Genomic DNA, 72,089 nt, shown 5'->3' on the forward strand with positions numbered 1-72,089 from the left:
AAGCTCTTCTAATTTCCATGGCCAATTGCCAAGCTCTAATAATTTCCATGGCCAATTGCCATGTCCTACTTGTTGTTATCAAATTATTCATAACACGAAAGCATTCAGAATACTATGAATAAACTCATAAAATCATTTCAAGACACATAAATGAATTATTGATTTACCATACACAGACATATGATGCATTGACATAAATGTAACAATCTTATTACAGGGGCGGCATGTTTTATTATAGTGGCGACATTTTAATAGGACAAAAAGGATCATTACATGATCATTCAAGGTGTCCCTTATCAAAAAAATTGGAAATGACAAATTAATTTCACTTATATTAACTCAAAATCAAAACAAAATCAGATTTTTAGAGTTAAAAAGAAAAAAGTTTAGAGTAGAAGAAAAACAAAACCTTTTGTAATATTTGTGAAACCCTAAATTTTGATTCGCTCAACCAAAATGAGTGATTCCAGTGACCCGGTATACTTCTAAATTAGTTCCCTTTAGCTTTTTCTCGCTCAAAATTATCTAAAGTACGTAACAAAATCAAAACTTTTAAATTTTCAGAAGAATTTACGGTTGCAATTTTGCTCGTGACCAACCGTAACTCTTAGTTACGGTTCGTAAGTTATCGAATACCAACCGTAACTGGTTAAATTTGGGGAAGATCCAATTGTAAAACCAGTTACGGTTGGTAATTAAATTTGGACAACAACCGTAACTAAATTACGGTTGGTAACTAATGAATCGAGACCAACCGTAACTACCCTATGGTTGGTGTGTCAACTTAACTTTTGAACCGTAAATCATTATTTGATAAATTCTTAAGACACAGGATTATTTACGGTTGGTATTGTTGTTTGTGTAACAAACCGTAACTCAATTACGGTTGATAAATATGGTGCAAATACAAACCGTAACTGAACATATTTTTCAAAACTAAGAACTTACGGTTGGTATTTGAGTTAAAACCAACTGTAACATCAACCCAATCTACAGTTACGGTTCGTATTTGAGTTATTACCAACCGTAACTCACATGCAACCAGAAATTTCAATTTCAATTTTCATACAAAACCCTAATTTTTGATACAAAATTAACTTAAATCCAACACGATAAACTAAACCCTAACTGGGTTTTTCCAAACATTTTTCGAATCGTCGATTAATCGAAGATGATGAAATTTTCAGTTTTAATGGAGGTTACGGTTGATGGAGGAGAAGAGAAGATGAAGAAGATGATGAAAAAAAAACTGATTTGATTTTTTCTGATTCATTAGGTTTAAAAAAAATTGATTTGATTTTGGTTGATTTAAGGTGAAAATGGTAATCTAGTCAATTTACATCCCTTTTAGGACATCCCCTAACCAACTAAAGGACATTACTATCACATTGCCGCCCCTCTAATAAATCATGCCGCCCCTATAATAAGCTTGAAATGTAAAGCATGGACAGAAATATGCCTAAGAGTTTAAATGATAAGGTTGTCCAGGATATTAATTAGTTACAAAACTAATTAGATGACCGCTGCCACGTTGGGGCGGCCGACTGGAAAAATTAACATAAACTAAATTTTGTTAACACAATAACGAAGGCCTAAAGATCTGTTAACCACAATTTATTATGGAAGTCACATTGACACTTTTTTTTGTTATTTGGTTTCCAAATAAAAGTATATGGAAAATTAACAATACCTGCACCTTCATTCAGCTTGGAATACAAAGATTTCACCGTGAAAACACCGTCAGCTTCATTAAAAGAGTTGAATACCAACCTATTTATTAGAAGTAGGAGAAGTTACTCTCCAATTGGGTGAAGTTTTTTTGAATTTCCAGAATTTGTTGTTATCATCATCCTCTTTTTGGGCCTCATGTCCAATTCGTTGCATAATGCAACATTGCAATCAATGAAAACTATGATTCTCCCAAAATTTGTTCTGGGTGGTAATCCAACGGTTCTCTTGAAACACCTCCATTGTTGATGGTAAAAGCTAAAAATGTGTCCCAACATTTTGTCTTGGTCGGGACAAATCTCGGAGAATATTCCTAATGCAAATGTTCAGACGCGGAGTTGAATTGTACAAAATTTGTTATTCTCATGGTCTTTTGAGCCTCATTCAATCTGTTATAAACTTAGCTTCATTCTGAACAACCAAGGGATTCAAAGAGGTGAAAGCCCATCTGGTTATATTAGGACAAGTTACTTTCCAACTGGGTGAAGTCTTTGAATTTCCCGGATCAAGCTATCCCGACCTCATGTTCAATTTGTCGCATAATGTAAACAATGATTCTACTTTGACACCATTTTCTCCATTGATCCAATGGTTTTCTTGAAACACGCTCCTGATCATTGGGATGGTAAAATCACGGTATGATAATTATTTCCATAATGCAGATGGCCAGACGTGAAGTAGAATATTAAGGAATTTGTTATCCTCATGTTCTTTTTTTTGAACCTCATGTTCAATTTGTTATCTTTATGTTTTCTGGGCCTCGTGTTCCTATACCTGTTGTTGAACTCGGAGTAGTCAAAACTGACGTCCAAAATATGAGATAGTGTGAGAATAAATCTGTAAATAGATCAGTCCTTGAACTTAAAACTCCATATAATAGGATCTATTTTTGTGCCATCTCATCTCAATGATCTCATCTAATTGAAAAATTTCCATCTCAATTGTAACAGATTCGTAATTCAAAGAAAATAGGTTAAACCTCCCTCACTCTCAGATCCTAAATTAGGATTTCTTTTTTTGATTTGCTGTCAACTTCTTCTGTGGTACACTCAATTGCCAGAGTAAAACCAAATGAAGTTGTTGTGGTTTAATGGTAACTACTCCCACCTGTCCGGTTTCAGCCTACGATGAATTTGACACGGACTTGGTCCCAGAATAGACGTCTCATAAACTATTGGTTCCTCCCAACTTCAACGGGAGTCGCTCATTATTCAAGAAATGATATAGGTGAGGGAGAGGAGGGGTCATAGGCAACCTTGTCCACATCCTTTTATTCTGATATTTTCATACTTAAAATAACCTTGATATGTTTTGCTAGTAGTCTTCATTACGTTTCCATTTGGCTTAAGATATTTTATGTAGAGACAGATAATGACATGAAGATAACGCGTATATGCCCAGTGCACCTGAACAAGGTCGACATAACACCATACGTACAGTCTGATTGTTCTTGCTCTCTTTCAGATCATACAAAACACATTTATTTATTTTGTTTCATTTTAAAGAATGATAAATCAAGAGAATTATTAGAGACTTGGATCAAAAATTAAGTTTTTCATATATTTTTTCTGCACTTGCAAGCTAGTTTTTGTGTTTTTGAGAAATTGGAGAAAATGATTCAATTTCAAGGGAAACTTGAGGTTTTATTCAACAACAGATGGTTAGTATTTGTTGCAGCAATGTGGATTCAATCAGTTGCAGGAACTGGTTATTTGTTCGGAAGTATATCTCCTGTAATTAAAAGTTCATTAAATTATAATCAGAAACAGATTGCGAGACTGGGTGTAGCTAAAGATCTTGGTGATAATATAGGATTTTTATCTGGATTTTTTTGTGAAGTTTTGCAATTTGGGGGGCTTTATTTATTGGTGCTCAGAATCTTGTTGGGTATGGATGGGTTTGGCTTATTGTTACACATAGAATTTCCTTTATGATTTTGTTTATGTTCTTGTTACATACTCTCTCAATTTCTGCAAAATTGTTACTATCACTTTTTCATTTTAGGCGCAGAGGTAGTACTTGATTAAGTCTATGACTCCTTATGTCTTTGTTTCCGGTGTAATTCGACCCATGCTGGAGCTGTAAGATTAACATATCTTATGTCAGTCTCATTTTGCTTGCCAAGGTTACAATCTTATCCAATTTCTTTCTTATTCAGATGTGTATTCTTATACTCGTTGGGACAAATGGGGAAACCTACTTCAACACTGCGTCATTAGTTTCGTGCGTGCAGAATTTCCCGAGAAGTCGAGGTCCAGTAGTGGGCATACTTAAGGCGTTTGCAGGTTTGGCTGGTGCTATTATGACAACACAACGGCTGCGGCAGGAGCTGTGAGAATCAAGAGGCGAAAGGGTCCACGTCGAGGCGAGGATTTCACATTGACACAGGCACTGATAAAGGCAGATTTTTGGCTCATCTTCACTTGTTTTCTTTTGGGGTCGGGCTCTGGCTTAACAGTGATTGATAATCTTGGTCAAATGAGCCAATCTTTAGGATATGATAACCCACATATATTTGTATCCATGATCAGCATTTGGAATTTCCTCGGTCGCATTAGTGGAGGCTACTTCTCCGAGATTGTTGTCAAGTATAGCCTATTTCCTTTTAATCACATATGTATGTCCATATCTTAAGTCTGGTTTTGTTTTCTTTCCTCATATTGCTTGATCTATCTGGATATATTTCCAGGGATTATGCTTATCCAAGGCCAGTGAGCATGGCTGTGGCGCAAGTATTGATGGCAATTGGGCACTTCTTCTTTGCAATGGGTTGGCCTGGGGCTATGCACATTGGTACTTTGCTGATTGGACTTGGGTATGGTGCTCATTGGGCAATCGTGCCAGCTGCTGCATCAGAGCTTTTTGGGTTGAAGAAATTTGGGGCATTGTACAATTTTCTCATGCTTGCAAATCCAGCAGGATCGCTAGTTTTTTCTGGTCTTATAGCTAGTTCCATATACGACAGTGAAGCTAAGAAACAAGCGGAATTGAATTGGAAGCTGTCACACATTTCCAGAGGCGTGTTCGGGAGGATAACTGATGTTATTTTGACTGCCAATGAACCACTGAAATGTGAAGGCTCTATCTGCTTCTTCCTTAGTTCCATGATTCTATCTGGACTCTGCATTGTTGCAGCTGTGTTGAGTATGATACTTGTTCACAGGACCAAAGTTGTATACGCCAGTTTATATGGAAAGTTGCAGACATGAGTTGAGACACGATTATGGTTTGTATAAATTTATTATTTGTGTATCATACAGCAGGATAGTACTATACGCTAGATACATGAGTGAAAGTAATTTTTCGATAGATGATGTGCAATATTTTATATTGTAATAAAATAGAACATAAAATTAGTATACGCTATTCTTGAGATTAAGGATCACATTGTCATCATTATATCTCTGTAACTTAGAGTATGTGTAGTAGGATTTGAGCTCCATGTTGAGGTTGAAGAGTCATAAAAGTGTACAGAGCATGAGCACAAGACGGTGAGAGTGTTATGCTCATGCTCTGTACATATCACCAGACGGTGAGAGTCGTCTCAACAACAACAACAAAATAAGAAAATTGACGGCAAAGATCGTCTCAACAAAAAAGATTGACAGCAAAGATCGTCTCAACAATTATGGTAGCTTTGCTTCCTAACCGAACTTTGATGCACCTCTAGCATAACTTCTAGAGATACCAAGGACCAACCCTCCTCGGTGTGTGCAAGAAAATAATAGCCATTGATTATGCTACAAATGGTTGATTGAACAACTTGCAGATACACACAATGATAATCTCATAAGAAGAGGGTGCCAGATACAAAATCTTTAAGTCTTTATGCAATCAACTTCCAGAAACAGTGGCTCATCTATTTCTACATTGTTCATACTCCCGTACTATCTGGAACTACTTCCTTGGAGGATATAATGTCAGATGGGTGCAAGCAGGAACTCTGACAATGCAGTTGCAGGCTTGGAAATTCAGGAGAAGCCGAAATAGAGGGCGCAAAATCTAGCCATTGATTATCTTTGCCATAGTTTGGGTTATATGAGATGAGAGAAACAGACGAGTAATGGCTTACAAAAGGCCCAAATCAGAAAGAGAGACAATGACAGAAGTTAAACATCTGTTGTATGATTGTGGGGAAACAAAAACCATTTTAAGTTCATCTTCTTTCGTTAACTAATCACACACTGGAAAGTCATTATTGACTCTCGTTAGTCTGTAATTTTAAAATGGGGGCTTTTGCCTTACTAAATCTTTTTCAAAGTCAAAGAAAAAAAAAACAGGTTATGGTTCAACCAGCTCACCAATTCTGCTGATTTTGGGCCCTAAGCGGTTTCCTAACGTCCCCAACCCAGTGGTCGAGGAAGGAAAAAAAGATCTCAACGCCTGCAGGAATCGGTAAAACGAAAATGATCTCGATAGATTTTTTAGTTACATATTTCTTCTTTTTTTTTTTCTTACTTTTCCACACCTAGGTCTGTCGTTGGAATACTAAGTCTTGAATGCCAGAAACTTGCGGAGCACTCGTTCAATCATCTTAATCTAGAATTCTAGAAGTTTCAGTTTAAAAAGGGAAAAGACTTGGGAGTTTAAAATAGCAAAGATTATTGATTAGGGTTTGAGTTTTAAAAGTTTTGAAAGTCTAGGGTAAGAGTTTCATTATTGATTAGGGTTTGAGTTTTAAAAGTTTTGGAAGTCCAGGGTCAGAGTTTCATACTTGTTAGTGTTTTGATTGTTAGTATCATCGTCGTCGTTTGTTACCTCGATTAATTGTATTACTAAGAATGGCATCCTTGATACATAATCGTTATGCTTCTACTAAATTCGATTGGATCATCAACGACTTCGCGAAGGTGAACTCTGAAGAAGGACTATGCTCTGATGTTTTCTCTCTTGGTGGTTTCGAATGGTATGTCATGTCTACTCCTAATTGCATTGATTATTATTTATTTATTTTTGGTTGTTTTTTTTCTTTAAAATTTATTCTTGTTTAAAACCCATAACCCTGAATTTTCAATGTTTTATAGGCAAGTACAGATCTATCCAAAGGGGTATGGAGATGTATTTGAGTACTTGTCAATATACTTAACCCCTGTGGACTGGAACAATTATCCGACTGCAGAGTTCAGCGCTTCCGTTCTTAATCTATACGATCCTAATGAAAGCGCGACAGAAGGTATATTTTCTATAAACTAACTTAACACCGTTCTTAATCTAAATTATTTATTTGTACATACGCTGCAACATTACACGTATAATATATATATATATATATATATATATATATTTTTACTACGTAGGATTGAAACACAAATTCGACAAAGTCGGTAATTACGGTTGGGGTTCGTCGACTTTCATGCCTCTAAGTGACCTCCACGACCCTGATGAAGGATACATTGTGCATGGTACATGCATTATTAGAGTTGAGGTTTCATGTAGAATAATAGACGATTTTGTTACCGAATACGACAACGAGAGAAACGCAGAAAAGGTTATGCAATTTGGTGATTATCCAGGCGCCGTACAACCTTTTGGCAAAGGACAAGATAAAAGCAAAGTTACTTTTCGCGATGACAAGCAGGAATTTGAAGATATTGGAGGCTTCCATATTCTGGAAAAGCAAGCGCCGTTATATAAGCAGATATGGATGGAATATGGTCATATTCCTTCGACCAATGTTATGCCGATTACCTCATATCAGGCCCTAGTTTTGGTGGTTAAAGACTTGATGAGTTGCATCACAGATATGAACAAGTGCCATTATGTAGATTTATCAGCTGAAATGATTGAGAGATGGGAGGATATGATAATAATGGCGGAGAAACTTGAATTTAGCATCGGATGGCTGCGGGAAAGATTTGAATATGTGAAAAAAGGAATGTGCGGGATGCAGAATGTTAAAACTGAACTGCTGGAGCACGGTAAGCGTTTACGCGCAATAAAATCAAGGATAAGGGTACTCAAGAATGTGAGGACAAAGGCAGAGGTTGAGCTTATTTCCGAGATGGATGACGTGCGAGAGAAAATATCTGGCTTACTCTCTGAATCAGATACGGAAACCTATCTAAAAATAGGTGACGATACCCTGCTTGATGGATTGCTAGATGATGGAGTATATTAGCTAGACAGTAAGAAGACTTTTAGGAGCAGTTTGGGTTGTTTTTATTTTTCTCCTAGAACAGTAAAACTCTTTTTATTTAGTATTTTCAAAATCGTTTAGTTTAGCTAATGTGACTCACACTAGGGTGACAGGAGTTCATTAGTAATATGCATATTTTAATGTTATCTTTTTTCTGTTTTGTTGCAAGAAGTTAATCCAGATAATATTAATGCCTTTTGTTAGGATTTTTCACTTGCTAAATTGCAAATTCTGGTAATGGTTGTGCTTGGTGTGAGGATCATTTTCAATATTTTATTTTATGTCAATTTTATGTTTTTAGGAAAATAAGATGTCATATCAGGTTCATCCTCACAGCCAAACATGATTTCTGAGGAAACTATACTTGGGTGACATGCATGAACATTTATGCTCATAAACTTGGATTGTTGGTACGTGGGTGTCAAGCCATAAAATCCACAACTTAATAACATAGCGAGCCTTGCTGCTTTGGATTTCTACACGAATTGGAAATCCATTAAGCAGGTACAACTGATGACCTACCCAAAGCGGACAGTCCCTGTTTTTTTTTTAGAATTCAGACTCGTTTTTAGATGAAACCTAAAAGAAAAAGAAAGGCAGCAACTTCTAGAAAGATCTTAATTCAGGAATCTCAAAGAAAATTTTGAATAACTGGATTTTGTAAGTCTATGAGGACTTTTTTGGATGGCAGTCGATCTGAAGATCTAGGGTTAATTTACAAGTTAATTTGCTCTTTCCATCGCGACCTCACCTAGCCTCCTTCAGTTCATCCTGAAGGTTTTGTATTAACGTACAATTTACCTTGTGATCTCCATAGCTTCCAGATAAGTAGTGATTATAGCTAGACAAACCAAGAGGAGACAGCAAAAAAAAAAAAAAAAAACATAAAACCTCGTATAAATACCTCGTGTTACTATTTGTGCACTGGCAACAATCGTGAGCGCCAAAGGTAACCCCAGAATCCCCGTCCAATCTCTGAGATTAAATTTTGGAGGTGTCCAGATGATCACTATAAAAAAGTAAGAAGACAAATAAATGCATGAGTATCATGTCATACAAACACATCGTACAAATCTGTAAAACAAACTCCATCTCCTACGAAATTTGAAAAATCATCGACTAGCTAAGCTACAAAGATATATATATATAATGATACAACAAGAAGTATCTTAAACCCACAGGACCACTTCTTTATGTTCTCTAACTTCTTTGCAAGCCACTTCCTTAAGTTCTCTAACTTCTTTGCAAAGTGCAGTTTCAAGATCTCTAGCAGTAAGGCTCTCCGCTCTTGTGCTTGAGAAGAGATGTTTCTTGACCCAACCTATTTAACACCGCAAAGAAAAACGAAATAAATCAGAAAAAACGATATCACACATACAAACTACACATCTAGAGAGGGGATTACTTTCTAGGTTCAGGAGCAGTTTAATGGATGAAAGGATGAAAGAGGTAAATTGCAGATGCAGGGTCAATTTCAACGTACTAAAACGAAATATTAATAAAATCTAGTTAATAACAAGCTTAGAAAAGAGAAATTCATGTCCAATTTCTTAAATACTTATACCGATGACAGACAAAAAAAATTAAAACATAGTAGCGAATATCTAAATCAAATTAGAGCTTCAGCAGAATCCTATATACGGTTGTATATGTCGAAAAAAAACGAAAGTCACCATCTACAAAACCTTTTAACTTGTGACTGAAATAAGTTAAACTTTAACCTGTGTCCTGTGCAAGATCAAATATAATTCTATTATTAATTTAACGAGTATATTAATTTTCTTAAGAAATCGGTGTAAACATATAAGAGTTTGTACCCCTAATAATCTGCACCAGAAATGGGCTAACCTAGGTCTAATATGTTCCTCATATTAGGCAAATATATACAAATTGGGCCCTAAAAGCACTCTATGTGCAAGCCCATGTACAACGAACTAAGAAAAAAAGAACGATTTTTTGGGGACCACGGTTTTTTTGGTGGGACCATAGTTTTATTTGGGTAAAGACATTAGAAGTAATTCTAGGTCACCCCATATCTAGTTATTTATTTAATACCTAATCTACCCTCTTAATTAATTTAGGTTATGATTAGTGCAATGATTTAGTTAACAACAATTAGTGAGATTAAATTAAAAGATGGGTTTATTATTAGTTAAGTAGAATTATTGTGAGAGTAGAGTTAGAGAAGATGAAGGAGAAAAACATGGAAAATAAAAGTTTTTTTCCAATTTACCCCCTTTGAGTATTCAAGTGATGAAAACTCATCTGATTCTTCATCTCCATCCTCTCCTAGAATATTTGTTAATCCTCAAAATGATCCGGATTTGGCTTATTTCTTAGATGGTGATTGTATTCTTCCCAAAAATGAAACTCAAGATGAAAATGATGGATTTTATCAACCACAACCGGAGGAAGAGTATTTGGGTGAACAGGTATGCTCCAAACTTAGATAATGTATGTTGAATTGGTAAAAACTTCCCCAAAAATGTAAATTTTTGAACTGGATTTTGCACAGTTCGGTTACATTATATGAAGAACATGTAACCGAACTTTTCTGAAGGTGTAGTTCGGTTGCCTTGTGAGATGAATAAGTTACCGAACACATTTGAAGATGTAGTTCGGTTACTTTATCCAAACATGCAGGTTATCGAACCCACATTAATGGAAGTTCTGAGATGCAGTGTTATGTTCGGTTGGTCCGAAACTAACCGAACTTTACGTAAAAATAAAGGTTAACCAAGTGTATACAGTTCGGTTAGTTCGCAAACGGCATGTACCAACTATCTAACCGAACTATGTTTAATAAGTTTGGTTGTTTCGCAAACTTGAACCTAACAGCATAACCAATTGAACTTAACAAACAAAAAAAATCTGAAGTTCTAGTGTCTAGTTCGGTTATCTACATAAAATAAAAAGTAACCGAACTTTGTTACTTTTATTAGTTCGGTTGTTGCGATAAAATTCACATGTTACCGAACTCGGTTCCTTTTATTTGTTCGGTTGCTTTGCAACTTGCTTAACCAACCGAACAATGAGTTCGGTTTCCCCGATAAAATTATTATGTGACCGAACTTATTTGTGATTGCATTGATGTTGTTACATTTCTTGTAGATGGAATCACAACCTATACCAATGCATGATCAACCTTCTCCGATTGGTATGTTGTTCGAAGATACATCTACTCACTATGTGAATGAGTTGGTATTTGACTTACCTATTGATGCGAAGAATTGGGATAGAGAACATGCCAAGAGAGTCAATTGCGTCTTGGTTTTGAATGGAAAAGAAAGCAACACTCGTTTTGAAATGGTTTGTGAGAGAAGTGGAGATCCCGATGTTAGTCACAAGAGGAAGGGTTATTAGTATAAAGGAAAGACGACGAGGAAGAACACAACGTGCTCAAAGAAAATAAAATGTCTGTTCAAGCTAGTATTTAGCAAGAGCAAATTAACGACGAAATGGTTTCTAGCTATGGATAAGGTGGTAGGTCGTCATAACCACCCTCGTCCGGATGATCTTGAAGGGCATGCAATGGCCGCAGGAGCTTGATCTTTTTCGATTTCTTCTTGTACGTGCGGTCTTCCTCAAACTCATTATAGTCATCACCTTCCTTAGGCTCTTTGTTAGCTCTCCTAAACTCACATTGTGCCTTTTTATCGCTCCATCCTAGACACCTTTCGACTAGTTTTTCAAGAACTTCATAACTCATCGAGGGATCGTAGCCATCTCGAACACTTGTTCCTATAATTGGTAGGGCTGTGATTCTAAAAAAATCATCCGGAGTTATTTCCATCTCACCAAAAGGTAGATGAAAGGTATCCGTTTCTGGATAAGCCCTCTCTGCAAATGCAGTAACAGTGACAGCATCAAATTTTTGGTGCGCATGTTGTATCCCGTTCCATAGTACACAATCAAATACCGCCAGGCGAACCTCATCACACTCATTTTCTATATTCCATACCTTGTTCTTTTGACGTTTCAAAACACGAACAGTATTTTTATGATCCTAAAAAAACAACATCATATCTTATATACTAATATATATAGAAAAGAATAATATATGTCAAAATATAATAAAATGACCGAGAAATCTAAATCTTGATGGTTAAGATTGAACCATACCTTTGTTGCAAAGATCTTGGCAGCCCATAAGTTTTTGTATCCCATCAATACCTCTCCGCCATCTCTTGGAGTACCATATGTTGGATTCTTTGGCGGCAAACACAAATCCTTATGAGGAATGTACGAATATCTAGCACAAGGCTTTTTAGGCGTCTTTCTAGGTCTCTTTACCACTATGTCTGCTTTTTCCTCTTCTTCTTCCTCTTCATCCGAGCCCTCCTCTGATTCATCATCACCCTTATCTCCATCCTTGTCTCCGCCTTCCTCATCTTTTTCACCCTCATCATCGCCACCCTCATTTCCTCCTCCTTGAACTAGTTCATCTTCTCCACCTTGATTATGTTCTTGACTGCTCATCTCTTCCACGATCTCTTCATTAACTTGTTGGATTACGTTGTCAACATTATCTCTATTGACACCATCTTGGATGACAACACCCGGTAATGACCCACCTCCATACTTAGCATTTTTGGTTCCACGCTTATCGGCACCTAAGTGTTTTGGGCATCTAGGCGTGGGAGTTCTCAAATCTTCCGGTAATGGTTGGTTAGATTTCTTACCTTTGCCACTAAACAAAAAAACAAAAGAAATAAGGAATAATTCACCAAAAAAAAAACCAACTCAAGAAAAAAAAATCGTGTTCCAGAGTAGAGTTTGGTTACTCAATTATTTTTTCGAGAAAACCGAACTCCACATATATATGTAAATAGCCAAGAGTTCGGTTTGTCAATGTTTTTTGCGAACAAACCGAACATATTGGAACAAGTTCGGTTATATGGGTACTAAACATATAGGGAAAAAAAAAACAGTTCGGTTACACGGCCAATTTATTTTTTTTTGTAATAAGGGTACAGTTCAGTTACATGGCAGTTTTAAACATTTATGTGAAACAACCGAACAAAGGTGCTAGAGTTCGGTAGTGTGGGTACTAGAAATTTTGGGAAAAATCAAACAATTCGGTTACATGGATTTTTTTTCCTATTTTTGGTAATATGGCTATAGTTCGGTTACATGACAGTTCAACAATTTTTAAGCGAAACAACCGAACTCACGAGTTCGGTAACCTAGTTTTCAATCCTATAAAACCGAACTGTTCTTCGTTTCATGGAGTTCGGTTAAGAAACTAGGGAAACAATAAAAGACGCTCTAACCGAACTAAACACTGTAACTTCAATTTGAACCCTATTTTTGATGATTTCTAATCAATTGAATCGATGAAAATCAAATTAAAAGAAATGGGTTTCTCGGGAAATACCTGCGAATCGGTCCCATGGAAGAATCAGGCTTCTTACTGCGTCTATTATACTGGATTATGGATTCACTTGGCTCTTCCACTTCTTTATGAATCTCAAAATCACTTGGCTGATTTGCTAGATTTCCTAATGGGGGACCTGTTCCTAGGAGTCTTTTGGTTTTCTTTCGAAGAACCATTCTTATAGTCGATTGATTAATCGACGATGAAAATTTTATGAATCGACGATTAATCGATAAAGACGATGTTGAAAGGAAGAAGAAGAAGAAGAAGAAAAAAAAAAAGAAGAAGAAGACTTTTTTTTCATTGTGCGGCGGTAGGGTAGTCTGATTTTGGTTTTTGTTAATAGATTAGATTAGGTTTTTTTATATTTTGGTAGTTATTAGTTTAGTTATAATCTCAATCAGGGTTAGGGGAAAAATTAGTAATGTCTACACTTTAGGACATCCCTTATAAGTATAGGGTAGATGGCATTATAAAACAATGGTCCCCCAAAAAAACCATGGTCCCCAAAAAATCGTTCGAAAAAAATAGCTAGGCCTCACAAGCATCATACTTGGAAGCCCATGTGAAAGGGTCCAAGTCAAGTCAAGGAGGTGCCAGCAACTCAGCGTTGCCTCGTCAGCGGCTCCGTCCAACCAGCGTCGACCACGTCATCAGCAAACTGGGCACTGATGTCAACAGATGCTGAAACTGTTGGAATATTCTGTTACCGTTACTAACACCGTTAAAATATGCCAGGAATATTCCGTTTACAGTTAACGACGTTAGAATATGCCAAGAATATTTCGTTACCGTTAACACACGTCGTCAGCATTTTCCGTCATTACGTTAGCATGACGTCATCATCGTCATCGGCAGCTGGTGACCGGCGACTGCATCTTCTCCGGTAACGGTAATAGCAACAAATTGCCGGAGACGGCGTCTTCCTCGGCGATGGTGGCAGCAGCAGTTCACCAGCGGCGTTTTTCCGGCTACCCATCTCGGCGGCTCCATCCGGCCGGCCAGTTGGTAATGTTTCAGTGTATTGCGACGCCACCTAATTTCATAGTCCTGATTTAGTGGATTGCGGCGTAACTTAATTCCAGAGTCCTGATTCAGCGCATTGCGGAATAACTTAGCTACGTGGTCTCTGGATTTTTGCACCCCGAACTTGTATACTGCCGGATGTTTACGCCCACCGAGTTTGACTGAGTCGGCTCGCTGGGTCTAGACGAGTCGAGCCGTTGGATTTATACACCCACTGTGGGCTTGAGCATACTTCTCCTCTTGGGCTTGACATTTGAACACCTAATTGTTTGGGCCAATCCTTTGCACCTTTTGGTTTAGTTGATTTCCGCTACTCCGTTAGGCGTAGGGAACCTTAGCCTTTGATGGTAGGTCGAGGCCACTCCTTTGATCTCATGGACCCAGGATCGCCCGATAATTGATGTGTAAGGTGATAATACATCTACCGCACAGAAAGTTGTTAGGGTGTGGATTGTTCCCACCCGGATTTCTAATGTCACCTCGCCTTTAGGGCGAGTTGTGGAGCCGTTGAAGCCAAATATGTTGTAGGTGGAAGGTATCAGGAGATCGTCTCTGAAACCCATCTGCTTGAATGTTTCGTAAAACAAGATCTCGACGGAACTTCCTCCGCCGATCAGGATTTATGGCATCGCCCAAGGCGATGTCTTTGGTGTTTCCTCCTTGCATTCGCATTCAGGAAGTGCGATAGCCATCGTGACCACCAGGGGGTCGTTGTGGTTTCGCCCTCCGTTTGGTGCCTCTGAGGTTGAGAAACTGATATGTAATTTCATCCACTCCTCTATCGGGGCTCTCTAGCGACACTATGGACTTCATCACCCGCGAAGTTGCGTTTGTGAATTCGTCTTGTAATATTTCCTTCAGGTGTGGGGATTACGATTGTCGAGTGCGATATTGTATTGCACCCTAGATATTGCGACTCACGAGGGATTTCCACCCGATGTACGGGTACCCTGCTACGAGTGGGACCACTGGTTGCGCGATGTACTCTTGAAGCTTTCCTTCGTCGATCATATCTTGCACCATCTTCTTCATGTCCCTACACGAGTATGTCGTGTGGCTATGGAATTGATGGAACTCGCAGAAGTCAGTTCTGTTTTTAGCCCGCTCTGGCTGCTGACCTCTGTTCCATGGATAAGTGATTTTATGCTTTCCGTCAATCTGTTTGAGGATCTCGGATAGGGGAGTGTTCAGCTTCGTGTAGACTGGATCTACGAACTTTCCCTTCTTTTGTTGGGCCTGTTCTCGCCCTTTCCATCCCCCAGTCCTGTAAGGACCCTCAAGCTCGTCAACGATATTTGACTGGTCTAGTGATGATCAAGAGACGATTTAACCGCTAATAACTCGATTGGTTTAATACGATCGTTGGTTAATAGGATTAATTTAACATTAGTTTAGATACCAAACTAGAATCATTGAAAGTTATCCGAAATGGATTACTCAAACGCGTCATTCGGATACCAGACGAAGAAAATATCGTCGGATTAGTATAAAGGGTAAAATAGTCTTTTTGCTTTAGACCGACTCGGACCGTCCTTATCCGTTTCTTGGGTGCCTTAGTAAATCTCGTTTGCCTCATCACAACACGTGTCGAAAAGAAATTTTGAGAGATGAAATTAAATTATGAGATCGTGAGGATTGAGTGGAGATCAAGGTATACTTGAGGATGTCGATGTTGAATCGGTTATTGTACTCGGAATTCACAGAGAAAGGTAATTCGAAGATTGAATTTAGAGTTTCTGTTTTGATTGATTTCGTTTGTGAACTTGAGTTTGTTTTGGGGTTTCAATTCTTGGGTTTGTTGTTAATTAGAATAAATAGGGTTGTATAAGGTTTAATTTTAGTTTCTCTAGGAAATCAGTTTCACGGGTTAGGGTTTGAGCAAATTGAGGATGAGGATTAGGGTTTCTGAATTGGGTATTTCAGATGAGAATGATGAACTGAGAAGTGGTGATTGAATTCTATTTCTATTTGGAAATCAATTGGTGTGGTCTGTGTATTTTGCTGGTGATGGAGATGATCTATACATATGTAGTTTCCTAGTTGTTTGATGGGTTTTAGAAGTTCAAGCAGATAAGCTAACATTTGAGAAGATTTGACTGAGTTGAGCTGCAAACTAAAGAGAGAAGTTATAATTGGATTCTTCTGAAATTAGGTGTTTTAAATTCGAGAATTGAAGAAGGAATAAATGGATGATGCATTTGTGATAAAATTGGTGCTCCAAATGAAATGCGAAATGAACAAGAAACAGATTGGGTCCTTGGAGTTGCTTTACAGGGAGTTATTGATAGTGATGTTGGTAGAGTTTTTTGGTTGAATGCTAGGTTATTATAAGAAAGAATCACTGAGAAGTTTGATTGGTAATTGCTGATTTTGTAGATGTACAAGTTGAACTAGAAATGGGTTGTATTGAGATAATGTTAGTGAATGAAACTGCAGTTGCTGGTGGCATGTTTATGAATTTGAATTTGGAGAGCTGAGATGTATATGCATTACAGGGGAATGAGATGAGTATGGTGATAATAGTGGCTGGTGGTATCACGAGGTGATGTAGCTTATGGGATGTATGGAAAAGAAGAAAGAATGTTAGGTTTATGAATTTGCAGTTTAGCTGTGGTTGTTGCTGTTGTGCCTAAAAAGGAATGGCAGAAGTGACCTGAGCATGGTGTTGGTATTGCAGGTGTTGCTGAAGTTTTAAATTGAAGACCTATGAATTGCAGTTGTGGATTGTAGGAATTTATAATGAGAATGTTGCCATAGAATAGTAGCTTGATGGTAACTGTTGAGTTACAATTGAAGATTATAAATGAACTGTTAGGGTTTATGGTACAGAAATGGTGCTGGTATTGGTATTGCGGGTAGTGATGAGTTGATACAGTGGATGAGGATAATACAGTAGAAGTTACCGAAATTCAGGAAGTGTCCATATGTGTATATAAGGGTCTGAGTCAGTCTGGAATTGGTTATGGTGTTGCTGTTTTGCTTAGTTGTGTTGAGATGAGTTGCGAATGTAGTTGTTGGTGCTGATGAAGAAGTTTGTAGCTGTTTTGAATTTAAACTGCAGGTGGTAGTGGTTTAAGGGTTACAAGACTTTGTATTGGATTTGACATATGTGTGTATAGATGGGAAGAGTAGGAATGAAGTTTTGGAGTTGATGATGTTGAAACTGAAGCTAATGATGTTGTTGTTGTTGAAAGCTTGTTTGAAATAAAGATAAAAGTTAGATGTAGATTATAGAACTAAGTATAGCTTATATGTGGTTATCTGTGTGGTGTGTGTGTGTTTTTGTGCATTAGAATTCTTGGCCTGAACAATGGCTCTGGCTTGTGCTAAGGCTTTGGCCTTGTTTTTTAGACCTATCAATCATCCTAGTCAGATTGTCTGTCTGACTCTGTCTTTAGCTGATTTAGGATATCTGACTGAGGTGAATCAGCCTAACCCTGAGTTGACTCATTAACCAGACTTGACTCAGTCGACCTTGACTTTTTGACCAAGACTTGACCTTGACATTAGACATTGACAGTTAGTTGACCCATTGACCGTTATTGGCCGTCAATTAACCCGGTTGGACCAGGCCTTAGATTAATGGACTTGGGCTTAGGGCTAGTTTTCCTATTTGACATTTTGAACCTTATGGTCTGAATTAACCTTTGGTTCCTTCTACAAAAGTTGTAGATATTCATAAGACATCTATTGGACTATAGAACCATTCTAATTGAATTAGTAAGTCTTTATTTGTGCTAAGATAGATAATGAAAAGGTGTAGAAACATAAATGGGCTTAGAACCATTAGATAGTTCACTTAGCCTATAACTAGAGAATTGTATGAGATTATGTTATGAGCCTTTTGGCTAATCTTTAGAGTGCTTATGTGATTAACAATTAATCTTTATTAACAATGATCGGATGAACCAGTAGATTGAGGAGTTCAAGGTAGGAGTGGCTTGTCATCAAATCAGGTGGGAACTCTGTAACCTTCTTGTAATCATTGAGTTTATCTTATCTGCGAGCATGATGAGTTCTTATTTTCGGTGAACATGATGTTTGTAATTGAATGGGTATGTTGTGTGATATGTATTATGTGGTTCCCTGTGAGGAGTGTTTGTGATTCCCCATAGCTTCTTCCTAAGTTCTAGAAGGGCGGTAACTCATCCGTTTGCAATATTGCTTACTTATTGCTTAATAAGATAGAAGGACGGTTACTAATCCGTATGAAATATTACCTTAGAAGGGCGGTAACTCATCCGTTTCGATAGTATATATATTATTTTATTTGGGAAATTCACTCATATGCATATCATACTTGATTGTTCAGTCTTAGTAGTATGACTGGGTTACTATTACCTTGACTTAGGAAGAAATTCTAGGTTCATGACTGGAGATGGTCATTATTTGGAGACTTCGGTCTACGAATAATAATTGGGCCTTTTGTGAACCTGTTGTGCGGGGTCAGATCGTGGTAATTAAAATCTTATGATATTCTAGACTTAGATGGTGGCATTGAGATTTATGAGGTGTACGCATTCCACAATAATATCTTACGGTACCTGGATTTCATGATATCATTTGAGACTAGAGTTATTCCTGGAATCTTCTTCTCCATTGAGTGAGACGAGGTTAGGATAACGTATATTTAGGTTGTTTAAGTCAATTCTCGTAGATTCATCCGGTGGTGGATCTTTCATGAATATTGCCACGATGGACGCAATATCTGGGGAAAAGAGTTGAAGCAATCTTCTGCTTCGTGTTGTATGTAAAAGATGATATCTGCTTCTTTCTATTGTTCTGTTTCAATTTCATTATCTTTTATAACTGTGAAGCATGTTAGTGATTACTTGAAAGTTATATGTTTCCATTGGGCACCCCTTTGGGGTGATGTGCTCACTCGTTCCCACTTCAGTTTCAGTAATCAGAAGGAAAGGTGCGCGTGAAGATATGTGTTTTCGTAGCTTAAAGCTTTCTATCGAATTAGAGATGTAATGCTAGCTTCCATTATGTTTATTCCGTGATTATATTCTATTTGTAAATCAACTCACTATTGAATATGTATCATTAGAGAGGAGTTCTTGTATTTATTCCAGAGTGGGTTAAGATTCGGGTTACTCTTTGTTTAGAACTTCTTTCTTAGTGTTTAATTAGATGGTTTTAGATCCTTATTGTCTCATTTTAAAAGTTAATCTCAAGGATTAGTCAGCTGCCAGTTTAGGGGGCGCTACAAGTCCGATGCTTATCGAACTGAGTTGATCCGTTGTTGGATCGCCCCGCTCCTTGAGTTGGCACCTAAGGGTTCTGTGGTTCTACCACATTTGCCCCTCTACTAGTTTCTTTCACCAACTTATCGTCAGTACCGTCTTGAACTTTCCCAAATTCTTTGGCATGGTTTCGTACATGCGTACGAATATAGGATCTGTCTTCTTAAGACTGTTTTTGAATCCCAAGATTGCGTAAGCTTCGGGGACTTTTCCAATCTCGGCACATAGTTTTCTCCATCGTGTTATCAGGGATCGGAGTGACTCGTTTGGCCCTCGGGATATTTGGAATAGCGCGTCAACTTCGGGTCGGACTCTGCTATTGTGAATATATGTTTCTAGAAACAGCTCAGATAAGTGAGCAAATGACTTAACCGAGCCTTTAGGAAAGTTGTTGAACCACAGCAGGGCTTCGTCTCTCAGACTAGCCAGAAAAAACTTACACAACACTACGTCGTAATGATCCCGTTGGGTTAGCGTCATGCGGTAAGTCCTTAGGTGCTCGATCGCATCTCCAGTTCCGGTGAACGGAGTTGTGAACGTCGGTATGGAGCATTTCCTTGGAAATGGAAATCTCAATAGGTTTTCAGACAAGGGGGATTGTCCTTCTTCTTGCATGACCTAAGCCAGCTTCTTGTTTTCTAGCTTTCATGTGGCTTCTTTGTACATGGCCTCGAGCCTACTGAGTCGGGCTTGCAACTGATCATCGTTTCTCCTCGTTTCGGCCTTCTTATTTCTTCCCTGAGCCCTCTCGGGTGGGAAAGAAAGTTCATGGTTGCGATTGATCTCCCTGAGTGCTTGTCCGATTGTTCAGTATATGATACAATCTTGGAACGAGTTGACTTTGAGGTATCCCCTCACTTGGGATTAGCGGCTGCGAGATTCTGGGCCTCACAGTTGGTTTTGACTTCGACGATTCTATTCTTGTCTCTCATGTGCTTTGGATCAACGTCTGATGATCCCTCGGACGGGTTATCCTCATGGTTGATAACGCCCCTGCTTCCCTTAGGAAAGTGATCCGCTGTTTCCTCGTTCGAGGTGTCAGGGATATTGATTCGTTCATCATCTTGCAAGTTTTCAAAAGGGTTTTCCTCCTCGGGGATCTCCTCAACGATAGCGAGTGGCACCTTCTTCTTTGCTTTACGTTTCAGTCTGAGGTTTCTCCGTTCTAGCCTCTTGTTCCGTTTTTCTAATATTTTCATTCTCTCGTCCCGAGCATCATGTGCTTTCAGGATGGCTGCGATAGTCGCATTGGCATCGCCGAGGTTGGAAGGGTCGTCCTTCCTGGCCTCATTGTTTGTTGTTTGCCTTGGCAAACGTTTCAACCCTCCTGGTTGGGTTGGATGGACATCATCATTCCTCTCGAAGGGGTTTCCCTCGCCTTCGGAGCTAGAGTTGTCAGTTAGTCCTTCCCGATACTGGTCATCGGGCTGTTCCTCTCCTGGGATCTCATTGTTTAGCATGGTCTCGCCTGGCTCCATGTCATCTAGTCCCTCTGGCTGGGCTCCACCATTCCCTCCTTGGCTCGTGCGAGCAGATCGTCGCGTCACCATTACCTTCCCTGTAGTATATGAAATAATACTTAATTTGTCTCTTCTTTCAGAAAAGTGGGACCCTAGATTTGCAAGTCACGTGCAATTACTAAGTCATAGTTCAGACTGGACAATTTACTACAGGAAGACTTTGCAGTAAATTTTGGAGACATGTGAAAATCTCAAAACATTCCCTACTTGCACAAGGCATTAATGATGAAGGAAAGGTGTTTTATCAGTTCCCCTTTTTTCGAGAAACATACCTCCTTCATTATGTCATACCTCTTATAGGGAAGAGACCAAATTATGACGATTTGAGCATATCTTCCCATTTTAAGAAATATTTCTCATCATCTTTTAACTTGGATCTAGGACAAACTTTTGAGTTTGATGAATGGTTATGTACTCATTAACCTTTATTCTTGACTTAGGGTTAGGTTTCTAAGAAAAAATTTGTAGGTTCTTTTGAGTTCCTTTAAGGATGAAGAACAACTAGCTCTTTCAACTTTCACATGAAGATATTTTCTTCCATGAAGTCTACTGATTAGCATTCCTCTTTCCGACTCTTTCATGGATGAGATCGTTTGAGTTCCGAAGTATCAAAAACTCCATTTTCACTTTGATCTTCAACTCTCCTGAGTTCCTTAAGAAAGATATCGGAAGCTGCTGCTAGAAAGCCAGCTTCTTGCTTTCTAGCTTTCATGTGGCTTCTTTGTACATGGCCTCGAGCCTACTGAGTCGGGCTTGCAAATGATCATCGTTTCGGCCTTCTTATTTCTTCCCTGAGACCTCTCGGGTGGGAAAGAAAGTTCATGGTTGTGATACCTTGATCGCCATGAGTGCTCGTCCGATTGTTCAGTATATGATACAATCTTAGAACGAGTTGACTTCGAGGTCTCCCCTCGCTTGGGATTAGCGGCTGCGATATTCTCAGCCTCATAGTTGGTTTTGACTTCGACAATTCTATTCTTGTCTCGCCTGTGCTTGGGATCAACGTCTGATGATCCCTCGGACGGGTTATCCTCCTGGTTGAGAACGCCCCTGCTTCCCTTGGGAAAGCGATCCGCTGTTTCCTCGTTTGAGGTGTCAGGGATATTGATTCGTTCATCATCTTGCAAGTTTTCAAAAGGGTTTTCCTCCTCGGGGATCTCCTCAACGATAGAGAGTGGCACCTTCTTCTTTGCTTTACGTTTCATTCTGCGGTTTCTCCGTTCTAGCCTCCTGTTCCATTTTTCTAATCTTTTCATTTTCTCATACCGAGCATCCCGTGCTTTCAGGATGGCTGCGATAGTCGCATTGGCATCGCCGAGGTTGGAAGGGTCGTCCTTCCTGGCCTCATTGTTTGTTGTTTTCCTTGGAAAACGTTCCAACCCTCCTGGAGTACCCAGTAGTATGAAAAACTACTTCTCTCATGGAGATTATGAAATCAATATAGAGCTGTTACTAGGGAGGTAGAATAAATCTTTATACCTCCCTGTTTCTAGCGGCAAAATGTAGTTGCATCTTTTCTGATGACTACACCCAAGTAAGATTTAGGAATAAAAACTACTAAAACATACAAGATTCAAGATGAACAAGATGTAAAGAGCATGAAAAGTAAAAATTAACACAAGCATATAATGTGGTTCGGCCATGAAGACCTACATCCACGGGAAAGAAGATGTTTTCTTTATTGATTATAAGGTCTTACCCTTGAAAGAGCTACAAATCTCGCTTAGATTCTTTAATCGCTCTCTATCTAGATCTCTCTCAGGAATTCTCTGTAGAAAGACCATCTAATGATACATAAGTTGTCCATCTCCTTCTACATGGACTGGTATTTATAAGGAAATTAAACTCGTGGAGGCTTGATCGTCCGAGCTGGTGGAGCTATCGTACATCGCCTTCGCTGCTTCGGACTGGTTCTATACTATCCCTCGTGATGGCTTGCTTGGTTCTCCCTCCGAGTTGTCTCACTCTCCTCCAGATCGTGTAGCCCTTCTTTGGAGAACCTCTTTCTCCATCACTTCTGGGCTGTAGTATAGGTCGTCCGAGTCTCCTGTGACGATGTAGATCTGCCCACATCTTTTCCCTTATCCTTCATTAAATGCGGTCCTTCTTTTAGACTTGACCGTCTGAGCAGATTAGACTACTCCCTACACGCGTTGTCCATGTGACGTTGTAGCAGGTGTCTCGATTCAGACGAACTCATCTTTTTAGAGTATGATTCGATGCTCCTATCTTATCATCTTATTTTGGATTCACTCCTTAGAATGTTGACATGTGACCATCGGGTATTTTACCCCGACAGTTTGAATACTTGTCATTATACTTAATCCCTATGGACCCTATCAAACTTCCGACTGCAAAGTTCACTGTTAGAATTCATAATCAACTCAATCATAGGAACAGGGAAAAAAAAGGTATATTATCTAGACATCTGAAACAGTGAAACCACTTCAGCCAGTATATTAATCTATTTTGCGTACACGTTATGACTTTTTTGTTTTTGTTTTGGTCTATGTAGTATTCAAATACAAATTCACCAAAAACAGTATCGATGGCCATGGTTGGGCTGAATTCATGCCTATAAGTGAACTCATGAACCCTGATAAAGGATACGTCTTGAATGATAGATGTCTTCTTAAAAATTAAGGTTTTGTGTGAGAGAACTGTTGATGACGAAGTTATTGAAAGCTTCGATATGTTGAAAATATCTGATTGCAAGAAGGATGACGTGCCAGAGAAAGGATATTGAAGGATGATACCCTGATGGATGGATTGCTGGGTGATGGAGCATTGGAGCATTAGCTAGATAGTAGAACTCTTTTTAATAGTTTTTGCAGTTTCGTTTAGTCAAGCCAGTTATATTACATTAATAGCAGTAGTAGCTAGTTATTTTTTCTTCTTTTCTTATTTATTTTTCTCCGTAGGTTGGTTCCAGTCGTATGTTTAATTGGAGTGAAGTTAATGTCCTTCATTTTTTCTTTTGAATTTCAAAAACGTGTAACACTTGCGTCGCAAATGTCACACAGTCCCACAATAAACAGAAATATTTTCACCTTTCTCACGAGAGAAAACTTGAATGTGTTTCAGGTTTTCCATTGACTAGATTGTGTAATGCAAACTGTGATCATGGCCGTGTCCAGTGAGCCATGTTTTTTAGGATTAAGGGGGGCTAAAAAATACTTTTTTATAGATTTCAGTGGACTAAGCTATAGAAATCTAAAAAATAGGGGGACTAAACACTAAAATGTTGATGATTGAATATAAAACAATGTCAAATTAAAGACTAAGAGCAACTGCAATGGACGAGTAAACCCAAATTTTCAGTCGAGTGGACTGGCGTAGTGGGACGGACCATCGATCAAAATTTGATCAAAGAGTAAAATCCAGACCAAATTTGATCTGCGATCAGGACCAAATCCAAATATAGTCGGGCGTTGATATAATCTCCGCTGCACATCGGGCGTTGATATAATCTCCGCCATTCATCGGGCGTTGATATAATGTACGCATGAAACGGGGCGTTGATATAATGTACGCCTGAAACGGGGCGTTGATATAATGTACGCATGAAATGGGGCGTTGATATAATGTACGCCCCACTTTCACAAATTTTCAAAACTTACATGGGGCGGGCTTTATACCTCCGCCCCATTTTTTTTTTTTTGTTTCTGAAGCGTATACTATACAAACGCCCCACTCGCGCGTTATCTTTACCAACGCCCCATTCGGGCGTTATCTTTACCAATGCCTGATCCCAGGCGTAATGTTTATCAACGCGCGACCAAATATACTCTTTTCCCACTACGCCACATGACGGACTAAACCCAAATTTGGTCTTTTTTTTTAGTCTTTGGTTATACTCGCACCACGGTGGACGCTCTAAATACTGATTTTAAATTTTTGGGGTGGCTAGATCCAGGTCTATCCCACCTTTGGTTCCGCCATTGCCTGTAATCCTTTGAATTGCGCTTTCGATAAGAAGTTCTAGAATCACGAGATAGATTAACGGAGGGAAACCTAAGTGATCCCTTGGCAATTGAGAAGCATGGTTCTTTAGTGAGAACCTAGCTTCAATCCGAAGTCACTTTCTTTTCGTCATCACCCTTTTCTTTTAGTTGTTGTTATCATAATTTAATTTGGATTATCATTTGTCAATACGAAAAAAAGATGGAGAATTTGCATGATTAGAAAATAGCACTGGGAAAACCAATTAGAATGGTTGAACTGACACCACCGTCTCTGCTTCTGTAATCGATGTGGACGAACACTTAGGGCGATGACGGACTATTTTTAAGAGAAAAAACAATCCAAATACAATATCCAATCGAACTCTTTCCCCAGCAAGAAACGCCACATAAATAATTTATTTTCTTCAAGTTTTATTATACTCAGTGTTGAGATTTACCAACTTCTAAACCGAATACTAGTTAGTTTGGATGTGTAAAGCTTTGTGCGCGCACAAACGAACTTGTGTAAATCCTAAACTTTCATCACAAGCTGTATGTAATCATGAACAGTGAGTGACGCACCCAACCAATTTCTGATATTCGGGTGTCAAGTGGAGATACTTCTCCACATCTTAATAACCAAGTGTACCTCATAAAATGTGTAAATGGGTACCACGGAGAAGAAGAGACCATTTGTTGTGCAATATAGGACCATATCACAGTGTAATATTCAGTACTCCCATGGTTCCACTCGATCTTTTATGCTGAAGTCTTGTGAAATGTGCTCATTAATCCAATTCCAAGACCCAACTCTCTCTCTCTCTAGAATTCTGACCATCAGATAATAATAAATTCTCCAAGAGTAATAGTCTTTCTTATTTCTCCCAAAAGGCTTAAAAGCTCATAAGTGCATGTATTCTACATCCCTTGCTGAAACAAGTCTCTGGTAATTCCAACAGTTTCTTCTTTACATTACCAAAGATGGAAACATATATTGCAGAGCTTTCTTCTTCTTCTAAGTTTAATTGGAGGATTGAAAACTTTTCAAAGCTGGACGCTCAAAAAGGAACATACTCTGATGCTATCTCTGTTGGTACTTTTAATTGGTATGGCTCCTCATGTTTACTAGTAATTCGTTTGGTTTTGATTGCTGTTGCATGTTAGTATATTTCCAAATGAGTTGCTTTTGATTACAGGAAAGTACTGATTTATCCAAAGGGTATTTGCAATGTGTATGAACACATGTCAATATTCCTTATCCCTTTGGACTGGAACAAATTGCCATATGCAGAGATCAGCTTTGAAATTACTAGTCAAACCGATCGAAAAATGAAAGTCAGAAAAGGTATTATTATCTGGATATATTATTTCACTGTTGTTTGTTGATGATCTATGTGTCTGCATGTTGTTAGTTGTTACCCTTACCTAATTAGCTAGTAATCACTTTCGGCTTTGCAGAATTGAAACACAATTTCACCGAAGACAATATTGTTGGCTGGGGTATTCCATTATTCATACGTCTTAGTGAACTCCATGACCATAATAAAGGATATATAGTGAATGATACTTGCACCATTGAGGTTGTGGTTACTTGTAGGATGAAGGAGGATACAAAAGATGATGAAGATGAGGGTGATTTGATCGAGGAGGACACAAAACATGATGAATATGAGGGTGATGCGAGCAAGGAGGACACGAAAGATGGTGAAGAAGAGGGTTATGCGAGTGACGAAAACCCAAACCTGCAAATTTTAAAGACAAAAAGTGAGAAACCTAGTACAGGATTAATAGAGTACCCAGGCGCTGGACAACCTTTTGGTGAAGAACACATGGGTTTTTGTGCTGACAAGCAGGAATTTGAAGATATTGGAGGCTTCCATATTTTGACAACGCAGGCCCCGCTATATAGGCAGATATGGTTAAAATACGGTCATATTCCTTCAATCAAAGTGATGCCAATTTTTTCGTATCCAATCCTAGTTATGGTGGTCAAAGACTTGATGTGTTCTATTATTGATATGCAAAAGTGCCACTATGTAGATTTATCATCTGAAATGATTGATAGATGGGAAGATCTGATAACAATGGCTGAGAAACTTGAGTTTAACATTGGATGGTTGCGAGAAAGATTTGAACATGTGAAAAAAGGTAAGGGTAGTAACATGCAGAATTTTAAGGCGGAACTGCTGGAGCATGGTCAGCATTTACGCGCAACAAAATCAAAGATGAGGATTCTCAGGAATGTGATGAGAAAGGTAGAGGCTAAGCTGATTGCTTCGAAGGATGACGTGCGAGAGAAAATGTCTGGACTACTCTCCCGATCAGATATGGAAACCTATCTCGAAATAGGTGAAGATTTGTTGCTTGAAGGAGTGCTTGACGGAGTGTATTAGCTAGACAATAGAACTAATTTTATATGGAGTAGTATCTTCAGCATGGTTTAGTCAAGTTAATGTGATTCACATTAGTAACAGCAGCTGTTAAGTTATTTATGTTTGATTGCGTCTATGATTTCCAGTCTTCTTTTCTTTGGATGCTCTTAGAACTATTAACATGTTATGCTTTGAATTCTTTGAAAACATGTGTTCGACGAATTTTCTTTTGAGATAAGTTTCGAGATTTCTAGTGGAGCTTGGTTACAAGAAGAGGCAGCAATAATCTCATGGGAGAAATTCCAGAAGAGGTTGAACAAGTATTATATCCTTAAAGTTTCTTCTACTACATGAAAACAATCTTAATGGTAATATTTGTATGATTAGCTTCCTCAAAAACCTTCAAATCCTAGAAATTCCCTACTTAGCAGATAACCATGTCCAAGGCAACATACCCAGTGAATTTGGTTCACCAAATGTCCTCAAGTTCTTAAATTTTATAAAGTACCCCTGTTTTGAAATGTACACTTTAAAAGTATCCCCGTCTTTTACAAATTTTTTAAAGTACCCCGTTTTATTCAAAATGTAAATTCCATCCAGTTAAGTGTTAGGTGACAGTTATCTTTCCAACTAAAATTCTTATTTACCCTTGAACTACATCTCCTTGGTAGAGAGGATAAATGATTCGACGATCCTGAAAGAGGGTGTAAAGATCCTAAACTAGGCTCCACGAACCTGAAAGTGGTGTAACGACCCTGAACCGGGCTAGACTAACCTGAAAAATATTGTAGAAGATTGATTCTCCACCAACCAAAAACCCCAAGACATTTGGGAATGATGAACCCTTTCAGGAGATGATGAAACGAACCTGAAAATGATGACACGATCCTGAACCGAGCTCGATAAATTGAAAAAATGATGTAGAAGGTTAACGTACTAACAAGTAAAGGTAAAAAAATAAACTTTAAAAAAAAATACACTAGTGTTAACTAATTAGGATGGAAAATTAAAGAGGTGAGATACTTTAAAAAAATTGTAAAAAACGAGGATAACAAAAAAAAACGAGGTACGGGATACTTTATAAATTCTCCCATAGAATTATCACAAAACTATCTCACTGGGATGATTCCAAGGTAAATAGTCAACATTATCAACTTGCATTTGTGAGAAATTACTCTAGTGAGTTGGACGAGTTGCTGCACCGATTCATTCAGTCATTATCTATGCACGTGCCCGGTACTATTTGTAAAGACAGAATTCAGAAATCACATCAGTCTTGAATTTGAATTTCCCGCTCTTTTTCCCGCCCAATTATGGCGCCACCGTTTTATATATATTTAAATTTAGCTCAGCTGAGAGTCTGAGTCTGCTTCTATTTACCTCTTTCTAATTCTACTGCTGAAAATGACATCAAGAATAGGGGAAGTTTCTACATATTTATCCACGAAATTCAGTTGGACGATCGAAAACTTTTCAAATTTGAATGCTCATGAAGGTCATCGTTCTGATGTTTACTCTGTTGGCAGTTCCAAATGGTAAGCCATGCTGCTAATTACTTTGGTTTTGAATTTTATCTACTGCTGCTTCGGTTCATTCTCTTAAGTTTTCACTAATAGGAGGGTAAACATTTATCCCAAGGGAGTAGGGAAAGTTTATAATCACCTATCACATGGACTTGTTCCGGTCGCCTGGACTAAATCAGTGCAAGCGGAATTCAGTCTCTCCGTTACTCGTCAAACTGATCCCACTAACACCAAGAAACGTGGTATTGTATTACATGTTCTGTATGGTGATTAGCTAAATTATATTCTTGTACCTTACGAAAACTGTCTTTTCTTTGCATTTTTCTCAGAACTAGAGTATCATTTCACCTCGAATGATGGCCGGGGTATATCAAACTTCATGCGTCTTAGTCAGCTACATGACCCTGCTAAAGAATATCTGGTGAATTATACATGCGTCATCAGAGTTGAGGTTACTTGTAAGATGGATGAGGGTGGTGTATCATCACAACCAACAATTTCACAGCAGCGACCGGGCAAAACATTTTACGTTGGGTGTACCAGAGGATTGCAGACGCGGTTCCAGAACATAAGCCCTGCAAAATCAAGGAAGAAAGGCAGCAGTAGCTGATTGCCGTGAAAAATTACTCGCTAGAAAATATAATTTAGATTACTCTCAGAATCGGTTACGGAAATGTATCTACAAATGGATGAAATATTTACTGCTTGACGGATCTTTTTGGAAAGTGAAGCTTTTTGCAATTGTTCTGAGCAATTTAACTGCAACTTAAAAAGGAATTGATGCGTAATCTTTTTAATTTTGTTCCGTAATGACAAAATAAATTCACAGCATAAAAGAAGACAAAGATGAACAACGTTTAAAAAGCTTCAGGGATTTCTGTACTGTTTCATGAACATCGATCAGACATTGATATCGCACAAGGGTGGCTTAGAGCATTACCGATCACCTTCAGAATTTATAAAACTTGCATAATTTTACCAATGTGCCATATTCATACTGGTATGTAAATATAAACATTCATTCCCTTCCAGTCCTCCACATTCTGAGGGAAAAACCTACAAATCCCAGCCTACACTTGACAGTATCATTTATCCAATTACCTAAAAAATTGAAGACGAAACTATGGGTCCTCAAAATTGCAGGACCCAACTGTTAATGGGTTGAGCCCTCAAACAACATCTGAGAAATATACCTGGCATCAATATAGTTGCCTGCTCCATTTGAAAATGTTTCTGTAATCCAGAGGGAGAAGGAGATTACCAGGATAGGATTTCAACCGTCTCTGCAGCTCCTCATAACTCTATACCCTGGGAACAACCTCCTTGTTCGCTTATATGTCCCATTATTCCTTATTCTAACATCAACTTCACTGTTTTCTAGTTCAATAATAGAGTTGCCTGCTGTTCTCCATTTTTTAGGTGGAATTCCACAACTTTTTGGCATTCCATCCAGCAACTTTCGGTGATTCAATTTTATCTATAGAAAGAAAACAGTTATCGGACAAGCAAGAAATATAATATAACTAATAAGAACAATGTTCAAGAGTGAAGCGATGACTATAGTGACCATATTTGCAGATACCGAAACATAGACCAAAACTGGGAATGTTACATAGTCCACCATACATGCAATCTCAGAGTAGCTCTTGTAACAACGTGAATTTGAGAATAACATAATCAAAACAAATACTTCACGACAAATGATGTTTAATTCATGGATGGTCAAACCTTTAACAATTTTGTAATCTAACCCAACGCCTCAGCCAGATATAACAAAGTCGCATTGGTAAAATTCATGACATTGGCGCTTTGGGGAATGTCAATTCGATTTACTTTAGCTTAGTATCTTTGGATGAAGTGAAACCACTGATAGCTACATATATCTGGCACGTGGAAGGGTCAGAATATCGCAGAGAACATAGCTAACAACCAGGCCCTTATTATTGAATTATTAAACGGATACCATTGCTGAATCCGATTATTGAAAAGAAACTAGATTTCTTTGCATCAACCGAACAAGAGACCAAAACAATTTCCTTGACTAAGCATATGTGCGATCTTAAAATGCCTTGGGATGAATTTGTTCCAATTTTATCAATTTTCGATACTACTGCCAAAGTTACATTAAGGCATAGATTCACCCAGAAAACGTGTAAGAAATGCACATTAACGGCACAAAAATAGTCACCACCAAGAGCACATTCAAGCCAGCATGAGATACTATTATAAATTAGTTATAAGGTAGGGAAAATACAACGTAATTGCACAAGGCGACAGATTTCTCACAACAGAAGACTTGTTAGAGGCAGCAAACTTTCTCCAAAGCAAGGTTTACAGGATCAAATATTTTTATGCGCAAAATTGATAGATTTATTTTCAGGAATAACTAAAATAATTAGTTTCATCTTGTTCACCTAGTGACACTCTTTCTTTCGCTCGTTGATGGTGACGGTTCATGCCAGTTTATCTATGTTTGTATATCACGAGAATCTTGCCTTAATGTGACAGGGGTAATAATATCCTTCTAAACTAGTGTGCACAGTTCACCATTTAGTTTAATCAAATGTAGCGAGAACAAAGATGCACACAAATCGAGCAAAAAATTTAAAAATAGAGCAAAAAATAAATAAAGATGCACACAAACATGGTTAATATAACAGTTTTACCTTTAATTTCTAATTTTGGTACGTTGCAAAAAGTACAGGTTGAATGACTGTAATAACATCAAAACTTCGCATTGTCTAAAATTACCTTGTATCGAGCCTTTGAAATACTCCATAGAATGCATGCGCCCATGATAGAATCCCAAGGAGCTGATGTTTATATGATGCTAGCTCAGAATATAACGAGCAAGATTAGAGTTATCTATATGGCTGAGCCGAAACTTCAGGGGAGATGTAAAAATCACAATTTAGGTTCCTCGGCCGCTTACAATACATGATCAATGGTTTCAGAATGATAGCTGCGGACCCTACATGATCAATGGTTTCAGAATGCAAAAATCACAATTCTCTATCACAATTTAGGTTCCACACCATAATAAAGATCAGTACCACTGCGAATAAATGCATCATATAAACATCAGCTCCTTGGGAGAAATTTCGTTAACTCTCCAAAGGCAAACGTTGAGCACACTTAGTTAGCTAAAAAATATTCCACATGTTTGGAGTAAGAATATATATCAATATATTATGAGTCTCCTCCTGGGGATAGACATATCTCAATATTTATATTGCCTAAAATGATTTGAATAAGAATCAAGGTTTTCACAGAAGATTAAACTTAAGCCAGCTCCATAAATATGGTAGGTGAAACTCTTTTACTTGGAGATAAGTAGCTTCACAAAAAGGTAGATTTTGCAGCCAAAATTCGAAATAAGTTCGGATACAGAGAATGACTTACAGTGTTCTCCAGCAACTTCACATTAATAATATACACTTCTGCTAAGTAGGCATGAGCTAACTTACTTTTCCTCCTATGCCAACTTTTGCGATCAAGTAGATTGGTTCCTTTATCTCTTTTTGATTTTACTCGTACCCGTACTCATGTTTCCTAAGACTCTCTTCTTATACAATATCGTAGTTGTTTGACCCCCAGATTCTTCATTTCCTTTCGCTTCTTCAACATCCCCCAAAGTAATATCATCCTCACCACATAAATGCTTATCGTTTGCACCGAAAGGTACAAGCCACTTTGCACATGCTTCCTCCGTATCTTCCAAAACAATAGGCTCTGTATATTTTCTCACCAAGCTAGTTCGGTCCAAGTAACGAGTTCTAAGTTTAGTGTTGTACGTAACAAAGACAAGGTCATTCAACTTTTGATGCTCTAGCTTGTTCCTTTTCTTCGAATGCAACTGATTTCAGGAAAGGGAAAGAAGGACAAAGGTTATCAGTAAGTAAGCTACATATCAACTGTGGTGTAAAAGAAACTTGCAAACAAATTTGAGTGCGGGTTTATGACTTACACTATTAAAGGCACTCCAATTTGTTTCGTACGGAGATGCGGAACAAGTAAGACCGAGCACCTTTCTCGCAAACTCTTGAAGTTCTGGCACTTCAGATCCCCAAGTAACCCACCACTCAGATGGGGAGGTTGTTTCCCGTTTCCTTACCGCTGCTGGGTCACCCATCATGCCTTCAGCTGATCGATAAACCACCAATTGATCAATAATCTTATCTTGCTTCACTTCATCTGGATAAAGCATGTTTATAGAATCCATTAAACCTCTTTTAATATCAGCATTGCCTTCCAAACTCTTTTCATGTTCAGATTGAATAGTAAAGTAAATGCTAGGATTGAGATAATAGCCAGCTGCATATAAAGGTTGACGTAGTTGATCCATCCGATGAGTATCAACAATCTTCAACACTCTATTCAAACTTGCACTGTGCTTCGGCTCACCTAATAGAAGACATAAAATCTTCTTTCGCATCTTATCCATTGCATGGTAGATATTTCCCATTGAAGGCTCTTCGTCCAAATACATTATCCGAACAACATCCACCAACGGTTTCAACATTCTTACACAAAATTGCAAATCGCACCAGAAACTAGACTCCTTTAGTATCCTAGTTACTCTCTTCCCGTCATCCTCATTTGCGTATTTGCTTTTTGTCCATTCATCTGAATTCATCATTGCCTTTAGACCACAATTTTGGTTGAGAATACTTTCCATCGACAAGAAAGAAGTAGTGAAACTATTGACACTCGGTCTCGTTAAATCTCCTCCACTAATGAACTTTCTCATCATATGTAGCACATCATCATCGTTGTACATAAATACTGTAATTCTTCTGCATTTCATCACAACCTCAGCAACTTTTTTCACCTCAGAGATTTCTTTACACATCGAATTCACACAGTGTGATGCACATGGAGTCCAAACAACCTTTATTTGTTCCATCAACCACTTTCCAGCACATTTGAAATTTGGCGCATTATCTGTAACCACCTGCATACAAAAACACACAAACCAAACATTACAAGATGAAATTCAGCAAATGTTTACTAAATCAGGGTAACTTAAAAGTAAAAACTCTTACCTGTACAACATTTTCTGCACCAACTTCTCCGATAACCTCTTTCAACATCTCAAGCACACCCTCTGCCGTCTTAACCCGTTCAGTAGCATCAATCGACTTCCAAAAAACTGTCCCTCTAGGACAATTCACAAGAAAATTGATAATCGTTAACCCATTCTCTCCATTCCACCAATCACACATAATAGAACACCCATAAATCTTCCAATGTATCTTTAACCCATCAATCCATTCCCTCACCCCCTTCACCTTCTTCTCCAACATTCCACCCGCCAACTCCTCATACGAAGGCGGTTTAAGCCCAGCACCAAACTCCCCAACCGCCGCAATCATCTTACCAAAACTCTTACTTCTCACAACATCAAATGAAATCCCATTCTCATAGAAAAAATTAGCAATGACTTCACATGCACTCTCTCTATTCCCATCACCATTGCCCACATCCTTTTCCAAAAATTCCCTAATTTCACCTTTCTCACCCAATTCACCAGCACCAGCACCAACAACAGAATTCACTACCTCCCTAGTCACCCGCGGCGGCGGCGTATTGCTACTACCACCACCACTACCACAACCACCATCATTATAGACTACAATTTGTTTCTTAGATCCCTCAATTTGCCGCAACGGCAGCGGCGCAGGTGTAATTATTTCCTTTTCTTTCTTCTTAGATGATTGTTCATCCATGAATTTCCTAATTCTATCTTGAATTTCTTTAGTAACATTAGTACAAAGTGTAACATCTTTAAAACCACCAAGAAGATGTTTCTTATGCCTAAAAATCCCAGCTCTTGTGATCACACCACACAGATCACATTTCACACTGTTTCTATCATTTACTAGTGGTTGGCCATAATCCCAACCTGGATCAGCTGAGGGTCTAACACGAGGCGATGGAGTCGACATTGATGACTACAATTATAGAAAAATCAAAGACGAAGAAATACGAAATTCGGAGAAAATACCTTAATCAAGCATTTTGGGGATGAAGGAGAAAGAATACCTTGATCTTTGGAGCTACTGAAGAAGAACCTGACTAATTGTGTTTAGTCGGCGCCCTGGATGGACGAGAGGCATAGGCGTTTGAAGAAGATGACGAAGTGTGCCGCCTAGGAATTTAGAGCGACAGAACAAAAAGAGTGCCCTAATAATGGTAAAAATGGCTCTAAATGGGAGATTAATTACAAAAAACCCTTTGGTTGTAAGATTGGACTATTTGCTCCTCGAGCTTCGTTGGGCCTGGGCGTTGCTCGCAATTAAGGGGACACCCAAAAATAATAATATTCTCATTGTCAAGCCCACAATTAATTTTAGGTACTGTGACACCCATAATTATTTCCGTGACACCCATAATTATATGATATTAAAAATTTCTGTATGACGGATTATGCATCTGCATGACAGCTTATGCATCAGGGGTATAATTGGTAACGAAACTTGGATAACATATCTAAAAATCCACGCCTTGGAATTTTACAAATTTTATATCGTTGGAAATATTTTTAAGAGAGCTACGCAACGAGTACAAACAAGAATATCAAATTTTTGTTTTTCACGAAAAAATCGGAGGTGATCATCATTTTAGACAAAATTTTCGAAAACTTGATACATAACCATTATGCAGCCACCAAAAAGGATGCATAACGCATTATGCAGACGCATAACGAATTATGCAACCATTTTCTCCACTGCATAAAAAATTATGCATCTGCATAACAAAGTTATACATCTATAACAAGTTGTGTAGCCATTGTATTAGTGCATACATAAAAATAGATGCATAATGCATTATGCATGTATTTTCTCGATGCATAAAAGATTGTGCAACAATTTTCTCGATGCATAATGCATTATGGAGCCGTATTTTCGGATGCATAACAGGTTATGCCTCTATTTTCGCGACTGCATAACATATTATGCATATATTATTTTAGGTGCATGACAAGTTATGCAGTCTTTGTTTTTGTTGATTTTAATAGTGACAAAAAAGTTGTTGCATAACGTGGTGCAACCCTTTTCTGGACTGCATAACAAGTTATGCAACAAATTTTGTAGATGCATAACAGGTTATGAAACCACTTTCTCATCCTCATAATAGGTTATTTAGTCACTTTTGTATCTGCAATGCAACCATTTCTTTTATTTCACCCAATTATCGGCCACATTAAACTCTCTCCATCTTCTCACCGTCTAGAAATCTCACTCAACCTGTAGAAACTGACTCTAAAGCTGCCATAACTCATTCCCGTCCAAGGTATTTCTTTCATGTCCGATCTCCAAAAGTAGGAGTCAGATTTAAAGCTACTTTTGCTTTCATGTCCGAGTTCCAAAAGTAGCAGTCGGATTTAAAGCTTGAAATTGTCTCCATTCACTGATGAAGAATCATGATGGAACTGCACATTTTGATCTCCTTCTTTAGCTGATTCACTTGTTCAGTTAGTTTGTAAATCTCATGAGACTAATATCAGTTATACTCTAAACTATTGTTGCCGCTGTTGCACGTGAAACTGATCATATGAGACCCCTTCGTTCATCACCTAGATTTAGTTCAAATGAGACATGTCAGTAATTGGAAAATTCACGGTTAACTTCTTCAACTGCAGCTAGACAACAGCGTCTCAACCAACACATAATCAATTCACCGGCTCCACCAGCTCTTCTTCATCTTGGCAACATCTCCTTAAAACCAACAGAACATACCTCATCTTCTTCTTCATGTTGCTGTTGCCAAACGCCTTAATTCGACCACCACTGATTCAATCAATTACAGCCATGAAACCAGCATCATTCATACCGAACCCCAAACTCCATTCACTGAGAAATCACCAATTCAGTCAACCCATCTATGCAAACATGCATTTGCACTTCCACTTATTTGCTGCCGAACTGAATTTTATCACCACTCCCTGAATTTCATCACCATCGTTCATCACCAACTATCGGCCACAGCAAACTCCTTACAAATTGAAGTCGAAGTAACACATACTGAGATTAAATGGAAGAATTAAGAACATGAGATAAAGTCAAAAAATTTAGCAAACCCTAGAATTTGGGTTTCCTAACCAAGTTTTCATCTTTCTTCTTATCCTTCATACCGTTAATCTTCTAACCAAAGAATTGTTATCCTTGTTACTGAAAGAGAAAACATCTCTCGATCTGTCTCCCCTATCCCATAACGAAAAAGTAAAAATTGGTTTTCCCTTGCTGGAATCAGTTGATTTTCTAGGGTTTATTAGGATCAAAGATCAAAGATTTCTATAGAATCTTTTTTGAAATTCTTAAGAATCAATAGAGAAGAAACTCACAGTAGAGAAGAAGAAGAGAATGAATTGAAGAAGAAAGTTTGCTGCTTGTGAAGAAACACAATTTTATAAACTATGGGTGTGACTGAAATTTTATCCCAAAGAATGGGTGCGCGCCTGAACTTTTCTGGGCGTGGGTTTCTCAGTGGAAACATCTGGGAGAATGGGTCTCACTGTAGTTTTCACTTTTATTTATTGAACCATTTTTTAGGGACCATGGTTTTTTGGGGACCATGGTCTTATTAGACCAACCTCCCTATATTTATAAGCGGTGTCCTAAAGTTAGGTAAATACACATTTACCCTTTACTTTAATTTTAATTAACACTAACCTAATAACTATGTAAATCTAATCAAATGTATCTAATCTAAATGAATCTATTAACCAAAATCAAAATCAAAAACAAAAACAGGGGGAATCGAAATTTTCTAGTTTTGAAAAAAAAAATTATTCTCTTCTTCTTCTCTCTTTCCTTGACGTTCCTCGTTCGATTGAAAAATGAGTATTAACTATCAAAATGAGTTGAAAATGGAAGTTGCAGAGAGAAGTTCGGCTAGGAATTATGTGAAAAACTTTTTCGAACTAACCGAACCTAATGGAAATGATGAACATGAACAACAGTTTTGTTATTTCGCAAAAATAATTTCTAACCGAACAACAGTTCGGTTACGTCGCTAAAAAAATGTTTCCTAACCGAACCCTAATAGTTCGGTTACGTTGCAAAAAGCATTTACGAACCGAACCTTAGTTTGGTTATTTCGCAAAATATTTCCCAACAGATTATCAGTTCGGTTAAGTTGCAAAAAACATTTCCTAACCGAACCCTAATAGTTCGGTTACGTTGCAAAAAACATTTACCAACCGAACCTTAATTCGGTTATTTCGTAAAATATTTCGCAACAGAACATCAGTTGGGTTAAGTTGCAAAAAAAATTTCCTAACTGACCCTAATAGTTCGGTTACGTTGCAAAAAACATTTCCCAACCAAACCTTAGTTCGGTTATTTCGCAAAATATTTCCTAACCGAACATCTATTCGGTTACGTCGCAAAAAACATTTCCCAACTGAACTAATCACTCAATATTTAGTTTAATTTTTTTTTTTTTGATTTAATCTTGCACTAATCGCTAATTATGTTAACCTAATGATACAACTAATCATTACACTAACTTAATTGAAATGGGTAATTTTGGTATTAATATAAATATTTAGATAAGGGGTATTAATATAAATATTTAGATAATTTTGGTACCCAACCGAACCTTAGATCGGTTATTTCGCAAAATATTTCCCAATAGAACATCAGTTCGGTAACTTCGGTTAAGTTGCAAAAAACATTTCCTAACCGACCCTAATAGTTCGGTTACGTCCAAAAAACATTTCCCAACCGAACTTTAACTGGGTTATTTCGCAAAATATTTCCCAACCGAACATCTGTTCGGTTACGTCGCAAAAAACATTTCCCAACCGAACTAATCACTCGATTATTTAGTTTAATTTTTTTTGCAAAAAGATAACCTTCTTCTCTCAATTATCTAGTTTAATTTTTTTTTTGATTTAATCTTGCACTAATCACTAATTATGTAACCTAATGATACAACTAACCATTACACTAACTTAATTGAAATGGGTAATTTTGGTATTAATATAAATACTTAGATAAGTAGTGACCTAGATTTACTTCTAATGTCTTACCCAAAATAAAACAATGGTCCCTAAAAAAACCATGGTCCCCAAAAAACCGTTCTATTTATTTTTCTCGGAAAAAAGAAAGCCCTTGCTATTCGTTAATACCTCCTGTTTAAAATCGGGATTGTTATAATAGGCATTAAAGATTACATCATTTAGTAATGCTTCACAAATCAATACATCAACAATATCATAAAATTTGCTCCTCAAACACTGACTATAGGATACGACTTTTACTTCCACTTCCACTAGTTCATAACTCATGGTAACAGGTAATAGTACTTGGTTAAATGGCCATATATGTCTTTTGTAATTCCATGTTACTGGATCGGAGTCAAAAAGTCTGAATCGGTGTCTTATATTGTTGTCTTGGTGTCTGAAGTTGTTGTTGTTGCTGGATCCATTGTTGTTGTTGTTGTTTTCTTCGTTGTTGTCGGAGTTTCTGCATTTGTTTTTGCTGTTGATGTTGATAGTACTAAAGATGAAGTTTTCTTGGTGAGAATCGGACTCCAATTCTTGAATCTAGAAGTTGATAATATCACGTTTTGCTGATAATAAATCTCTAGAAGCTACAACCAACAATCTTGCTTGCCTGGTTGCTTGCGTTATGTGGCATCTTCCAAAAGTTAGATGTGAAAAAGTATATGAGGACGGGGCGGAGCCAGCCCATTGCAATGGGTGTACTTGCACTCCTGCCCAGTTGGCTCCAAAGCCCATTTCAAGCCCAAATAGAGATTTTTTTAAAAAAATCTAAGCCTAATATTGCATTTTTTTCACCCCTGAAAAAAAAAGTTTGCACTCTATAGCAGAATTTTGCACCCCCATCCAACATTTCTTGGCTCCGCACCTGTATGAGAATAAATCATATCATCTTAGGAACATAGTGCATAGAATAATATCATACATAAATACATAAACATGAGCTTCTCAGGTCATCAAAATAGTAGACATGATAGAAAATGCATTAAAAGACACGAGGATTGGAAGAAATCTACTGAAAATTAAGTAAAAATAAACATTGATGCATCTTTCTTATCTCAGAACACTAATGCAAGTTTTTCTTTAATTGCTCGTTTTTCTACAGGTGGTTCCTAACAGTAATGGCCTACTCAGCAAGAGAAAGAGATGTGAATCAAGCTGAAGCTTTGGTACTGCGTCAAGCTATGCAATTGATCAAAGAAATGCAGTACCGTAAAGTAATAATAGAAGGATATAATATGTCCATCATTAGTAATTTCAGTGGTAATGTTGAAGGTTTCAAATGGGAAGATCAGAAAATCATATTTGAATGTCAAGATATCCTTCAAAGTTTAAGTATTGTCAAGTTACTTTCCGAAGAAGGTTTTGCAGTGTCTCAAAAGCTTGCAAAGATGGCTAGAAATAGTACTAGATTTCAGATTTGGATAAATGAGCCTCCAAATGTAATTGCTAGTATCTTCGTATTAGAAAGAAATAATTAGATTTGGTTTTCAGTTTCTTCTAGGTCTAGTTGTCTTTCTGTAGTTTATTTGATTTTCAATAAAATCTCTTTCTTTGCATAAATAAAAAAAATGAATTAACTCTTATTGTCAAACACAGGCTTAAAATTGTCCGCCTGTAATAGCTTCTGGCAAAGAGAAAGTCAAAATTAAGCTTAATTGTAGTATCAAAAATCATGTAAGACACCACTTGTGTATTGGTGGCAGCATGGTATGTTTTTAGCCTTTTTTTCCCCATGATTCATACCCAGACTAACACAATATTCATACATGGATGATTAGTCCATTAAAAACCTCGCGTTTTTAGGGGCCACTCAAAAGGATTTAGGGGCCAACAATAAAACAAAAAAGGTCACCCAAAGGGAAAATGTAGTCATCCCTTATCTCGCGTAATTCGTAATGGCAAAATTACCCTTATATATTCGGAGGATATGATAACATTTTTATCCTCCGATTGCAATCGGAAGCCAAAATATTACCCAGACTTCCGATTGTAGTCGGTGCAGTATTAGAATGATTTCTGTTTCATTTTTTTCATTTCTTTTTCATTTTTGAGTTGTTAGAGTTATAGAGAAGAAGGTGAAGGAAAAAAGGGAAAACCCATTTTATCACTACAAAAATGGATGGATATGAAGAAGAAGGTGAGAATCATGGCGAAGACGATTTGGGGTATATGTTGAATGATCCAAACTTTTGTGGAGAGGAAAACCTAGACGACCCTTTCATGGAAGAAAATGGAGAATCGCCTGATATTGAAGCTAACGATGCATGTAAAACACAGGTATTGTGTTAAGAAACTCAAATACTCGATTTGCATGCGTTTGTGTGCTTTTGTAAACAAGAAAAACTGATTATTGCATGCATTGAATGCCATGAACTACCCATATTCGGTATATAATTTCTCTAATAAACTTACGAATATAACACACAGAGTACCAAATATGTATATTCGGTAGTTCCAAGATAGTAGTTTACTGCCGAATATGAGAAAAAACCCCAAACTGGTTTTCCAAAAAATCTACATTCGGTAGTTATGTAGAGTTATTTACCCCCGAATGGCCCCAAAAACGAATTCCTCAAAAAATTTCAAAACTCAGTATTCTTATCCTTTACAATCGGTAATAGTTTAACATTATTTGACTGCCGAATATAACAGTGGCCTCAAAATAAAATTTCCGAAAACTTGAAAATCGGATGTTTATCGATTAAAGTTATCTCCCGGTTATTTATATTCGGCTGTTTTACTATATATTTTAGCTTCCGATTATATCATTTTTTGTACTCAGTAAACTGTGTACATTCATTTGCATAAATCGGGTGTTTTGGGTAACCGATAGGATTCCGAATATAGTATATTCGGCAGTTTGACTTATTTAATAACCTCTGATTATTGTATAATAATTTGTTTCTTTCATATGCAGGCCGTTGAAGAGTTTGTTGATGATTTCTATTTGAGGCCCGACACTTCCCTATACTATGCAAACGATTTGGTATACTCATTACTACTTTTTTTCTTTTCAAAATTTATATGTTAAATGGTTATGCTTATTAGATTTGTTTTGTTTTATGTACGTATAGACATTTGGAAATAAGAAGGAGGCAAAGGAATGGCTTATGAACAAGGCAAAAGATAACATGTGCGTGGTAGTTCAAAATAATCATGTTAGTGACACTCGATTTGAAATGATTTATGAGCGAGGTGGGACGCGAAAGAGTCACGGGGGAAAGAATAGTATGTACGTACGGAAGACGAATAGGAAATACCGAAGCAATACCAACAAGATAGGATGCCCATTTAAGATTGTCTTCTATAAGCCCGATGGCATTAAAGGTAAAGAGTATAAAATGTATAAAGTTGATAACGGAATTTGGAACAACTCCCTCCACTTATCATTCCATTTGTTTTGTCGACCGACGAGGTTGATGGGGATGGAAATTGTGGGTTTCACGTTGCTACGAAACAAATGGGTTACTTTAGAGAGGCGGATATCGAAGATGTCACCCAATGCCAATACTTAAGAAATAAGATGGCGGTACAACTAGTGAAGGACAAGGGTTTTTATATGGAGATGATGAGGCGAGGAGATAGATACGACAAAGAACAAGAGTTCAAAGACTTAGTTGCGCGTCTGAAGTGCCGAAAGGGATTGAAGACAATCAGATCCAAGTATTGGATGACAATGCCTAAATTTGGATATCTCCTAGCGGACGTTTTGAATTGCGTGGTACATTTCTTTGTTCCTCCTATTATGGACTTAGCATGACGTTTGCACCCACAAGAACGGCTTGCGACGAGTCGGTTAAAGATATAAGAATCGTAATGGCATTTGTGAATGAAATGCATTTGTGAAGAATCGTAATGGCATTTGTTTTAATCTTTCTCTATGATGGAATTGTTCTTGACCTCGCTTCTTAGCCTTGATTTCCTCTTCCTCCTCCTTCGTTGCCACTAACGATGGTTTAATTTTTTGGGTTGTTTGTTCCTTTTTTGTATTTCTTCTTCCATTGCTGCAATTGATGTAGTTGTTTGCTTGCCTCTTCGAAGTATGTTGTCGATTGAGGATGGACTTGCCATTGAAAAGGTTTTTCATTATGATTTTTACTCAATAATAACTGAGAGGGGTTACCCTCCTTATACAGATTAGAGTTCCAACGGCTCTAATTTTTGAAAATATGGTCGTTGAGGTTTCTGAAAATATGGCCGTTGAGGTTTCGTATCAATGATGCACTACAATCGGTTGCTAACGATACACGTATTCCCTCCGAATAGGACATTCGGTAGCGAACTTAAATTTTTATCTACCGATTAGGTTGGTATTTCTAAACACGACTATATTATTCGGAGGATAATTGTTTTTTGTAAAGTCCCGAATGTACGATGGCCCAAAAATCAGAATTTGGGAAAAACTGATACTTTTCAAATTTTGAACTTGCAATAATCGGAAGTCAACTCAGTTACCCAAACTTCCGAATATGGGTTGTCTAACCTTCTATATTGTCCCTTGGAACAACCTAGAGCCATGGCATGGTTTGTTTTGAACTTGTAATATTCGGAGGATAATTGTTTTTTGTAAAGTCCCGAATGTACGATGGCCCAAAAATCAGAATTTGGGAAAAACTGATACTTTTCAAATTTTGAACTTGCAATAATCGGAAGTCAACTCAGTTACCCAAACTTCCGAATATGGGTTGTCTAACCTTCTATATTGGCCCTTGGAACCACCTAGAGCCATGGCATGGTTTGTTTTGAACTTGTAATATTCGGAGGATAATACTTTTTTGTAAAGTCCCGAATGTACGATGGCCCAAAAATCAGAATTTGGGAAAAACTGATACTTTTCAATTTTGAACTTGCAATAATCGGAAGTCAACTCAGTTACCCAAACTTTCGAATATGGGTTGTCTAACCTTCTATATTGGCCCTTGGAACCACCTAGAGCCATGGCATGGTTTGTTTTGAACTTGTAATATTCGGAGGATAATTTTTTTTTGTAAAGTCCCAAATGTACGATGGCCCAAAAATCAGAATTTGGGAAAAACTGATACTTTTCAAATTTTGAACTTGCAATAATCGGAAGTCAACTCAGTTACCCAAACTTCCGAATATGGGTTGTCTAACCTTCTATATTGGCCCTTGGAACCACCTAGAGACATGGCATGGTTTGTTTTGAACTTGTAATATTTGGAGGATAGTTGTTTTTTGTAAAGTCCCGAATGTACGATGACCCAAAAATCAGAATTTGGGAAAAACTGATAATTTTTAAATTTTGAACTTGCAATAATCGGAAGTCAACTCAGTTACCCAAACTTCCGAATATGTGTTGTCTAACCTTCTACATTGGACCTTGGAACCACCTAGAGACATGACATGGTTTGTTTTGAACTTGTAATATTCGGAGGATAATTATTTTTTGTAAAGTACCGAATGTACGATGGCCCAAAAATCAGAATTTGGGAAAAACTGATACTTTTCAAATTTTGAACTTGCAATAATCGGAAGTCAACTCAGTTACCCAAACTTCCGAATATGGGTTGTCTAACCTTCTATATTGGCCCTTGGAACCACCTAGAGCCATGGCATGGTTTGCTTTGAACTTGTAATATTCGGCGGATAATTGTTTTTTGTAAAGTCCCGATGTACGATGGACCAAAAATCAGAATTTGGGAAAAACTGATACTTTTCAAATTTTGAACTTGCAATAATCGGAAGTCAACTCAGTTACCCAAACTTCCGAATATGGGTTGTCTAACCTTCTATATTGGCCCTTGGAACCACCTAGAGCCATGGCATGGTTTGTTTTGAACTTGTAATATTCGGAGGATAATTTTTTTTTCTAAACTCCCGAATGTACGATGGCCCAAAAATCATAATTTGGGAAAAACTGATACTTTTCAAATTTTGAACTTGCAATAATCGGAAGTCAACTCAGTTACCCAAACTTCCGAATATGGGTTGTCTAACCTTCTATATTGGCCCTTGGAACCACCTAGAGCCATGGCATGGTTTGTTTTGAACTTGTAATATTCGGAGGATAATTTTTTTTTGTACAGTCCCGAATGTACGATGGCCCAAAAATCAGAATTTGGGAAAAACTGATACTTTTCAAATTTTGAACTTGCAATAATGGGAAGTCATCTCAGTTACCCAAACTTTCGAATATGGGTTGTCTAACCTTCTATATTGGCCCTTGGAACCACCTAGAGCCATGAAATGGTTTGTTTTGAACTTGTAATATTCGGAGGATATTTTTTTTTTGTAAAGTCCCGAATGTATGATGGCCCAAAAATCAGAATTTGGGAAAAACTGATACTTTTCAAATTTTGAACTTGCAATAATCGGAAGTCAACTCAGTTACCCAAACTTCCGAATATGGGTTGTCTAACCTTCTATATTGGCCCTTGGAACCACCTAGAGCCATGGCATGGTTTGTTTTGAACTTGTAATATTCGAAGGCTAATTTTTTTTTGTAAAGTCTCGAATGTACGATGGCCCAAAAATCAGAATTTGGGAAAAACTGATACTTTTCAAATTTTGAACTTGCAATAATCGGAAGTCAACTCAGTTACCCAAACTTCCGAATATGGGTTGTCTAACCTTCTATATTGTCCCTTGGAACCACCTAGAGCCATGGCATGGTTTGTTTTGAACTTGTAATATTCAGAGGCTAATTTTTTTTTCTAAAGTCCCGAATGTACGATGGCCCAAAAATCAGAATTTGGGAAAAACTGATACTTTTCAAATTTTGAACTTGCAATAATCGGAAGTCAACTCAGTTACCCAAACTTCCGAATATGGGTTGTCTAACCTTCTATATTGGCCCTTGGAACCACCTAGAGCCATGGCATGGTTTGTTTTGAACTTGTAATATTCGGAGGATAATTGTTTTTTGTAAAGTCCCGAATGTACGATGTCCCAAAAATCAGAATTTGGGAAAAACTGATACTTTTCAAATTTTGAACTTGCAATAATCGGAAGTCAACTCAGTTACCCAAACTTCCGAATATGGGTTGTCTAAACTTCTATATTGGCCCTTGGAACCACCTAGAGCCATGGCATGGTTTTTTTTTGAACTTGTAATATTCGGCGGATAATTGTTTTTTGTAAAGTCCCGAATGTACGATGGCCCAAAAATCAGAATTTGGGAAAAACTGATACTTTTAAAATTTTGAACTTGCAATAATCGGAAGTCAACTCAGTTACTCACTACGGGAAAAATCATCATTGACGACTACAGATTAGAGTTGTAGTACCCCTACGAAAACTCAGTTTTATGCATTGTGGAAGGGGGGTATTGTAGAAAGTCCAAGCTTTTCTACAATGCTTGACTAAGAGTTGTAAAGGGTGATGTGATTCATGGTTCGACAATATTTTGCCAAAGTTGTGATTCTTTTTCGATTTTTTTATGAAAGCCTAACACAACTCTTGCTTGTGTTGTAGGACTATTTTACACAACAAAGGATGTGTATCGTAGAATTATGTAACACAACACTTGTATACGTTGAAGGACTATCTTAGACAACCTAAGATATGTATTGTAGAAATATGTAACAACTCTTATTACTATTATGAATAAGATTTGCATGACACTTGTTAGAGTTGCAGAACTATGTTGGACATCACCTAATTATGTCGTAAAGACATTCTTTCACAAGCACAGGTTTGTGTAGTTGAAATATGGAATACAACTCTTATTAGAAGTTGTGTGCATAAAAAATTTTTGAAAAAAAAAATTATAGCTGAAACCGAATTGCCGAAAGTATTTTTCACATTCACATTAAGCTGCCAGTAACACATTTACATTCATTCAAGTTAACATGCCACTCCAATTGCATTACCTAGATAACTTCAAAATCACCTTGTATGAAAGTGTATTGCGCAACTAGAGAAAATAAAATGATAGATTTTTTTTACATGACCAAAAATATCATATATCATAATTTGCAACTTCTTGATACCATATCCAACTGCGACAAGTTTGGTTGTGATAGAAATAGGAGAGAAGCATAAGTACATTAAGAGGAAGGTAAGATGTTTTGACAGAATCAATTATTTGAGAGAAGATACTTACACATTCCCCATGAGAGGCCTTCCATCTGGACATTCCTCACGGTTTCCTCAAGCATCGCCACATCTGTCTCTTCATCCCATGGATTCACATCCAACAAAATTAAAGACTTTCCGGCTGAAGGAAAAAGTTAAAATGAATGACAGTTATATATGGTTCTTAGCAAAACCCACAAGACCATACACAGAACTAATCTCCTTAGTTTCAAAAGAACAATTTAAAGAGAGCATACTCACATATTTCTTTTTGTCAGAGGCTTTGACAGCCGCTGCACGTTCTTCTGCAGCCTTCTTTTCCTCCTCTGTCTCCTCTCCAAAAAGATCAACATCAGAATCGTCGTCATCATCCTCAGCTGGCTGCAACTCAAAAAAAAATATTGTGTTATAAAGACTGCAATGAACTATCAATAGCATTCACATATCCCAAATCCAAAACACTTTAGATGGATGAGTTCCGAATCACATTTGATAAAACCTTCGCACATTTCCAAAAGAAGTAAAAAACAAAAGAGACTTTTAACTATAAGATGGTGAGATATAGCATGCGTTACTATGAGATTCTAGTCCCTTCTCCGAGTTGAATGTCCTAGTAAACAGTTAAAATAAAATGTCAGATACCATAAGACATAAGGGGCAGTACTAACTGAGAATTTAATTTAAATGCACATTACAACATACTTGCTACAAGTGTTGCAAGCGACTGGAGTAGCAGCAGATTTTGGAGTTTCTTGCTTTGATTTGTCACTCTTACCAGCCTTCTTAGCAGGATAAGGAGTCGCTATATGGACCCCAGTTCCCTTCTTTACATCATCACCTATATTCAAAACGAATATTCAAAATCTTACTACAGAAGTTCAAGTATAAACAATAAAAAACAACATACCACTAAACAATATAAGCAACAACAATCTGCTTCTTTCTCAAACAAATTGATGTCGCCAACTGGAACAGTATTTTGAGGCATCCTAACTCTTAACTGGTTACCTCTGACATCTTCTCGATCTTCCATGCCCATTAAAGTATTTTGAGGCATCCTTGCAATGTTTATACACCTTGACCTTCACTTCCAGGGATCCATGCAGCTACGAGAGCATCAACATATGATAGATAAGGTTCAATCACAAGAGGTCGTCCATAGATAACAACAACAACACACTTGATAGAGCCACAAACGTTCTTCATAGTGCTCAAACCAGGTTCAGGAATTGTTAATTTAAGGTTGTTCCCCATTGTCTCTGCATATGGTTGCTCGCCAATAACAACAATAGCATACGAGAAGCTATCAGACTTGACAAAATCATCTTCAGGGTTTGCTTTGTAAATGATTTCAGTGCTCGGGCCAACTGTAGACGCTATTGCATTGAGGATAGTAGTTCCTGCGCATTTGGTACAAGAGAACGTTAATTTGTGTAAACATAAGAAAGTACATAAATCAAGTTAAGGGTATATAATGAATTCCCTGGTAAAGTAAAAATTAAGCCATCTACCAGCAGTGATCAGCCATAGGGATCTCAAAGAGACCCATCATGAATTTTACCTTCAGAATTCTCTTCACAGCATCGTCAATCCTGCTCATGGGGATTACGTTCTTCCCAACCAGGTAGGTTAGATCATGGATAAAATCAGTGTGGTTCATTGGAATCATGATCTGCAGAAATACCCAAAACATTTAATATGTCAAAGTAACTTATTGTAGTTCTAACATTGAACTTTTAGTTTATGTCAAAATGGCCATCATACCATGTCAATGCCAGCATTAATCCCAGAATGGACGGAGTAAGTATAGTTGGTGCCTGCTGGTGAAGTAATCCTGTCAATACCTTGCCAATCGGAAATGACGAATCCCTAACACATAATTCAAGCAATAGAAACAACAGTCTGTCAGTCATGCCTTCATTTTTCTTGGTCCAAATTAGTTTAGCTAATGCTGGTCTAGTTCAAAGAGGGTTTTCTATCTACCCTGAAATTAAGAGTGTCTTTGAGGAAGTTAGTAACAAGATCACGGTTAGCATGCATCTTTTCGCTGTTCCAGCTTGAGTACGAAACCATGATGGTTGATACACCCTTGATGATTGAATTATAATAACCAGGCATATGAATACTGAGTAGTCCATGCCAGTCAGTCACTGTGTTGTTCTCGTTAATACCCTTTGTTGTGCCACCATCACCAACGAAATGCTTTGCACAAGCAGCAACCTTGTTGCTATTACACACCAAACAAAATAATAAGTCAATCCAAATAAAATTATATGATCTTCTTGCAATGAAATAGTAAAAATGATGTGAAATCTTACTTTCCACCAACATAAGGAACTCCTTTTCGAGAATCCGCGGGAACATCTCCTTGTAAACCAAGAATAATCTCAGTCATTTCCTGAACAATCTTCATCTTCTGGTACTTGGCTTCAAGTATGGCTCTCTCTTTAAAAAACATTGCTTCAATTTCATCATGCTTAGTATGCAAACAAGAAACAAAATTGTCAAAAACCCATTGTAGATAGAATCAATTAAAGACCCACAAGTCACTGAACACGAATAAGAAGGAATAAACACGGTAGTTAATCATCACTGGGAACTCAACAATTTCAAATCCTGATAAGAACCCTAATCTCTAAAAGCATTGAATAACAAAAACCCTAAACAAATAATTCAATTAGACCTCTATATCATTTCCAACATTCAATTAGATTATAAAAAACCCCTAAGTCCCCACAAAAATACACAAATAAATAAACCATGACTCCATAAACTTACCATAAGATCCCATTTTCTTCCACCTGAATTCATCTCAGCATCTCTTCTCCACTGTGCTCGAGCTCAATACTTATTCAAGATTCATCGTCGATAGAAGCAATCAACAGCTATCTCCCATTGATTCAACACATAAGATCTCATTTCTTAACAACTATCTTTAATAGAAGCAATCAACAGCTGAAATCCTTCAGCTGCAAGTCCTAGCACTCTTCTAAGCATTCACCATTCATCCATTAAACCACTACAGAGTCACCACCACCACCTGCAGTATATCAGAACACCACCTCTCTTGAATCAGGCACATCTACATCAACTGCATCTACATCTTCTTAGCTTCATCAATCCGTATCAGTACCACCAACAAACCCGAGAACATCAGAATCAATCAAACCCATATTTTCTAGTCTTTTATTTGCTCAAATCCGTCGAACCCATTAACTCAACATCAGACCAACAAGACCCATCTTATAATTCATCACCAACAGCTCCAGAATCATCTTCCTATCACCACCAGAATTCAATTCCACAGCTAGGGTTGAAAAATTGGTTCAATTTGGTTGAAGAAATAATAGGGTTTTAGTGAAATTTGGTTAAAGAAACTGGTTAAGTAATCTAATTGAAAGAATTTTGAGTTCCATTTTGACTTTTAATTGAAATTTTTGAAGAGATCTTGAGATTTGGTTTCGTTAGTTCAACAATGAGGATGTAGGGTTTCTGCTTCAAGCTGAAACTGATTCCTTTGTATATTACCGGTTAAACAAATCTTGAGGTTTATTTTCTGAGGGACGTGCAAGGTTAGAGAGATTAGAGACTTGAGTTAGGGTTTTTTTCTGAGGGAGGCGCAAGGTTAGAGAGATTAGAGTAAGGGTTTTGTTCTGTGTTGAGGAGGAAAAAGTGATGGAAAATGAGCGAAGGGGAAGTGAGAAGAAAAAAAAATTGATTTATATAAAAGATATTGGACGGTTTAGATTCACTCTAGGATGCTCATACGGATTGCAAAAATTAAGGGACGATGTAGATTCATTTTAGAATGCTCATACGGATTGAGAAGCATGTGTGATTCTTTTTGTGTTAATTCAAACTCGTGTATTCGATTTTATTATCAACTATCGATATGAAAAAAATCCAACAAAAATATCAAAAATTTTAAGATATTATTATCGACCTTCGGTTATAAAAAAAATTCCAAAAAATATATGGGAACGAAACAGAAAAAATAAGAATGTGTGCTTTCTTTGTGCTTTTGTGCTTTCTCTTTGTGCTTCCGGTTTGAATTTCGACTAGTCGCATAGGTCAGCAAGCAATTTTGACTAATCATACAGGTCGTGAACTTCAAATGTGGTATAATGGCGTACAAATTATGAACCGAGAAGCTCCATGAATGTTCAGACTTTAAACTTAACATGATACATCATCTAAATCAATAAATGAAGCTCAGTGTCGATTCGAACTTTAAATGTGGTATACCGTCGTACAAACTATGAACCAAAAAGTTTCGGGAGGGTTTTGAATTCAAACTTAGAAGGATACATCATCGAAATCGATAAATATGAAGCTCAGTGTAGATTCGAACTTCAAATGTGATATAAAGACATACAAACTATGAAGCACGAAGCTCCGGGAGGGTTCCGACTTCAAACATAGCATGATACATCATCGAAATCGATAAATATGAAGCCCAGTATCGATTCGAACTTCAAATGTGGTATAACGGCGTACCAACTATGAACTAAGAAGCTCTGAGAGGGTTCTGTCTTCAAACATAACAGGATGCATCATCGAAATCGATAAATATGGAACTTAGGTGTTGATTCGAACTTCAAATATGGTATAACGGCATACAAACTGTGAACCGGCTAGCTCCATGAGGGTTCACACATCAAACTTAGCATGACACGTCATCGAAATCGATAAATATGAAGCTCAGTGTCGAGTCGAACTTCAGTGTCGCAAACCCGGTTCACAAACAACAGTTCTTGACCTTTAACATGTAAACTCGTTCGCATACTGGGTACGCATACAAGAGTTCCGGACTTGGTCACAGACAAACTCGTCCGCATACTAGGTACGCATACAAGAGTTCCGGACCTGAAGTAGCACTTCACAGTTTGCATACTAGGTATGCATTGAAACTGATAAAGACGAAGCTCATGTGGCGATTCGAACTTCCTGGTTCACGATTTTGGTCCTGGAAACGTTTTCGGATATTTCTACCCAATCTCAATAACCCTAAGTTAGTGATTTAGCCCAATTTTTTTTAATTTTTTTTGCAAAAGTGAGAAATTTTTTTGCAGAACCAGACAACAAAATAGTTTTTTTCAGAAGTGAGAAACTTTTTGCAGAAGTGAGAAAATTTTACAATACCGATTCTAGAACTTAACCACTGTGTTCGCATACTAGGTATGCAAACAAGAGTTTCAGACCTTCTGAGGTAATTTCCCCAAACCTTAAACAGACCCCTCTTCGTCAACTTCGAGGCATGAACCTGGCTCCGAGATCGGAACCTGGCTCCGAGATCGAAACCTGGAGGTAAGTGGACTACTGTAAGTCAGAAGCTTCGTAAGAACGATGAACCCAACCATATGGTTAACCGAAGTTAGCCACATGAACACTTTTAACTTAACCATATTTATCTAACACTTCTAGATCAAATATGATGATCAGTCAATCATAAAAGATAATCAAATGAATCTAATTGTGTTTTAAACTTTGCATTAAGCCACGGTTTTCAAACTTTGCATTCCTTAGATCATAAATGTTTTAGTTCATGAGTATGAGAATCATACAATACCGATTCTAGAACTTAACCACCGTGTTCGCATACTAGGTACGCAAACAAGAGTTTCGTACCTTCTCAGGTAATTCCCCCAAACCTTAAACAGACCCCTTTTCGTCAACTTCGAGGCATGAACCTGTCTCCGAGATCCAAATCTGGCCGTAAGTGGACTACTATAAGTCGGAAACTTCGTAAGAACGATGAATCCAACCATATACATGAAAGATTCATTTGGAATATTTCCCTAAACCTTAAACATACCCCTTTCGTCAACTTCGAGGCATGAACCTGGCTCCGAGATTGAAACCTGGCCGTAAGTGGACTACTATAAGTCAGAAACTTGGTAAGAACGACGAATCCATCTATTTACAGGTAAGATTCCTTCGGAATATTCTATGAAACCTTAAACAAACCCTATTTCTGCATATTGTATGCAAACCAGGCTCCGAGATCGAAACCTGGCCGCGAGTTGACTACTCTAAATCAAAAACTTGGTAAGAACGATGAATCCATCCATTTACAGGTAAGATTCCTTAGGAATATTCTACGAAACCTTAAACAAACCCTATTTCTGCATATTGTATGCAAACCAGGCTCCGAGATCGAAACCTGGCCGCGAGTTGACTACTCTAAGTCAGAAACTTGGTAAAAACAATGAATCCATCCATTTACAGGTAAGATTCCTTCGGAATATTCTACGAAACCTTAAAGAAACCCTATTTCTGCATATTGTATGCAAACCAGGCTCCGAGATCGAAACCTGGCCGCGAGTTGACTACTCTAAGTCAGAAACTTGGTAAGAATGATGAATCCATCCATTTACAGGTAAGATTCCTTCGGAATATTCTATGGAACATTAAACAAACCCTATTTCTGCATATTGTACGCAAAACAGGCTCCGAGATCGAAACCTGGCTGAGAGTTGACTACTCTAAGTCAGAAACTTTGTAAGAACGATGAATCCATCCATTTACAGGTAAGATAATTCCTTCGGAATATTTGGATGAACTGGAGAAAAAATATATCATAACTGAACATCCCAGGTTCGAAGATTATCAGAGTTAGACCCGAGTTTCTCGTTCGGATGAACTGGAGAAGAAATATATCAGAATTGAACATCCCAGGTTCGAAGATTACCAGAGTTAGACCCGAGTTTCTCGTTCGGATGAACTGGAGATGAAATATATCAGAATTGAACATCCCAGGTTCGAAGATTACCAGAGTTAAAATGACCATATTACCCTTACTATAAATAAAGGTAATAAATATTACGGAGACTGTGAAAATTACCAAACTACCCTTATCTGAAATAAGTAAAGTAAATATTACAGATAGTGAAAATGACCATATTACCTTTCATGGAAATTTGTGCAATAAATATTATGGAGATTGTAAAAATGACCAGACTACCCTTATCGGAAATAAGTAAAATAAATACTACTGACTGTGAAAATGACCATATTACCCTTCTTGGAAATTAATGCAATAAATATTATGAAGACTATAAAAATGACCAGACTACTCTTATCGGAAAATGAGTAAATTAAATATTATAAATTGTTAAAATGACCATATTACCCTTACTAGAAATAAAGGTAATAAATATTATGGAGACTGTGAAAATTACCAAACTACCCTTATCTGAAATGAGTAAAATAAATATTACAGATAGTGAAAATGACCATATTACCCTTCATGGAAATTTGTGCAATATTTATTATGGAGATTGTGAAAATGACCAGACAACCCTTCTAACTTATAATTTGATGGTATACTTTTGCCATAATTCCCCAGTTGCATGCTTTGCTTAAAGTGGGTGGTCTTATAGAATGTATGTGATTATTTACAGAGAAGAATGTATATGGTTACAGAGAATGCTTCGCGCTCTTTGCGGCTCAGTCGCCTTTGAGCATTATATTTTGTTTTACAACGCTTATGAAGGGTTGTCATAATAGTATATTAAAGAACCACCAACTTTACAGAACTTGTGATAGTGTAGGTATGGTTAGTGGTGTAGACTTCCATATAGGAGGCTCAGGGTCGAATCCCCCAAACCTAATTTTTTCCCACATTCTATATTTTAACTTCAACAACACTTATAAGTGTTGTTATACGTTTCTATTAAAAAAAAAAGAAAAAACCTAAACTTGTGAACTGTAAGGATGGTTGATGAGCTATACATCCATGCATTAGGTTCATGTTCGAATCTCCCCTCTAACGTATTTTTCATTATCATATTTTTGTGTTCTTCAACAACACTTGTGAGAATTGTGATAGGCTAAGTCACTACACTTATGAAACAAAGTTGGTATACCTAAATGTCGTCACAACAGTTTTGCTAAAGGAGTTGTCGTTTGTTTTCTTAGCGCAACCCCTTGTTCCTAAGGGTTGGTAGTGATGATATATGACAACTCTTTCTTTGAAACCAGTTGTAAAACATAGGACTTTCTACGATGTATAGCGAAGTGTTGTAAATCTCAAGTTGTAGATGTATATTTTTCCCATAGTGCCAAACTTTCGAATATGGGTTGTCTAACCTTCTATATTGGCCCTTGGAACCACCTAGAGCCATGACATGGTTTGTTTTGAACTTGTAATATTCAGAGGATAATTGTTTTTTGTAAAGTCTCGAATGTACGATGGCCCAAAAATCAGAATTTGGGAAAAACTTATACTTTTCAAATTTTGAACTTGCAATAATCGGAAGTCAACTCAGTTACCCAAACTTCCGAATATGGGTTGTCTAACCTTCTATATTGGCCCTTGGAACCACCTAGAGCCATGGCATGGTTTGTTTTGAACCTGTAATATTCGGAGGATAATTGTTTTTTGTAAAGTCCCGAATGTACAATGGCCCAAAAATCAGAATTTGGGAAAAACTTATACTTTTCAAATTTTGAACTTGCAATAATCGGAAGTCAACTCAGTTACCCAAACTTCCGAATATGGGTTGTCTAACCTTCTATATTGGCCCTTGGAACCAACTAGAGCCATGGCATGGTTTCCTTTGAACTTGTAATATTCGGCGGATAATTGGTTTTTGTAAAGTCCAGAATGTACGATGGACCAAAAATCAGAATTTGGGAAAAACTGATATGTTTCAAATTTTGAACTTGCAATAATCGGAAGTCAACTCAGTTACCCAAACTTCCGAATACGGGTTGTCTAACCTTCTATATTGGCCCTTGGAACCACCTAGAGGCATGTCATGGTTTGTTTTGAACTTGTAATATTCGGAGGATAATTGTTTTTTGTAAAGTACCGAATGTACGATGTCCCAAAAATCAGAATTTGGGAAAAACGGATACTTTTCAAATTTTGAACTTGAAATGATCGAAAGTCAACTCAGTTACCCAAACTTCTGAATATGGGTTGTCTAACCTTCTATATTGGCCCTTGGAACCACCTAGAGCCATGGCATGGTTTGTTTTGAACTTGTAATATTCAGAGGATAATTGTTTTTTGTAAAGTCCCGAATGTACGATGGCCCAAAAATCAGAATTTGGGAAAAACTGATACTTTTCAAATTTTGAACTTGAAATGATCAGAAGTCAACTCAGTTACCCAAACTTCCGAATATGGGTTGTCTAACCTTCTATATTGGCCCTTGGAACCACCTAGAGCCATGGCATGGTTTGTTTTGAACTTGTAATATTCGGAGGATAATTGTTTTTTGTAAAGTCCCGAATGTACGATGTCCCAAAATCAGAATTTGGGAAAAACTGATACTTTTCAAATTTTGAACTTGAAATGGTCGGAAGTCAACTCAGTTACCCAAACTTCCGAATATGGGTTGTCTAACCTTCTATATTGGCCCTTGGAACCACCTAGAGCCATGGCATGGTTTGTTTTGAACCTGTAATATTCGGAGGATAATTGTTTTTTGTAAAACGAAACGCTTGGTTTCCATTTTGGTTGCAGGTGTAACCAACCCGCAATTAAGTCCCGAATGTACGATGGCCCAAAAATCAGAATTTGGGAAAAACTGATACTTTTCAAATTTTGAACTTGCAATAATCGGAAGTCAACTCAGTTACCCAAACTTCCGAATATGGGTTGTCTAACCTTCTATATTGGCCCTTGGAACCACCTAGAGCCATGGCATGGTTTGTTTTGAACTTGTAATATTCGGAGGATAATTTTTTTTTGTAAAGTCCCGAATGTACAATGGCCCAAAAATCAGAATTTGGGAAAAACTTATACTTTTCAAATTTTGAACTTGCAATAATCGGAAGTTGATGAGTGCCAAATATTGTATATATTTATCCCTTTTTGTTGGCATTTTAACTCATCTTTTGGGCATTAATTCTACATTTTATCCCATATTCTGTATTTTCATTGTTTTCAAGAATAAATATTTTTATTAATTAATTTTGCATTTTTAGGTAATAAATAAAGTTCGGATGAGTCGCGAAGCGAAAAGAGCAGAAAAGTAGTGAAAAGCCGGGAGAAATTACGCAAGGAAGCCGCAAAGAATGGTGCGCACAACCTCATTTTCTACACACAAAAGCGCCTCCGTTCTCATCCATCAGATCGGTTCTCAGGAGCATCCGACGGTCGCTCCTTCATAGATCATCAAAATCTGAAGTCTCTGCCAAGCACCACAGCGATGAAATTCCAAGCCTTCAGATTAGATGGTAGTTGAATCCAACGGTCGCTTCCTTGCTGTGCATCGAAGATTGATATCTCCGCCTTACACTACAGTACCTAACTCCATCAAGTACCGTTCGTTTCGTTGTATCCATTCATCCGACGGTCGCTCCTCGCTTGCCTCCGCATCACCGTCCGATCTACCTACCATCTTCGCATCTCGCAGCTCAGAGTCACAGAACATCAAGACTCGATACGCCCGCCTAACACCCTAGCAACCGAATCATTTAACCTCAACCAAACATCTCCTCCTTCCTCTCCATCGACCTCACCCCCTCTGCAGAGACACCATGTCCTGCCACCACCAGAACACCACCTCTGCCACTGCCGCTTCACCACCACACTTCCACCATCATCCCCCCTATCCTCCACCATCATTACCCCCTTTGTTCTAGCCTCCTATTATATAGTTTTCTCCCCTAATTTCTCTCTAAAAACCTAGGGAAGAAATCAATAAAATAGGACGAGTTGGAAAGACGTAATTGAAGCATGGGAATGGAGCAGGAGACTGAGGAGAAGAATGGGTCGAAAGAAGACTCGTCAAATCACATGTTAGGTGAGTTCAATTTCAATTCCTAATTTCTCTGTAATTTGGGGGTTTTTTCTAGAAACCCTAATTCATGTTGGAACCGTACCAGGAGAGAATTAGAGTAGGGGAATGGGCTCAAATTAGACCCATGACATTAGATAAGCAGTAAACCTAATTGTACTGTTATATTGTGGCATTTTGGGAAAATGGGTGATAACCCTAATTTGATGTATTGGGTATAAAAGGGAATTGTGGGTGTTTTTGTAAGACATGTTTGGATTAGCCTGCATCCAGAACTTTCAAGTTCTGTTAATTTTTAATTTACAAGCTCAATTTCAGTTCATGTCCTGTTAATGTTAATTGTTATGTTATGTTGTCTCCTGTTTGTGTTCTGTGTGTGATTGTATTATCCATGTTATGTTTGTGTTAACTAGTTTGTGTGTTTTGTTTCTACACATGATCCTGTAAGTCCCCTGTTGAACTCACATGTTCTTATTCTGAGTTTTGATGCTTGACAACCATGAGGACTCTTAACTGCAACATGTTCTAATTCCCCACTAGGGTGAGAGAACAACTGAACCATGATGGTTAGCTATTAGGATGGTTTTTGCTGAGCTTAAAATAGCTTAGGCTAGTTAGACTCCTAAGTGCCCAACTGATTTGTGATTAGTGGTGCTGTAAGAAGACCACTAATGCTAGGGGTCAGTGGTGGCTCTAAGGAATTAATTAGCTACATTAGTTAGTAAACCACTGCCTAGTTAGTCTGTGATTGGTTGTGCCTTAAACAGACAGCCAATACTAGGGGTTAGCTAAGGCTGTAAGGTTGGTTAACTAGATATTTGACAAGAACTTAACCTAGGTGAACTGGCTAGGTAAAGGAAACTCTCATCCATCTCCCTGCACTTCCCATCCACAATTTCTTTTCTATGTTTGTTCTGTTAGCTTCACCACAACCCTGCCCTTGGCCTTAAGCCTTGGTTCATTCTTGTTTTGTTTTGCTTTTGTTTTGTTTTTGCTGTTTAGTTCTTCCATTGCTTTTGCCTTGTTGTTTCTTCCCTGCCCTGCAACTCTGTTGCTTCTCTGGTTTGCTTCCAATTTGGCCTAGAGCCACTGTTTACCACTCCTTGTGCTGCTGTTGCTGTTGCACTTGCCCTGCAGCACTTCTCCTTTTGCTGTTGCTGTTGGCCTTGCTGTGCAGCTCTTGCTCCTGCTGCTGCTACTACCTGCTGTGCAGCTGCCCTACTGCTGCTACTGGTGCCTGCTGCTTCTTTGCCTCTGCCAAGCCTGCTGCCAAGCTGCTGCCACTTCTTCTCCTGCAGCTGCTGTGCAGACTTGCTGCTCCTGCAGCCAAGCAAAGGCCAATCCAACTGAGCCCAATTCACTTCAGTGAAGCCTAAGGCCCAGTCCTCAGTAACCAAGCCCAGTTTCTAAAACCAAAAGCCCAGAGCACAACTTGGGCTCATCAGAAGACCAAAACCAAAGCCCAAGTTCATTATTAAGGCCCAATCCAATTCAGGCTTAATCAAAAGCCTAAGTTTAAGGCCTAAGCCCATTTGCATTTCAAAGACTAACTGAGCCCAAGCTCAGTTCATTTTATTGTGAACAAACCCATTAGTACTCAAGCCCAATTTAAGCCAAAAGGCTTCTAAGCCCAAAGCAAATCTAGGAACCCAATTAGCTAAATCACTTCCAAAACACACCCGATCTCTGTGGATCGACCCGTACTTGCACGAGCTACAACCGACGACCGTGCACTTGCGGTATTACTGTAGGCCCCCGTTTTTATCGCTTCAATTATACACATCTCCGGGCCTGCCAAGTTTTTGGCGCCGCTGCCGGGGATTGGTGCTGTGTTTTATCTGTGTTTTTCGTAGCTATTTTGTATTTCATTGCATAGCATTTGCATCTGCATCTGCTTCATTTCATTTGCTGTTGGACCTGCCGTTCTGAACCTGTTTTTCCTCTGCTGGGACGCCACCAAGGAAAAGAACCAAAACCCAACTGGGTTTTTGCAACAATATCAGAGCAGCTGGGCTGTGCTAAAAAGGTAAGCCTAAACCCATTCCATTAAGAGAACCCAACCTGTGGGCTTCCAAATTTCTTTAATTGTGGGCTTGTAATAATTAACCCAATTTTTTGGGCTTTTTATTTTTCTATTTTGGGTTTGTAATTAATTATTTTTGGGCTTGTTGTTTAATTTGTGGGCTTGTATTTATTTTGTGTGGGCTTGTTTAAATTCTTTCATTGGACTTGTATTTTGGACTCTGGGTTTAAACCCAGCTGAGCTTGTAACCGATTGTGGGCTTGTTTCCACTCAAGAGTGGACCTCGAAACCAAAGTTTTAAAACAAACATCGGGCCTTAACCAACTGGGCCAAATTAAACTTTCAAAATTAAAACTTAGTGTTTCGTGGGCCGCAGCCTTCCTCCCATTCCATTAGAGGACCAACAGTGGGCTTGCTCCCAATTTCAAAAACCAAAAATTTCTCCCATAAAAACCAAAGTTTTCCAAATGTTTCCCTAAAAAACCAAAATTTTTCTTTTTCCCATCAAAGCCAAATGTCTCCCGACAAAACCAAATTTTTCCCAAAAAGTCCAATCCCATTAAAAACCAAATTTTCTTGTAGATAATGTGTTAGTTAAAATTCCTTTTGTATATATTTTGTGCTCATCCATTGTGACTCCGAATATGTTGGAGTTTTGCCTTGGATAACGGAGTTTTAATTCTGCTTTCGCCGAAATCGGGTATTCTCTCTCCTTTTACTCTACTCAGCATGTCCCTTTCCATATGTTGCATTCTAATTCTTTCCATATTTTTAAACATTGAGGACAATGTTTAGTTCAGGTTTGGGGGTATAGAAAACACGATAGAGTAGATACCACGATAATATGCCATAATTGAAAACAAAACTCCATCTTTTTGAAAAAATTGAAAAATTCCAAAAAAAATTAGAAAAATGATAAAAACATAAAAATGGAGCTCGTTTACCTTGAAATGTTGACTCTTGTGCAAATATGTAATTATTAGGAGTCTTAGTCTAGATATTTAGGCACCCTGATTCTAGCACAATTCACATAGTGATAAGAAATTTGCACGCGCACGATCTACCAATACATGTATGGCCTCGATCTTCAAGGTGTTTGATAGGAAGTTACGATTGCCAATCACTTTAGAATACTGAACGAAACTTGACTAGCTTGTTCTTTGGTTGGTTGGGATAGAAGGTGGAGGTTACATTAAGAAAGACAACCATCGAATTTAACTGGGTGCATCAAAAAGGGCTACCTCTTGCAAAGTGTCATGTAATCTTTTGTTTCCTTTTGTATATGTATCAAAAGTGTTTCTTTGTTCAAAAAAAAAAAAAATTCAAGTATTTATCAATTCCATTCTCTCTTGTTCCAAAAATAAAAGAGAGTAGTCAATGTAAATAAGAGTCATGTAAAGAGTCATTTTGTTGTTTCATTGTAATAAGCAAGGAGGGTGTATGCCATTGATGTACAACGCGAGTAATTGTGAAATACCTCCAACTCATTCACAATTCTCGTAAAGTCCGGACAGCTAGCTAGATTTCGACCTTAGTTCTTAGCCTGAGAAACTATCTCTTGGTGATTAGTAGTCATAACTTCAGATCTTTCTTTACACATGTGTAGATACACTTTACACTCTTATCACATGTCTTTTTTTTGTTATCAGTGCTAGGATTGTGCCTTCGATAGCTAGATTGACATCTCCATTTTGCTGTGAGCTTAAACTGTTTTGCACATGTCACATTTGATGGAATCTGAGCTTATATTTTGACCTAGGTTTTGTAGGTACACCTCTGGTAAACCTTCACGAGACTTCAACTCGTCCACTAGGGACACTTAGTGGTTTAAAAGGCTTAGTGCATACGCTAAATGCATTCGAGAGACCAGCGACAGTGGTATAGTTAGGATTTCCTTAGTTTTGTTTTACTTGAGGACAAGTAAAATTCAGGTTTGGGGGTATTTGATGAGTGCCAAATATTGTATATATTTATCCCTTTTTGTTGGCATTTTAACTCATCTTTTGGGCATTAATTCTACATTTTATCCCATATTCTGTATTTTCATTGTTTTCAAGAATAAATATTTTTATTAATTAATTTTGCATTTTTAGGTAATAAATAAAGTTCGGATGAGTCGCGAAGCGAAAAGAGCAGAAAAGTAGTGAAAAGCCGGGAGAAATTACGCAAGGAAGCCGCGAAGAATGGTGCACACAACCTCATTTTCTACACACAAAAGCGCCTCCGTTCTCAGCCATCAGATCGGTTCTCAGGAGCATCCGACGGTCGCTCCTTCATAGAGCATCAAAATCTGAAGTCTCTGCCAAGCACCACAGCGATGAAATTCCAAGCCTTCAGATTAAATGGTAGTTGAATCCAACGGTCGCTTCCTTGCTGTGCATCGAAGATTGATATCTCCGCCTTACACTACAGTACCTAACTCCATCAAGTACCGTTCGTTTCGTTGTATCCATTCATCCGACGGTCGCTCCTCGCTTGCCTCCGCATCACCGTCCGATCTACCTACCATCTTCGCATCTCGCAGCTCAGAGTCACAGAACATCAAGACTCGATACGCCCGCCTAACACCCTAGCAACCGAATCATTTAACCTCAACCAAACATCTCCTCCTTCCTCTCCATCGACCTCACCCCCTCTGCAGAGACACCATGTCCTGCCACCACCAGAACACCACCTCTGCCACTGCCGCTTCACCACCACACTTCCACCATCATCACCCCTATCCTCCACCATCATTACCCCCTTTGTTCTAGCCTCCTATTATATAGTTTTCTCCCCTAATTTCTCTCTAAAAACCTAGGGAAGAAATCAATAAAATAGGACGAGTTGGAAAGACGTAATTGAAGCATGGGAATGGAGCAGGAGACTGAGGAGAAGAATGGGTCGAAAGAAGACTCGTCAAATCACATGTTAGGTGAGTTCAATTTCAATTCCTAATTTCTCTGTAATTTGGGGGTTTTTTCTAGAAACCCTAATTCATGTTGGAACCGTACCAGGAGAGAATTAGAGTAGGGGAATGGGATCAAATTAGACCCATGACATTAGATAAGCAGTAAACCTAATTGTACTGTTATATTGTGGCATTTTGGGAAAATGGGTGATAACCCTAATTTGATGTATTGGGTATAAAAGGGAATTGTGGGTGTTTTTGTAAGACATGTTTGGACTAGCCTGCATCCAGAACTTTCAAGTTCTGTTAAATGATCATTTGTTTGTGCTGTTAATGTTGTGTTCATGTGTAAATGTAACATCCTGTTGTGTTCTGTGTGTGATTGTATTATCCATGTTATGTTTGTGTTAATTAGTTTGTGTGTTTTGTTTCTACACATGATCCTGTAAGTCCCCTGTTTAACTCACATGTTCTTATTCTGAGTCTTAATGCTTGACAACCATGAGGACTCTTAACTGCAACATGTTCTGATTCCCCACTAGGGTGAGAAAACAACTGAACCATGATGGTTAGCTATTAGGATGGTTTTTGCTGAACTTAAAATAGCTTAGGCTAGTTAGAATCCTAAAAGCCCAACTGATTTGTGATTAGTGGTGCTGTAAGAAGACCACTAATGCTAGGGGTCAGTGGTGGCTCTAAGGAATTAATCAGCTACATTAGTTAGTAAGCCACTGCCTAGTTAGTCTGTGATTGGTTGTGCCTTAAACAGACAGCCAATACTAGGGGTTAGCTAAGGCTGTAAGGTTGGTTAACTAGACATTTGATAAAAACTTAACCTAGGTGAACTGGCTAGGTAAAGGAAACTCTCATCCATCTCCCTGCACTTCCCATCCACAATTTCTTTTCTATGTTTGTTCTGTTAGCTTCACCACAACCCTGCCCTTGGCCTTAGGCCTTGGTTCATTCTTGTTTTGTTTTGCTTTTGTTTTGTTTTTGCTGTTTAGTTCTTCCATTGCTTTTGCCTTGTTGTTTCTTCCCTGCCCTGCAACTCTGTTGCTTCTCTGGTTTGCTTCCAATTTGGCCTAGAGCCACTGTTTACCACTCCTTGTGATGTTGTTGCTGTTACACTTGCCCTGCAGCACTTCTCCTTTTGCTGTTGCTTTTGGCCTTGCTGTGCAGCTCTTGCTCCTGCTGCTGCTACTACCTGCTGTGCAGCTGCCCTACTGCTGCTACTGGTGCCTGCTGCTTCTTTGCCTCTGCCAAGGCTTCTGCCAAGCTGCTGCTGCTGTTGTTGCTGCCAAGCCTGCTGCCAAGCTACTGCCACTTCTTCTCCTGCAGCTGCTGTGCAGAACTTGCTGCTCCTGCAGCCAAGCAAAGGCCAATCCAACTGAGCCCAATTCACTTCAGTGAAGCCTAAGACCCAGTCCTCAGTAACCAAGCCCAGTTTCTAAAACCAAAAGCCCAGAGCACAACTTGGGCTCATCAGAAGACCAAAACCAAAGCCCAAGTTCATTATTAAGGCCCAATCCAATTCAGGCTTAATCAAAAGCCTAAGTTTAAGGCCTAAGCCCATTTGCATTTCAAAGACTAACTGAGCCCAAGCTCAGTTCATTTTATTGTGAACAAACCCATTAGTACTCAAGCCCAATTTAAGCCAAAAGGCTTCTAAGCCCAAAGCAAATCTAGGAACCCAATTAGCTAAATCACTTCCAAAACACACCCGATCTCTGTGGATCGACCCGTACTTGCACGAGCTACAACCGACGACCGTGCACTTGCGGTATTACTGTAGGCCCCTGTTTTCTTGCGCTTAATTTTATACACCCCTTCGGGCCTACCAGAAGTCAACTCAGTTACCCAAACTTCCGAATATGGGTTGTCTAACCTTCTATATTGGCCCTTGGAACCAACTAGAGCCATGGCATGGTTTCCTTTGAACTTGTAATATTCGGCGGATAATTGGTTTTTGTAAAGTCCAGAATGTACGATGGACCAAAAATCAGAATTTGGGAAAAACTGATATGTTTCAAATTTTGAACTTGCAATAATCGGAAGTCAACTCAGTTACCCAAACTTCCGAATACGGGTTGTCTAACCTTCTATATTGGCCCTTGGAACCACCTAGAGGCATGTCATGGTTTGTTTTGAACTTGTAATATTCGGAGGATAATTGTTTTTTGTAAAGTACCGAATGTACGATGTCCCAAAAATCAGAATTTTGGGAAAAACTGATACTTTTCAAATTTTGAACTTGAAATGATCGAAAGTCAACTCAGTTACCCAAACTTCTGAATATGGGTTGTCTAACCTTCTATATTGGCCCTTGGAACCACCTAGAGCCATGGCATGGTTTGTTTTGAACTTGTAATATTCGGAGGATAATTGTTTTTTGTAAAGTCCCGAATGTACGATGGCCCAAAAATCAGAATTTGGGAAAAACTGATACTTTTCAAATTTTGAACTTGCAATAATCGGAAGTCAACTCAGTTACCCAAACTTTTGAATATGGGTTGTCTAACCTTCTATATTGGCCCTTGGAACCACCTAGAGCCATGGCATGGTTTGTTTTGAACTTGTAATATTCGGAGGATAATTGTTTTTTGTAATGTCCCGAATGTACGATGACCCAAAAATCAGAATTTGGGAAAAACTTATACTTTTCAAATTTTGAACTAGCAATAATCGGAAGTCAACTCAGTTACCCAAACTTCCGAATATGGGTTGTCTAACCTTCTATATTGGCCCTTGGAACCAGCTAGAGCCATGGCATGGTTTGCTTTGAACTTGTAATATTCGGTGGATAATTGTTTTTTGTAAAGTCCCGAATGTACGATGGACCAAAAATCAGAATTTGGGAAAAACTGATACTTTTCAAATTTTGAACTTGAAATGATCGGAAGTCAACTCAGTTACCCAAACTTCCGAATATGGGTTGTCTAACCTTCTATATTGGCCCTTGGAACCACCTAGAGCCATGGAATGGTTTGTTTTGAACTTATAATATTCGGCGGATAATTGTTTTCTGTAAAACGAAACGCTTGGTTTCCATTTCGGTTGCAGGTGTAACCAACCCGCAATTAAGTCACGAATGTACGATGGCCCAAAAATCAGAATTTGGGAAAAACTGATACTTTTCAAATTTTGAACTTGCAATAATCGGAAGTCAACTCAGTTACCCAAACTTCCGAATATGGGTTGTCTAACCTTCTATATTGGCCCTTGGAACCACCTAGAGACATGGCATGGTTTGTTTTGAACTTATAATATTTGGAGCATAATTGTTTTTTGTAAAGTCCCGAATGTACGATGACCCAAAAATCAGAATTTGGGAAAAACTGATACTTTTTAAATTTTGAACTTGCAATAATCGGAAGTCAACTCAGTTACCCAAACTTCCGAATATGGGTTGTCTAACCTTCTATATTGGCCCTTGGAACCACCTAGAGACATGACATGGTTTGTTTTGAACTTTTAATATTCGGAGGATAATTATTTTTTGTAAAGTCCCGAATGTACGATGGCCAAAAAATCAGAATTTGGGAAAAACTGATACTTTTCAAATTTTGAACTTGCAATAATCGGAAGTCAACTCAGTTACCCAAACTTCCGAATATGGGTTTTCTAACCTTCTATATTGGCCCTTGGAACCACCTAGAGCCATGGCATGGTTTGTTTTGAACTTGTAATATTCGGAGGATAATTGTTTTTTGTAATGTCCCGAATTTACGATGGCCCAAAAATCAGAATTTGGGAAAAACTTATACTTTTCAAATTTTGAACTTGCAATAATCGGAAGTCAACTCAGTTACCCAAACTTCCGAATATGGGTTGTCTAACCTTCTATATTGGCCCTTGGAACCACCTAGAGGCATGTCATGGTTTGTTTTGAACTTATAATATTTGGAGGATAATTGTTTTTTGTAAAGTCCCGAATGTACGATGACCCAAAAATCAGAATTTGGGAAAAACTGATAATTTTTAAATTTTGAACTTGCAATAATCGGAAGTCAACTCAGTTACCCAAACTTCCGAATATGGGTTGTCTAACCTTCTATATTGGCCCTTGGAACCACCTAGAGACATGACATGGTTTGTTTTGAACTTGTAATATTCGGAGGATAATTATTTTTTGTAAAGTCCCGAATGTACGATGGCCCAAAAATCAGAATTTGGGAAAAACTGATACTTTTCAAATTTTGAACTTGCAATAATCGGAAGTCAACTCAGTTACCCAAACTTCTGAATATGGGTTGTCTAACCTTCTATATTGGCCCTTGGAACCACCTAGAGCCATGGCATGTTTTGTTTTGAACTTGTAATATTCGGAGGATAATTTTTTTTTGTAAAGTCCCGAATGTACGATGGCCCAAAAATCAGAATTTGGGAAAAACTGATACTTTTCAAATTTTGAACTTGCAATAATCGGAAGTCAACTCAGTTACCCAAACTTCTGAATATGGGTTGTCTAACCTTCTATATTGGCCCTTGGAACCACCTAGAGCCATGGCATGGTTTGTTTTTAACTTGTAATATTCGGAGGATAATTTTTTTTTGCAAAGTCCCGAATGTACGATGGCCCAAAAATCAGAATTTGGGAAAAACTGATACTTTTCAAATTTTGAACTTGCAATAATCGGAAGTCAACTCAGTTACCAAAACTTCCGAGTATGGGTTGTCTAACCTTCTATATTGGCCCTTGGAACCACCTAGAGCCATGGCATGGTTTGTTTTGAACTTGTAATATTCGGAGGATAAATTTTTTTTGTAAAGTCCCGAATGTACGATGGCCCAAAAATCAGAATTTGGGAAAAACTGATACTTTTCAAATTTTGAACTTGCAATAATCGGAAGTCAACTCAGTTACCCAAACTTCTGAATATGGGTTGTCTAACCTTCTATATTGGCCCTTGGAACCACCTATAGCCATGGCATGGTTTGTTTTGAACTTGTAATATTCGGAGGATAATTTTTTTTTGCAAAGTCCCGAATGTACGATGGCCCAAAAATCAGAATTTGGGAAAAACTGATACTTTTCAAATTTTGAACTTGCAATAATCGGAAGTCAACTCAGTTACCCAAACTTCCGAATATGGGTTGTCTAACCTACTATATTGGCCCTTGGAACTACCTAGAGCCATGGCATGTTTTGTTTTGAACTTGTAATATTCGGTGGATAATTTTTTTTTGTAAAGTCCCGAATGTACGATGGCCCAAAAATCAGAATTTGGGAAAAACTGATACTTTTCAAATTTTGAACTTGCAATAATCGGAAGTCAACTCAGTTACCCAAACTTCTGAATATGGGTTGTCTAACCTTCTATATTGGCCCTTGGAACCACCTAGAGCCATGGCATGGTTTGTTTTGAACTTGTAATATTCGGAAGATAATTTTTTTTTGTAAAGTCCCGAATGTACGATGGCCCAAAAATCAGAATTTGGGAAAAACTGATACTTTTCAAATTTTGAACTTGCAATAATCGGAAGTCAACTCAGTTACCCAAACTTTTGAATATGGGTTGTCTAACCTTCTATATTGGCCCTTGGAACCACCTAGAGCCATGGCATGGTTTGTTTTGAACTTGTAATATTCGGAGGATAATTTTTTTTTGTAAAGTCCCGAATGTACGATGGCCCAAAAATCAGAATTTGGGAAAAACTGATACTTTTCAAATTTTGAACTTGCAATAATCGGAAGTCAACTCAGTTACCCAAACTTTTGAATATGGGTTGTCTAACCTTCTATATTGGCCCTTGGAACCACCTAGAGGCATGTCATGGTTTGTTTTGAACTTGTAGTATTCGGAGGATAATTGTTTTTTGTAATGTCCCGAATGTACGATGACCCAAAAATCAGAATTTGGGAAAAAATTATACTTTTCAAATTTTGAACTAGCAATAATCGGAAGTCAACTCAGTTACCCAAACTTCCGAATATGGGTTGTCTAACCTTCTATATTGGCCCTTGAAACCAGCTAGAGCCATGGCATGGTTTGCTTTGAACTTGTAATATTCGGCGGATAATTGTTTTTTGTAAAGTCCCGAATGTACGATGGACCAAAAATCAGAATTTGGGAAAAACTGATACTTTTCAAATTTTGAACTTGAAATGATCGGAAGTCAACTCAGTTACCCAAACTTCCGAATATGGGTTGTCTAACCTTCTATATTGGCCCTTGGAACCACCTAGAGCCATGGCATGGTTTGTTTTGAACTTATAATATTCGGAGGATAATTGTTTTCTGTAAAACGAAACGCTTGGTTTCCATTTCGGTTGCAGGTGTAACCAACCCGCAATTAAGTCACGAATGTACGATGGCCCAAAAATCAGAATTTGGGAAAAACTGATACTTTTCAAATTTTGAACTTGCAATAATCGGAAGTCAACTCAGTTACCCAAACTTCCGAATATGGGTTGTCTAACCTTCTATATAGGCCCTTGGAACCACCTAGAGACATGGCATGGTTTGTTTTGAACTTATAATATTTGGAGGATAATTGTTTTTTGTAAAGTCCCGAATGTACGATGACCCAAAAATCAGAATTTGGGAAAAACTGATACTTTTTAAATTTTGAACTTGCAATAATCGGAAGTCAACTCAGTTACCCAAACTTCCGAATATGGGTTGTCTAACCTTCTATATTGGCCCTTGGAACCACCTAGAGACATGACATGGTTTGTTTTGAACTTGTAATATTCGGAGGATAATTATTTTTTGTAAAGTCCCGAATGTACGATGGCCCAAAAATCAGAATTTGGGAAAAACTGATACTTTTCAAATTTTGAACTTGCAATAATCGGAAGTCAACTCAGTTACCCAAACTTCTGAATATGGGTTGTCTAACCTTCTATATTGGCCCTTGGAACCACCTAGAGCCATGGCATGGTTTGTTTTGAACTTGTAATATTCGGAAGATAATTTTTTTTTGTAAAGTCCCGAATGTACGATGGCCCAAAAATCAGAATTTGGGAAAAACTGATACTTTTCAAATTTTGAACTTGCAATAATCGGAAGTCAACTCAGTTACCCAAACTTTTGAATATGGGTTGTCTAACCTTCTATATTGGCCCTTGGAACCACCTAGAGCCATGGCATGGTTTGTTTTGAACTTGTAATATTCGGAGGATAATTTTTTTTTGTAAAGTCCCGAATGTACGATGGCCCAAAAATCAGAATTTGGGAAAAACTGATACTTTTGAAATTTTGAACTTGCAATAATCGGAAGTCAACTCAGTTACCCAAACTTCCGAATATGGGTTGTCTAACCTTCTATATTGGCCCTTGGAACCACCTAGAGCCATGGCATGTTTTGTTTTGAACTTGTAATATTCGGTGGATAATTTTTTTTGTAAAGTCCCGAATGTACGATGGCCCAAAAATCAGAATTTGGGAAAAACTGATACTTTTCAAATTTTGAACTTGCAATAATCGGAAGTCAACTCAGTTACCAAAACTTCCAAATATGGGTTGTCTAACCTTCTATATTGTCCCATGGAACCACCTAGAGCCATGGCATGGTTTGTTTTGAACTTGTAATATTCTTAGGATAAATTTTTTTTGTAAAGTCCCGAATGTACGATGGCCCAAAAATCAGAATTTGGGAAAAACTGATACTTTTCAAATTTTGAACTTGCAATAATCGGAAGTCAACTCAGTTACCCAAACTTCCGAATATGGGTTGTCTAACCTTCTATATTGGCCCTTGGAACCACCTAGAGCCATGGCATGGTTTGTTTTGAACTTGTAATATTCGAAGGCTAATTTTTTTTTGTAAAGTCTCGAATGTACGATGGCCCAAAAATCAGAATTTGGGAAAAACTGATACTTTTCAAATTTTGAACTTGCAATAATCGGAAGTCAACTCAGTTACCCAAACTTCCGAATATGGGTTGTCTAACCTTCTATATTGGCCCTTGGAACCACCTAGAGACATGGCATGGTTTGTTTTGAACTTGTAATATTTGGAGGATAATTGTTTTTTGTAAAGTCCCGAATGTACGATGACCCAAAAATCAGAATTTGGGAAAAACTGATACTTTTTAAATTTTGAACTTGCAATAATCGGAAGTCAACTCAGTTACCCAAACTTCCGAATATGGGTTGTCTAACCTTCTATATTGGCCCTTGGAACCACCTAGAGACATGACATGGTTTGTTTTGAACTTTTAATATTCGGAGGATAATTATTTTTTGTAAAGTCCCGAATGTACGATGGCCAAAAAATCAGAATTTGGGAAAAACTGATACTTTTCAAATTTTGAACTTGCAATAATCGGAAGTCAACTCAGTTACCCAAACTTCCGAATATGGGTTTTCTAACCTTCTATATTGGCCCTTGGAACCACCTAGAGCCATGGCATGGTTTGTTTTGAACTTGTAATATTCGGAGGATAATTGTTTTTTGTAATGTCCCGAATTTACGATGGCCCAAAAATCAGAATTTGGGAAAAACTTATACTTTTCAAATTTTGAACTTGCAATAATCGGAAGTCAACTCAGTTACCCAAACTTCCGAATATGGGTTGTCTAACCTTCTATATTGGTCCTTGGAACCAGCTAGAGCCATGGCATGGTTTGCTTTAAACTTGTAATATTCGGCGGATAATTGTTTTTTGTAAAGTCCCGATGTACGATGGACCAAAAATCAGAATTTGGGAAAAACTGATACTTTTCAAATTTTGAACTTGCAATAATCGGAAGTCAACTCAGTTACCCAAACTTCCGAATATGGGTTGTCTAACCTTCTATATTGGCCCTTGGAACCACCTAGAGGCATGTCATGGTTTGTTTTGAACTTATAATATTTGGAGGATAATTGTTTTTTGTAAAGTCCCGAATGTACGATGACCCAAAAATCAGAATTTGGGAAAAACTGATAATTTTTAAATTTTGAACTTGCAATAATCGGAAGTCAACTCAGTTACCCAAACTTCCGAATATGGGTTGTCTAACCTTCTATATTTGCCCTTGGAACCACCTAGAGCCATGGCATGGTTTGTTTTGAACTTGTAATATTCGGAGGATAATTGTTTTTTGTAATGTCCCGAATTTACGATGGCCCAAAAATCAGAATTTGGGAAAAACTTATACTTTTCAAATTTTGAACTTGCAATAATCGGAAGTCAACTCAGTTACCCAAACTTCCGAATATGGGTTGTCTAACCTTCTATATTGGCCCTTGGAACCACCTAGAGCCATGGCATGGTTTGCTTTGAACTTGTAATATTCGGAGGATAATTGTTTTTTGTAAAGTCCCGAATGTACGATGGCCCAAAAATCAGAATTTGGGAAAAACTTATACTTTTCAAATTTTGAACTTGCAATAATCGGAAGTCAACTCAGTTACCCAAACTTCCGAATATGGGTTGTCTAACCTTCTATATTGGCCCTTGGAACCACCTAGAGCCATGGCATGGTTTGTTTTGAACTTGTAATATTCGGAGGATAATTTTTTTTTGTAAAGTCCCGAATGTACGATGGCCCAAAAATCAGAATT

At 37.9% G+C, this 72,089-nt stretch overlaps 4 protein-coding genes, 1 long non-coding RNA gene and 1 pseudogene across 7 annotated transcripts; 3 read left to right on the forward strand and 3 right to left on the reverse strand.

The window, feature by feature from the left end:
• Positions 1 to 3,136: 3,136 nt before the first annotated feature.
• Positions 3,137 to 5,105, forward strand: LOC113307904 (annotated as a pseudogene).
• Positions 5,106 to 6,509: 1,404 nt separating this feature from the next.
• LOC113311350 (MATH domain and coiled-coil domain-containing protein At3g58210-like) lies at positions 6,510 to 7,846 on the forward strand. The gene is made up of 3 exons (XM_026560189.1): positions 6,510 to 6,634; positions 6,753 to 6,901; positions 7,026 to 7,846. Exons 1-3 carry the CDS (start codon positions 6,510 to 6,512, stop codon positions 7,844 to 7,846), a joined length of 1,095 nt encoding a protein of 364 aa, XP_026415974.1.
• An 18,115-nt stretch (positions 7,847 to 25,961) lies between these two features.
• LOC113311351 (MATH domain and coiled-coil domain-containing protein At3g58210-like) lies at positions 25,962 to 27,373 on the forward strand. The gene is made up of 3 exons (XM_026560191.1): positions 25,962 to 26,086; positions 26,177 to 26,325; positions 26,439 to 27,373. Exons 1-3 carry the CDS (start codon positions 25,962 to 25,964, stop codon positions 27,371 to 27,373), a joined length of 1,209 nt encoding a protein of 402 aa, XP_026415976.1.
• A 1,161-nt stretch (positions 27,374 to 28,534) lies between these two features.
• LOC113310656 lies at positions 28,535 to 35,019 on the reverse strand. 3 transcript variants are annotated; one of them, XR_003341297.1, is made up of 5 exons: positions 33,921 to 35,019; positions 32,843 to 33,829; positions 32,278 to 32,731; positions 31,627 to 31,837; positions 28,535 to 30,352 (listed from the first exon to the last, which is right to left on the reverse strand). XR_003341297.1 is itself a non-coding variant. In XM_026559392.1 (3 exons), exons 1-3 carry the CDS (start codon positions 34,821 to 34,823, stop codon positions 32,387 to 32,389), a joined length of 2,235 nt encoding a protein of 744 aa, XP_026415177.1. In that variant the 5' UTR covers positions 34,824 to 35,019; the 3' UTR covers positions 32,214 to 32,386. The 3 variants fall into 3 exon arrangements, 1 of the variants encoding a protein (XP_026415177.1); XR_003341296.1 differs by having other exon boundaries at positions 31,627 to 31,846; XM_026559392.1 differs by lacking the exons at positions 28,535 to 30,352; positions 31,627 to 31,837 and having other exon boundaries at positions 32,214 to 32,731.
• Positions 35,020 to 47,495: 12,476 nt separating this feature from the next.
• Positions 47,496 to 47,995, reverse strand: LOC113308069. Its single transcript, XR_003339486.1, has 3 exons — positions 47,936 to 47,995; positions 47,630 to 47,765; positions 47,496 to 47,537 (listed from the first exon to the last, which is right to left on the reverse strand). It is a non-coding gene; the product is annotated as an uncharacterized LOC113308069 (long non-coding RNA).
• A 690-nt stretch (positions 47,996 to 48,685) lies between these two features.
• LOC113311352 (beta-glucosidase BoGH3B-like) lies at positions 48,686 to 49,738 on the reverse strand. Its single transcript, XM_026560192.1, has 4 exons — positions 49,706 to 49,738; positions 49,246 to 49,403; positions 48,911 to 49,154; positions 48,686 to 48,796 (listed from the first exon to the last, which is right to left on the reverse strand). The coding sequence occupies exons 1-4, from the start codon at positions 49,736 to 49,738 to the stop codon at positions 48,686 to 48,688; spliced, it is 546 nt and encodes a 181-aa protein (XP_026415977.1).
• Positions 49,739 to 72,089: the final 22,351 nt, after the last annotated feature.

Source organism: Papaver somniferum, chromosome 9 (assembly GCF_003573695.1).
Source record: "Papaver somniferum cultivar HN1 chromosome 9, ASM357369v1, whole genome shotgun sequence".
NCBI lineage: Eukaryota > Viridiplantae > Streptophyta > Magnoliopsida > Ranunculales > Papaveraceae > Papaver > Papaver somniferum.

Coding starts and splice junctions, on each gene's coding strand:
- LOC113311352 (XM_026560192.1), bottom strand. CDS start 49,738: ATGAATTCAGGTGGAAGAAAATGGGATCTTATG. Junction 49,155..49,245: donor GTTCCTTATGTTGGTGGAAA/GTAAGATTTCAC, acceptor GGTGTGTAATAG/CAACAAGGTTGCTGCTTGTG. Junction 48,797..48,910: donor AAGACACTCTTAATTTCAGG/GTAGATAGAAAA, acceptor ATTATGTGTTAG/GGATTCGTCATTTCCGATTG.
- LOC113311350 (XM_026560189.1), top strand. CDS start 6,510: ATGGCATCCTTGATACATAATCGTTATGCTTCTACTAAATTCGATTGG. Junction 6,635..6,752: donor TCTCTTGGTGGTTTCGAATG/GTATGTCATGTC, acceptor AATGTTTTATAG/GCAAGTACAGATCTATCCAA. Junction 6,902..7,025: donor TAATGAAAGCGCGACAGAAG/GTATATTTTCTA, acceptor TTTACTACGTAG/GATTGAAACACAAATTCGAC.
- LOC113310656 (XM_026559392.1), bottom strand. CDS start 34,823: ATGTCGACTCCATCGCCTCGTGTTAGACCCTCAGCTGATCCAGGTTGG. Junction 33,830..33,920: donor GTGCAGAAAATGTTGTACAG/GTAAGAGTTTTT, acceptor TTTTGTATGCAG/GTGGTTACAGATAATGCGCC. Junction 32,732..32,842: donor ATTGGAGTGCCTTTAATAGT/GTAAGTCATAAA, acceptor TCCTGAAATCAG/TTGCATTCGAAGAAAAGGAA.
- LOC113311351 (XM_026560191.1), top strand. CDS start 25,962: ATGGAAACATATATTGCAGAGCTTTCTTCTTCTTCTAAGTTTAATTGG. Junction 26,087..26,176: donor TCTGTTGGTACTTTTAATTG/GTATGGCTCCTC, acceptor TTTTGATTACAG/GAAAGTACTGATTTATCCAA. Junction 26,326..26,438: donor AAAAATGAAAGTCAGAAAAG/GTATTATTATCT, acceptor TCGGCTTTGCAG/AATTGAAACACAATTTCACC.